The sequence below is a fragment of the Nansenia antarctica genome (assembly GCF_963989245.1).
Source record: "Nansenia antarctica genome assembly, chromosome: 6".
Taxonomy (NCBI): Eukaryota; Metazoa; Chordata; class Actinopteri; order Argentiniformes; family Microstomatidae; genus Nansenia; species Nansenia antarctica.
In genome coordinates, this window is record NC_137676.1 from 59013025 (window position 1) to 59073972 (window position 60948).

The 60948-nt window shown below is 44.1% G+C and overlaps 3 protein-coding genes across 3 annotated transcripts; 2 read left to right on the plus strand and 1 right to left on the minus strand.

Annotated features, from left to right (window-relative positions):
* Nucleotides 1–4757: 4757 nt before the first annotated feature.
* LOC308160745 (cysteine-rich protein 1) lies at nucleotides 4758–7079 on the plus strand (the record flags this gene model as incomplete). The annotated part of the gene is made up of 3 exons (XM_080534687.1): nucleotides 4758–4800; nucleotides 6582–6676; nucleotides 7011–7079. 3 exons carry the CDS (start codon nucleotides 4758–4760, stop codon nucleotides 7077–7079), a joined length of 207 nt encoding a protein of 68 aa, XP_080390813.1.
* Nucleotides 7080–15153: 8074 nt separating this feature from the next.
* On the plus strand, nucleotides 15154–33170 carry pi4k2b (phosphatidylinositol 4-kinase type 2 beta). The gene is made up of 11 exons (XM_080535042.1): nucleotides 15154–15659; nucleotides 21015–21166; nucleotides 21709–21789; nucleotides 21932–22051; nucleotides 27740–27871; nucleotides 28600–28753; nucleotides 29099–29160; nucleotides 30113–30215; nucleotides 30475–30608; nucleotides 31451–31510; nucleotides 32092–33170. The coding sequence occupies exons 1-11, from the start codon at nucleotides 15326–15328 to the stop codon at nucleotides 32263–32265; spliced, it is 1506 nt and encodes a 501-aa protein (XP_080391168.1). The 5' UTR covers nucleotides 15154–15325; the 3' UTR covers nucleotides 32266–33170.
* A 3038-nt stretch (nucleotides 33171–36208) lies between these two features.
* Nucleotides 36209–59247, minus strand: LOC308160746 (von Willebrand factor A domain-containing protein 2-like; the record flags this gene model as incomplete). The annotated part of the gene is made up of 12 exons (XM_080534688.1): nucleotides 36209–36771; nucleotides 37681–37870; nucleotides 39497–39909; nucleotides 41039–41146; nucleotides 41392–41447; nucleotides 41536–41674; nucleotides 42245–42378; nucleotides 42685–42876; nucleotides 43187–43296; nucleotides 43495–43628; nucleotides 51012–51660; nucleotides 59212–59247. The coding sequence occupies 12 exons, from the start codon at nucleotides 59245–59247 to the stop codon at nucleotides 36209–36211; spliced, it is 2724 nt and encodes a 907-aa protein (XP_080390814.1).
* Between the last annotated feature and the right edge of the window lie 1701 nt (nucleotides 59248–60948).

The following is a 60948-nucleotide window of genomic DNA, read 5'->3' on the forward strand; positions in this document are numbered from 1 at the left end:
TGGACATCTGTGGCAGGACGCGCTGTATCAGTGTGTGGGACTTCCCTGCCAATATCACAGACCTTCAGGCATCCTAGGTGTGTGTGTGTGTGTGTGTGTGTCACATGTCACAGGCCATGTTTGTGGGGACCAGTTGGGGGTTGGCATCGCACATCAACCCCACTGAGACTTGAAAGCCGCAACAGAATCAACACCTGCCCAATTTATGCTGTTGGCTGACACACAAACACACACACACACACACATACACACGCACACACACACACACACACACACACACACACACACACACACACACACATACACACACATACACACACACATTCACACACAGGCAAGCACACATAAAAATAAACACTAACACCCTACCACTATGCCAAGCTTTTATGTCACTGTAGCAACTACGAGAGGCCACTGGTTCAAAGATGACACGGACAAAGTAGCATCAATATTATCTCAATGACCCAGGCACTAGTACTAACTAATCATGTGGTAATAGCTACCATAATCATATCAGTAAGAAAGGCAGAGGGGATTGCAGGCTTTACCAGATTAATGCAGAAAAACAAGGCATTATTTTCTGACTTTTTCATCCGTTGATTCTCTAAGTATGGGATTACCGTCTTCACATCATGACTGGTCGACTGGGCACAAAGGAATATTTTTGGGGAGAATATGGTCCAAAATGGCTACCTCATGAGTCTTGTGAGTCCCGAAACCCCAAAATGGCTTCCTGTCAGTGGGCTTTGAGACCTGAAATGCCAAAATGGTTTCTTTACAGTGTGCCTTGTGAGTGCAATTTCCCCAAAATGTCTTCACACTGGTCTTGTGTGTCCCAAAACCCCAAACCTCAAAATGGCTTCCTCTCAGTAGGCCCTTCAAGTCTGACAGCCTCCAGTTTCTTATCACCTGATGGCCAAGGTGACGTTTTTTTCAACCAGTCGTGTTTATACAATATTCATTCCATGAAATCATCTTTTATATTCGGCAAGAGTTATGACTTGAAATTATTGCTATGGCTTTGTGACTGCACCTTGAGTCTCCACCCGGTCTTGGTGTTGTCGTCCAGTACTTAACCAGGATTTCACAACGAGACTGAGGCAACCCGTAAACCAGGTCTCTGTGTCCTACTAGGCCATGGGAGGAAATCCGGGTGCCAAAATGCAAACGCAATGAGTGGGTGTTTGAGAGGGAAAATCAATCCAGGCCTCACTCCTTGGAGGATCGTGTGTGTGTGTGTGTGTACGTGTGCGTGTGCGTGTGTGTGTGTAAAGGAGCGAATAGGGAATCCATCCAACTCTCTTTCCTGAGCCTCTTCCTGTGTCGTAGCCCACCCCCCCCACCCCCACCCCACCCCCCCACCCCACAATCCTCGGTGGCGGCGTCAGAGGGTTTGGCTTCAGCAGGTTCCAGTCCAACCAGGCAAGAGGAAGGAGAGGAGCCAGTCTCTCACTCTCTCTCTCTCCGTCTCTCTCTCTGTCTCTTTCCTTCTCTCTCTGTCACACACACACACACACACACACACACACGTACACACGTACACACACACACACACACACACACACACACACACACACACGCACACACACCCAGGAGATCCAGTCTCATTCCTCTATCCGGTGTGTCTCTCCAGTGGCTTGGCAAAGAAGAGCCATATGAGTGCTGAGTGCTTTGGCAGTATTATCTACGTAGCTTAAGCATAAGGTCTGCTGGGAGGTGTGGTTTTAGCTCTCTTTCTCTCATTCCTTTCCCTCTTTGGACAACAACACTTCTACCCCCCCCCTCTCTCTCTTTCTCTCTCTCTTTCTGTCTCTTCTACTCATTTTGTCTCAAGCTCATGTATGTTTATTTCCCTCTTGCATTCTCTCTCTCTCTCTCTCTCTCTCTCTCTCTCTTGCTCTCTATCTCTATCTCTCTCTCCATCTCCCTTGGTTGTGTATGTTCCCCCTCCACCTCCCCCCTTCTCTCTCTTTCCTTCCTCACCCTTCTCTGTCTCTCTCTGTGTTTCTCCTTCCCACTTCCTGTCTCTCTCCTCTCTACCAATAGGAACTCATGTATGTGTGCAATCATTTGCATATGTAGCAATGAGTCCTGTTGCATATGCATAAAGGGCTGTCCGTAGAGCTCCATATTAATGAATACTGATGCATGTTGATACATACTGTACATATATGATATCATAGGTGAGGCTATACTTTGTGGTCCTCTGTGGCTCAGTTGGTAGGGCATGGCGCTAACAAAGCTTAGATTGTGGGTTCGATTCCTGTTGGGACCATAATAGCCTATACTGAAAATATACTTTTCACACAAGGTTCTAAATGGAACCTATTAGGGCTCAACATGGAACCCAAAAGAGGTTCTTCAAATTGGAAAAACTAAGAACCCTTTTAGAACCCTGTCATGCCCGTAATCTCTAATTGTAAGTGGCTTTGGATAAAAGTCTGTTAAATTGTTAAAATGTAATGTAAATGTAGAACCCTTTTTTCCAAGATTGTCCAGTAGGATGGAGTGGTCAGTTGAAGTGATTTGTATTCTAATACCGTGCGAGAGGGACACTGTTGTCATGTTTTTACATTCATTTTTAATGACATTTCAGATGACATATTTTCCTCTTGAAGTTCAGCTGCTCGTTACATTACAGGAGGGAGAAGAAGCAATACAAAATGACAGTGTATTGCCTGTTTTCTGCCTCTGTGTGTGTGTGTGTGTGTGTGTGTGTGTGTGTGTGTATGAGTTTGACGTGTATGTATGCATGCTTTCGGTGTGTGTGTGTGTGTGTGTGTGTGTGTGTGTGTGTTTCTAACAAGTTGGTAAGACTAAAGAAACGGTCACAAATTTGCAGATATGAACATGAACAAGCAGCGGTCCTGATGATGGCTGACGACCCCGGTGACCCCGGCAGAGTGAGTACGACTCTGGCCTGTTGAGCTCATCAGGGTTGATCTCTGAGGCTCCCTCTGAGGCTGACTATTGTCTCCCCCATCTCTCCTCACCCCTTTCTATCCCGTCTCTCCATCTGTCCCAGAGGAGGTCTGTGTGTGTGTGTGTGTGTGTGTGTGTGTGTGTGTGTGTGTGTGTGTGTGTGTGTGTGTGTGTGTTTGAGTGAGAGGGGAAAAAGAGAGAGAAAAACGTGCGAGACAGGGAGAAGTGTCCGATTTCCTCGTTCAATTCAGAGGCTCAACAGTGTTTTTAATCTACTGTAAAGAGAGGGTGAAAAGGGCAAAAAAGGAGATAAGACAACTGACCTGGGAATCTGAGACGGTGACAGCTGTCCCTACCCCCCTCTCTCTGACCCTCCCCCTCTCTTTCCCTATCCTTCCCCTTTTCCCTCCTAATTCTTCATGTATCAGTGGCCCATCTATTTCCACAATGATTCAGGCTATAGTGGAGGGCTGAATAAAGCCTGGCTAAGTCTCTAGCATAACAGAAACACATACTGTATATGAATGATTTTTATCTGTCAGGCCGTTTTCTATTTTATGTAACTCTTTTATGTAACAAACTGTTTATTTAACCAGGGAAAGTCCATTGAGACACAAAGTCATTTTGCAAGGGAGACCTGGTCAAGGAAGCAGCAGAAGTGAACAGAACATGACACAATAACATAATCCAGCCTAGAGATCAACAAGCCAGCTTCAATGTGAAGAGTTTAATTGCCTACTTTATTTTCTATAAAATGATTGCTGCCATGACAACGTGTTATGATGCATGTGAAAGAACCGTAGCTACAGTATGTTTATTTATTCGCTTACATATTTATGATATGTCTATATTAAGATGTCCACATTTATAGTAAATGGATATATCGTGAGCTTAGAATTATAAGGTTCTATCTCCGTTTAGGGCAGTTCAGAGATATTGAGCTTCAAAGTTTTTACATTCCATTATGTTTTGTGAGATGGAACCTTTGTATTTTATGAATTACTAACTCAAAAATGTCAACATTTTAAAAATAACATCCCACAGGCATTAATAAACACCTAATGGATCAGATTATGTAAAAAACTAAATTTTGACAAAAATGGAGATAGAACCTTATAATTCTAACATCACGATATAGCGTAAAACTACCAATAAGCAGCATTTTCTGCTTGAATGTGTAATAAAAAATGAATTGTTTATGCCCTGTTGATATCAGCAGATGATTAAAGCGAGGCATTTGACTCTGAGCGACCGTGGCGACATTACTCAGTAGGCTACTTATTTCCAGCAGTCTTGACAAATCGCCATCTATCACATTTATCGATCAAATTACCATCTATCAAAGATGAATGTGGGTTTGAGTGATTTATAGTTTTTTAAATCATGTTGGTGGATAATTATTCTCAGTGTGATATATTCAGCCCTGTAATATCATGGGTTTGGCAACAGACGGGGACAACAGAAGAACCGCCAGTCTCCAATAATAACCTAACCTCTCCAAGACGCGCCGTGTGCGCTCCGTGGTTACAGCGAATAAACGCCCTAAAATAGGTTTTTATTTACGGTATCTTTTTGAATGAAACTCTTCATGTTCACCACCAGGCAGTGACACCAAACTGATGACAGTATTTTTGTTTTGAAATCAATTCCTTATCATCCTGTGACGTTTTACTTACCACATCCTGGGTTTGAATTCAGACACCACGTTTAGAGAGTTTAACGTATTTCCTGCACATTTTGGTCTCACACACGCACACACACACACACACCTCAATTTGAAGTTCTCTCTCCCTCTCACCCAGACTTTCTGGTTACGATAAATAGCAGTTTATATCATGGTAGCCTACTGTCCAATCTGTGGGAAGCCTGTCTACTTTGGTGAGTCTCTGAAAGTACGTGTGTGTGTGTGTGTGTGTGTGTGTGTGTGTGTGTGTGTGTGTGTGTGTGTGTGTGTGTGTGTGGGTGTGTGTGTGTGGGTGGGTGGGTGTGTGTGTGTGTGGGTGTGTGTGTGTGTGTGTGTGTGTGTGTGTGTGTGTGTGCGACAAGCATGTCTGTCTGTGTGCATCAATTGTCACCTTTCCTTGACTGAGTATCTTCCTGCATGCCAACACTTTGGAGTGAATTGACCAAATGCTGCTCTATCTTCTATCTTTACATCATGTCTACCTTGAAAAGTACAGCACTGTCCTCTTTCAATCTCTCCCGGTGTTTCTGCAGGGAAGCATACCTCCCATTTTCATGGCTTCCCATTTTCATGGCCCGTCCTCATTAGTCAGGTGCCAGGGTGTGCCAAGGCTTACTAGCTGCCAGCTAGTGCTCAACGCCTGATGCCTTGAGCCGAGTGAACAAGCCTGTTTGAATTTCCACGGTTGGTCTTTCTCTTCTGGTTTGTTAACTTTCTGCAGTTCGTGAGGTGGCGAACTGAGAGACCCCACTAGCAAACATTTAAAATATTTTGGTTTCCCAACAGGTTCTGGTAATTTAAGCAGTTTATGGCGATTTTATTTGTTAATAGTGTTATTCATATAAATTCTATTGTGTAGTTACAGGAAGCTAGCTTGGATTATGCTCGCCTTGGCTCTAGCCCACCAAGTTCTCTAGTCAACAAAAGCACTTGGTTGATAAGAATATCCCACCCTTGTTCTAAACCATGCCCCTCTCCCCGTTTGGCCTCATAAGGACCAGGGGGGTAGAGGAGGATAAATGCCTGTTTTAAGCATCGAATTTGCTAGGAGGAAGCACCGTTGAAGGGGTGACTGTGGAAAAGCAACTGGCCTTGGTACCGGCCCCTGCAGGCACAGCGTAAGCCCCGCTATGAGAAGCATCACTGGTACAGAGTATCAGCACCTCAAATTAAAGTGTTGCGCTAACAACGCTTAAGTTGTGGGTTCGATTCTCACTGGGACCATATACTGACAAATGTATGCATTCACTGCAATGTAAGTCACTTTGGATAAATGTGTCAGCTAAATGGCATACAGTATATAACTATGTCTTCTATTATGATCCACACGCACACTCACACACACACCGGTGTTCCGGCATTCCGTTTCGAGCGCTGGAACGAATGTGGTTGAAATGAAAAGATAATATCACCAAAAGGCTAAAAAAAACAGTTTAGTTTACTGGGTAGAGTCAAGTGAATCAGCGTATATGTATGTGAACGCAATGTATATGAACGTTTCAAACAAAACAGTTTAGTCAGAAAAGTGCTTAAGTGACTTGAACCCAACCGTTCTAGTTGTTGGTCCAGATATGAATCCCTTCACCGTGTCACTATATAGACTGTGGTGCTGCTGTGAGAGACAGAGAAGCAGCATGACTCTCAACCACCGTCTGACTCACTCTCAGACTAACAGGAAGTGGGTTAGGTTGAGGGAGCAGGCTGTTCTCTCACACGTGGGCCAGGTTCCAACATTCTAACCTGGCCTCCTGTCCTCCGTTCCTCCCCTGTGTCCTAGTAGCTCCATGGGTCTGAGGGAGCAGGCTGTGCTCTCACACGTGGGCTGGATTCCAACACTCTAACCTGGCCTCCTCTCTATTCTAGTCCCTCTTCCCCTAAAGGCACAAGGCTCTAATTCTCAATACCCTGTAGTTGCGAACAGCCAACCCCTTTTCGGCGCTAATACCTGACCACCTCTCTAACCCTATTGGTTCAGGTGAGAAGAAGAGATCTCTAGGGCGGGACTACCATCCCCTGTGTCTGAAGTGTCAACAGTGCAAGAGACAGCTAACAGCTGGACAACATGCTGAGGTAAGGAAGTGGGGGGGTTAGATTTCAGCTAACCCCCTGAGCTCAGATTCCCCGGAGCTCAGATTGCCAGGCTGATTATCTTATCTCCTTTTTTTTGCCCTTTTCACCCTCTTTCTAATAAAAGAGAGAAAGAGAGAGACAGAAAGAGAGGGAAGGGGTTGAGGTTAGGAAGGGAATTAGAGAGAGAGATGATTAAAAGAGTGACCAGCCAGACGAGACACAGACAAGCACTTGTATAACACTTGGATACTGCAGTGCTAATAGGGCTTGTTACGGACAGGCTGAGGCGAGGGTCGACACACTGTTAATCTGTTGTTATCTGTTGTGATTTCAGCACGATGAGAAGCCATACTGTACCAACTGTTATATGAAGAAGTTCGGCCCGAGAGGTTTTGCTTTCTAACCCTCACACACACACACATACACACACGCATACCCGTGTACACATGTAGTTCTCTGTGTGACTCTTTTTCTTTTCCTCTCCTTTTTTCACCTTTTAACCTCCCTCTTTCCCCCGTCTCTCTCTCCATCCACCTCTCTTCCCCTTCTCTCTCTCCCCCTGTCTCTCTCCCCCTGTCTCTCTCCCCCCGTCTCTCACCACCCGTCTCTCTCTCTGCAGGGGGATACACACTTCCTCCTCGTAACCAGACCAAACCGGATCAACACTGACACACACACGCACACTGTCACATGCTAACCAACCATCCAACCAACCATCCAACCATCCAACCCACCAACCAACCATCCAACCCACCCACCAACCAACCAACAGCTAGACAACGCCCAGACAACCTCTAACAAACCAGCCAGGCCTAATGTCCAACCAAGAAAATATCAACCCTTACAACTGAATGGACTATATTGCAACATTATCCTCAAAGAATGGTTGTAAAGGAATAGAATAAAGGCCATTAGGCCCGTCTCTTTGAAATGTTTCTGTGTGTGTGTATATTTCAGTGTGTGAGTGCGAATGCGAGTGTGCGTGTATGCGTGCGTGTGTGTGTGTGTGTGCCACACATTATTCCCACATTGTGCAAATGCTCTCAGATGTACACACCCTAACACACTTTTTTTCTTTTACCACAGAAACATACATTTACGCATTAAACTACGAAGCTCTCTGTCATCAACCAAAGCCATAGGGGACAGAGAGAGGGAGGGGGAAAGGGAAAGTGAATGAGAGAGGGAGTGGAATGAGAGAAGAGGAGGAGGAGGAAGGGTGATTGGATTATATCATGAGAGTGGTAGAGGAGAAGGGATGCCTCCGTGTCTGTCTGCAACTTCTCTTTGAACAAGTCGCTCTACACTTTACCTCCCTCACCCCAAAGGGAGGAGGGAGGATGAGGGGTGGTTGTGGTTGGCAGGGTAGCCCATGTCAAATGCCAGCAGAGTCTGGAATGGGAGTTTGAGTGAGACAGAGAGAGTTGGCACACACACACACACACATACACACATACACACACAAACACACACACACACACACTCACATACACACACGCTGGGTATCTGCTGGGTGCCTTGAACTGATGCTGGGGCTTGTCAGCCTTTGGTAGGTTAGGTATAAGAATTTGATACACACACACAATGTTACCGTTATTACACAATATTGTGTGTGTGTGTGTGTGTGTGTTGTTTACACACACACACACACACACACACAATATTACCGCTGCTTCTGTTGTCCTGTTTGGACAGTGTCACACTGCCAGTAATGTTTCAGTTCAGGTATTATTTGTCCTTGAGACTGAATTAAGAGGAGAGACAGAAACAAGAGAGAGAGAGAGAGAGAGAGAGATGATGATGAGAGAGAGAAAATGAAAGTGACAGAGAGGAGAGGAGCGAGAGGAGAGGAGAGAAGAGGAGGAGGAGGAGGGTGATAGAATTATATCATGAGAGGGGTAGAGGAGGAGGGATGCCTCGGTGTCTGTCTGCAACTTGTCTTTGAACATGCTCGCTCTACCTCCCTCACCCCAAATCCCTCCTTCATCCTCCCTCCATCCCTGTTCTATCCCTCCCTCCATCCATCCATCTCCCCTTCACCCCCAACCCCCACCTTGACGGATCACATGACTGCTGTGATACCAGCAGTCTACAGCTCATTTGCATGTGTTTTAACTACAGTCCACCATTAGAAGCAGAGAGAGTAAAGGGGGAGGGGGGGGAAGAAAGAGAGAGATTGGGGGGGGGTTGGAAGATGGCACATGAGATAAAAGGAGAGAGGAGAGAGAGAGAGACATCTAAAGAGTGGAGAGAGAGAGAGAACAGAGAAGAGAGATGAAGAGAGAGACAGAGGGGGAAAGGGGGGACAGAGGAGAGGGAGCGCAAAGGGGGAAGACAAAGGCAGACAGATTGTTATTGATAGAGGAGAACATTTACCACATTGGTCTCTACAATGACAGTGAAGAATTTGATGTAAAAGAGGACAATGACACACACACACACACACACACACACACACACACACACACACACACACACTCAAATACACACACACACACACACACACACACACACACAAAGAGAGAGAGAGAGAGAATGGGGACAGAGAGAGAGATAAGAGAGGGTTAGGTATGTTGTCCTGTAATCGATAACATCCTTGAAAAACTAGTATTGAGCAAAAAAAAAAAAAAGAGTGTATGAGAGTAAGAGAGTTGGGACAGAACAGCACTCTGGTAAATGGCTGTCAGAACCTCTTCTATCAGCCCTGCGCGTGTGAAGGAAGGTTGCCATCTAGTGGCTATGGATGGATTATGTTACAATTGGAATGAAAAACATTAATGAATGAAGTATGTAGGAACTAAAATCTAAACGATCAAGAAGCCTTTCCCTAGCCATAATCACATGGAAACAACACATTGTATGTATGTAGCACCATTTAGACATTGCAGTCTAAAGTGCCATACAGTTAGCAGTTAAAGTTAGATTAGCACATATTCAAAGAGCATCATCAAATTGAATAGTACGTAGTACATGTATTACCACTCAAGCACAAATAAAAGTTTGCGCTTCTTAGGAATACAACAAATGTGAAATATATTAATAGTGTGATGATGATAACAACAAGTAACCAATGTGCCAAACATCCCAAATGATTTCCTTGTGACAGTTTGCCCTGTGACTTTTTCTGCACACATTGTGTTTTCAGGGCTGGTTTCCCGGACACAAGTCTAATCTTAGACTAAAATGCCTCTTCAATGGAGATTTTCTAACGGAAATATTATTTTGTACAGAACTAGGCTTTAGCTGTGAATGCTGAGAATGACGACATGCATTTGATATGAGGTGGTATTAGAACTGGCTAAACACATCAACATATTAACTGCATCAAAATGGCAGTTGAAATTCTGGTAATGACACTGTAAACTCGTGTTCATCCAATCACTGTCCAGCATATTACCACACGTGTCTTATTGGACCAATTAAGATGATGTTTATTACCACGTCGTAATGACACATTCAGTATGTGTTCACCTATGAATATCACACCTTGATGAACAACACCCCATATAAACACCTCTATAAACACCCCCAAATGCCACCCTTTTATACACTATGTTGCGCCTTTCCAGAGGGGTGTGTGAGGCAGAGGTGGGAGTAAGTCATACATGTGCAAGTCCCAAGCAAGTCTCAAGTCTTAACCTTCAAGTCTCAAGCAAGTCCCAAGTTACTGTGGTGAAAAATCAAGCAAGTCAAGTCGAGTCCCTGCTATAAGCCAAGCAAGTCAAGTCAAGTCATGTGACTCAAGTCCCCCATCTCTGGTGTGTACACTTCCTTAGGAATACAAGGAACAGGTAAAAACAAAAACAAAAACTCAAAATACTCAATGTGCCAATTGTCCCATGTGATTGCTTTTCCTAAGAACTGTACACAGAGGGGACACAAAGGTTTGCCCTGTGACTTTTTCTGCACACACGCATTTAATATAATCTCTTATTAACTATCTTAACACATCAGGCCTCCCTCCCCTCACTTCTTCTGCGGGCTCTGGTTCATCATAATATAATAATATATAATATATAATTAGCTGGGGGGCTCCCAGCCATTCAGGACATCTACACCAGGTGGTGTCTGCGGAAGGCCCGGAAGATCATATTGATATATTCACTTTTATATTCATTTATACTCACTGTAATACTGTAATAATAATAATAATAATAATAATAATAATAATAATAATAATAATAATACATTAGACTTATATTGTGCTTTTCTACACACTCAAAGACGTTTTTTTCTGAAAAGATCGAGTAGTAAAATAAAAAGAAACAAAAAATAAATAAAAGTATAGGGGTCTAATTATTTTTTGATTACTAAATCTAAGTGTCTTTGTAGGACAATCTACTCTGTATACTGCAAGTATATCTAGATTTCGTGCAGAGAATCGGCGAAAACAAGCAACGCCAGCGTCCTCTCTCGACCGGCATTTTTTGAAATGTGTGATAATACCACACTATCTACATATCATGTCTTTTGCACTATGCTACTATTTGCATATTATCTGGTTAGATCCCAAACTACATGTTGTTGTCTCAGTACTTGTACTCTGTGCAATGACAATAAAGTTGAATCTAATCTAATCTAAGATCACCAAGGACCTCAGCCACCCCAGCCATGGTCTGTTCTCTCTGCTACCAGGGTATCCAAACAGACAGGTCATGAGTTTCTATCGCCAGGTGTTGAGACTTCTGAACAGCTAATTCTAGCTTCCCATCTATGCTACTTGCTCCTCACCTAAGACAGTTTGCATTGACTCTCTGCACATCAACCACACACACACAAGCACGCCACGCACACACACACACGTACACACACACATACACACATTCACTCTCTCCTACCACACAGACACACACAAACACAGACACACACACTCTCTCCTATCTCTATCTCTCTCTCTCTCACACGCACACACACACACACACACACACACACACACACACACACACACACACACACACACACACACACACACACACACACACACACACACACACACACACACACACACACACACAAAGAGAGAGAGAGATAAGAGAGGGTTATGTTGTCCTGTAATGGATAATATCCTTGAAAAACTAGTATCGAGCTAAAAAAAAGGAAAAGAGAGCATATGAAAGAACAGCACCCTGCTAAATGCTCCTTGGATTCCTGCATGTTTGAAGGTTACTAATTGTTTTCACATAATGCTAGATTTTTAATTTTTAATTTTATTATTATTGATTAACAGTAGAGAACTGTACAGTGGGGTAATGGGGATGATGAGGTCTTTAGGAGGGACAGTTAAGATGTAGCCTGAAGAGATGGGTCTTCGGTCTACGGCGGAAAGAAAAGAAAATTGCACAGACATATAAAAGAAGTTTAACCATGTTAGGGTATATTGACAGTAGTATGTATTGGGCCATTGGGTAACGCAGTGTCGTAACAAGTCTGCACTGGGCCCTAATATAATGCAGATAATATAATGCAACTATGCAAGATGACCAGAGTGAGCCCTAGGGAGCGGGCGAATTTTTGCACAATTCATGCCTAGTTTGTAACAGACTTCTCTTTGCCTCTTGGGTAATTAAACTCTCGGACAGCAGTTTCCCAGTCAGCCACACTGTTTATTCTGTCACTGTTAATCTGAATAATCAGCAGGTGTTTCATCAGGCAGCATCAGCTGGACACCTGCGGTCGTTGTCTGTGGGAGGTATTAGCTAGCTAACATACTGTTGCTAGTTTAACATTCAATTCGACGATAACATCAAATATATAATATATTAAGTTCTCTAACATCTCTAACAGTTTCCGAATTACTTTTCTAACAAAATTAAAATAATTGGTATCTTCTTAATGCTGAGTCGCATGTCGGCAAAAAAAAAAATCGGATTTGGGTCACATTTCACTGCCGTGTGAACGAAGCCTAATTCCCCATTTGCCATGAAAAGCAGAAAATACACATTTTGACAGTTGATGAACTTCCATGTTAGCCATTATAAGCAGATATCTTTGGACATAATCGTATGATACAGTTCCTTGTTTGCCTATTTACATCATATACAGTGGGGGAAATAAGTATTGAGCACATCAACATTTTGTCCAGTAAATGTATTTCCAATGAGCCTATTCAAGTGAAATTTGCACCAGACGTTGGTATTAACTTAAACAATCCAGAAAAAAAATCTAAGAATTAAAGTCCATATGTAAATAAAATTAGGTGGAATAAAGTGGAATGAAACAGGAAAAAAGTATTAGGTAAATTATGTTAAATAGCTTTTAAGGGGGGATGCAAAATGAATTATAGCCACATTTTAATAACTATTTTAACATGAGTTACACCATTAAATGTATGTTTTCTCAGCCTCAAAATAATAAAAGTTAAAAGGAGTGTTTTTAAAGGAATGAATATCTTATATGATATAGCAGAGGAGTGTTGTTTGTAAGCCTGGGCTACACAATCATCTGACATCACAATAGGAAGAGGAAGATTCCAAGTGACAAACAAAGACACATAATTGCATGTGTGGAGTTCTAATTCCACTCAGAACCTTGGAACCCCGTGTTAGAGCTGAAACTGTTCATTAGCTGGTCAGCCAGACACAGAGAGAGACAGACAGAGAGAGAGATAGAGAGAGAACAGGTCATACAGAAAGAGAGATTACCCAGAGAAAGAGAAAGAGAGAGAGAGAGACAGAGAAAGGCTACCCAGAGAAAAAGAGAGAGACAGAAAGACTAAATACCCAAGGAAAGATAAATAGAGAGAAATAAAGAGAGTTCAGAGATGATCCGTGAGAGGTTGTCTGGCTCTCCCTCCTGGTCCCAGGCGGGTATGGAGATGCTTCCCCAGGCGTGGGGGGGTCTCGCCGCCCAGGGGGTCCGGAGTGAGGCCTCCTCCTGGTCCCAGGTGGGTCTGGAGATGCCCCCCCAGGCGTGGGGGGGTGTGGCCGCCCAGGGGGTCTGGAGTGAGGCCTCCTCCTGGCTGGTCCAGGACTGGTCCTGTCTGCTCTGGATCCTGGTCGGGTTCTGCCTGGTCGGGTTCTGCCTGGTCCGCTTCATAACCAACAGCAGCCGTAGAGGGGATGAACACAAGCAGGTAACTGATGGAGGAGAGGAGAGGAGGGAGGAGAGGAGGAGGGAGAGAGAGACAGAGGAGGGAGGGAGGAGGGAGAGAGGGAGGGAGGGAGGGAGAGAGAGAGAGAGGGAGATAGATAGGGAGAGAGAAAGAGAGGAGGGAGGGATGGAGAGCGAGAGAGGAGGGAGGGATGGAGAGAGAGAGGAGGTAGGGATGGAGAGAGAGAAGGAGGGAGAGAGAGAGGTAAGACCGAGCAGTAACAATTCAGTGACGACATTCAGAACAAAAACCCCCAGACGTCCAATTGACCTCTGACCCCCCCGCCCCCCCCCCCCCTCCCCCAGCGTCGCCCCTCCCCCATGCCCTCCATGGTCCGCCAGGGTCTGGAGGTGCAGGCAGAGATCCTCAGCAGGCTCATCTCCATGGAGACCAGGCTGGCGGCTGTAGAGGACTTTGTGTCCGGCCCGGCGAGGCGCGGTCGCTATGGCAACGACCACAGCAGCTCCTCCGATGATGGATCCGATTACCACTCTGTGACGTCTCTGTGACATCACCGGTGACGTCATGGTGTCTTCCCCAACCACCATTTCCCCTTTAGTTCCTTATGTTGAGTTAATAAAAAAACAAGTTACTTTTACATTTAAACCTTGGTTGTGTTGTGTCCTTTATGTTGCTTTGTTCCTTTGAGCCGGGGTTGTAACAAATGAAAGGATGTACATGCACGCACGCACGCACGCACGCACGCACACTTGTATATCTAGATTTATGATATATAATATATGATAACATGATAACATATATTATTGACATTTACAAACGAATAGGTCAGTATTAAGAGGAGTTACCGGTTAGTTGCCATTGTTTGCCGTTCTTTACCGTTGGTTAGCTAAGCTAACAAGGTGTACATTTTGATGCCGCTGGATCATGTTGTGTCGTACTGAATCGTGTTGAGACTCTTTTTAGTGCATTTTGCAAATGAAATGTGTCATTTTGGCCAATAAAGGTGTTTCAGGTTCACACCTCATGTCGCTTGACGTATATGTGAATGCTGAGGATGACGACATGCATTTGATATGAGGTGGTATTATAACTTGCTAAACACATCAACATATTAACTGCATCAAAATAGCAGTTGGAAATTCTGGTAATGAACTCGTGTCCATCCAATCACTGTCCAGCATATTACCACAAGTGTCTTATTAGACCAATTAAGATGATGTTTATAACCACATCGTAATGACACATTCAGTATGTGTTCGAACTCGGAGGTCCGAGGTGACAGGTGGAAATCCCGAGTTGGTAACGAACGCACCATTATAATAATAATAGGTTCTGTCTCTTTAATACCGGTCAGCTGTGTTTAGCACGTACTACGCATGCGCGTCAGTAAAACGAGGAAGCTCGCCTGCTTAGCTAGCTTGGCGGATGATGTGGACATTCAACGGGTGAGAGGAGAGCCAGCCCACTACGGTTCCTGCTGATAAGCCCGGGGCGAAAGAAAGAAAGGACAATTCAAAAACAATGGAAAGGTGAAAGTGAATACATATCGCTTACAGCCAACAACCTCTATTTTTTTTACCACTGAAAAGTGAGCGAAAATGATGTCGGAATGCGACCCGAACGAAACCGAGACGAGCGAGCCAGCGGCCGTGGAGCTGGAGCCCAACTTTCGCTGCTCGCCGGAGCCGCCGCCGTCCGTGTTGTTCGGTAGGAACTGGGCCGGGGGTCTGGGGGGGGCGAACCCGGGAGCTGCCGTCCGGATATCGGGCTCTTGCGAGAGCGTCCTGACCGAGCTGGAGACGGACGGCTCCGGGGAAGAGGCGCTGCTGTTGCCGTGCCTGGCGGGGGGCACGGCGTCTCCTCGGAGGGAGAAGAGGCGGAGCAGGCGGAGACACAGCAGCTCCTCGTCGGAGAAAGACCTGCCCTCTCCAGGTAAGTCTAGCAGCTAGGTAGCTATTTGCCAGCCAAATCTAGACTCCCTCCTCCTGTGTATCGTGACATCAATTGCCAAAACTAACATTTGTCATGTGTTGTAATGTAGGCTTAGAACAATATTGTGCCTAAACTTTTCCCTATAACTTGCCGTGGGCCCCCAGTCCAACTCATTCGCTCCCACGGCCGTGGGTGCATTCGCAAATTCGCTCTGAATGAATGGTCTTTATTGTCATTGATATAGTACAGGTACCAAACAACGAAATGTTGGGAGGGGGGGGCTCCCCTGGTGCTAGGAAAGAAAAACTAAAAACAAGAAGGGAAAAGAGCTGGTTTACATAAATAAAGGCTATGTACACTATCCACTGGCACTATACTATACAAATAAAACACTGTGCTGTACTCTATGCTATGCTATGCTATACCTATTCTAACATTTCCTATCTCTGAACCTTATGTGCCCCGAGGGTTGTCAAATTCGCTCTGGAAATCTGATCAGCACTCATGGAATGCCTCTTGTCCAATCAAATTACTTGGTCCCCTCTTTGACGTTGAACCCAGTGTGCGCTCTGGCGCTCTCAGAGCGACTTTACGAACGCGGCCCATATCAGGCGTATTAGCGATGGCCTTTGAGCCGATAATGACACCTCGAACAACCTCTGACCCTAACATTGCAGCCATGTCACACTCAATTGAATCATCACACAATCAGTTTGTGTTGCTTCAGAACAACAGTTTGAGGTGTTTGTCTTGTATAGTGAAACATGTTTTAGCTATTCCATGAAGTTGCCTTTGTAGTTTTCTTACACCATATAGCCTAGTTTTGGGCCCAGCAGACTTTATTGGCATGCAAAACATTGTCTCTGCTACCTCAAATGATTAGCTGTTCAGCCGGCCTGTCAAATGAAACACCAGATTTTATCAAGGAGGAACTATCAAAGGGTGGAGTGAGGGAAAGAGGAGATGATCTCGTCACCATGGAAACTGCACGCGTTCTAGTTTTATTGAGAATTGAATATCAGCACATCATCGCCCCAACCCTGTCTGGACCTGACCTGAGACTACCTATCTATGGCTTTCACGCTGTTTTTGATTCTCCACATTGCACTTCATACAGAAGGTGTGTGTGTGTGTGTGTGTGTGTGTGTGTGTGTGTGTGTGTGTGTGTGTGTGTGTGTGTCACTCACTCTGTATATTTGCCCTGCCTTCTTTGACGTCCAAGCAACATTCATACTACTTTTTTAAATTTTTTAATTTTATTTAGATTTTAGATTAAATTTAGATTATAACATGTTTCTTTCACCTTTCACGTTTTGTAGGTTGGCCTACATCAAAGAATAGATGTTTTTTCGAAGTATTCTAACCAGGCCAATGATCTAGGCCAGAGAAAGAAACCTCATGTGGAGACCAAGTCAAACTAGAACTGGGTAACAGTCAAACTTGACCATCACACCAACTAGAACTGGGTAACAGTCAAGCTATACCAACACCCCAACTAGAATTGGGTAACACCCAAACTTAGGGTTAGGTTACCCTGGGCACGAACACTTTGTCAAGCTGCCCTCGAACAGGAGGTACAGGACCCCGGCCGCTAGGACAAACAGACTGAAGGACAGCTTCTACCACAGGGCCGTCAAGGCCCTGAACACAGAAAAGGCCTAAGTTCTGGGCCCAGGACAAGTCCGGACGGATTGTAATGGCAGCTAGTGCTGAGGCACAAACATGTACATTTTCAAGCCTGCAAACTGTGACACTTTAAAAAAAATGTGAAAAAATACTTTTCTTGTGCAATATGACAACCCTAGTTGACTATCTGTGCAGTATAGTACAGTGGATTGTGTACATAGCCTCTATTGATGTAAACCAGCTCCTTATCTTCTTGTGATTTTATGCATCTATGCTTTTTCCAAAATGTGTTTCTTTTTCCTTTCTTAAACACCAGGGGAGCCTCCCCTCCTTAATTTCGTTGTTTGGTACCTGTACTGTAACAATGACAAATAAAGTCTATCTATCTATCTATCTATCAGACATCCCAGTTTGTCTGGGATTGTCCCGGTTTCAGGCTGCGTATATTCCTGAGTCCCGACAAATATCGTTAAAACACTAAAAAGTCCCGGTTTTCACCACAATTAAAATAGCCTAATAATACTAATACTGTAACGTTTCCATATACAAGTCTAATGCCCAAATCCAATGGTTTAATAAACGACCAAAACCGCACCAAACAAACAACTGTGTAGAACTGCGTAGCAAAGCAACAATTCTCATCAAGGCTCACAGAGTGGAACAACAAGGTGTGCTAATTCTGATCAAAATGCCTATTGTGCATGCTTAAGTGCATATGTGCGGTACACTTATGGGTCTTGGTTTGGGGGTTTCATGTGGTCACCCTACCCAAACTAGAACTGGGCAACACCCCAACTAGAACTGGGTAACACCCAAAGTAGGGAGTAGGGATAAGCAAAGGGTTTGGTTCCTGGTCAAACATATGGAAAAGTGTCTAGGAAAAGCAGATGTTTTTAACAGTATATCAAAACGTCAAACCCCCGCTAGTAGACCCCTGTTAACTAATATCAACACTTTGTTTTTACGAAAGAAGCATGGCTTCTTTAAGTTTAAGAATCATTGCCCATGTAACCGAGTTGAGCTGGTAAACATTATACCCTACTCCTTAGGGTTCAAATAGCCCCGTCCCCGCTGTTGAATTGCTTGCTTTTCAATAGCTGGTTAACATCGGGTATTTGAGGAGACGGTCACATGTGTTGGCAAGTCAGAGGTCGCCAGTTTCAGGCCTGGTTGGAGCAACTTGAATGGCAGGGCTACTGTCTGCAACAACTTCACGCCTGTTTCACCCAGTGATTCTGTTACCAGAAACCCACCTAGTTAGAAGATGTTTTCAAATTCCTCTGCCTCATGAGGAGCGAGGATAATGAAAGTTAGCACAAGTAAGAAGTGTAGGTAGCCCTACCAATTGTAGGGCTGGTTTCACAGACAAGGCTTAAGCCTGGTCCTGGACTAAATCACACTTATAGGGCCAGTTTCACAGACAAGGCTTAAGCCTAATCCTGGACTAAAAAGCATCTTCAATGGAGATTTTACATTGAAAGTGTGATTTAGTCCAGGACTAGGCTTAAGCCTTGTCTGTGAAACCGGCCCATAATGTAAAATCTCCATTGAAGATGCTTTTTAGTCTAGGATTAGTCTTAACTTAAGCCTTGTCTGTGAAACCGGCCTGTAGTGTTTTTACTGATATCGATTAAGTTTATTTAAGTTTAAGAGATAAAATAAAGTAATTCTGTTTCCAAATCAGTAGTCTTGTCTAGTTGTAGGCTACTTTAAAATAACGTTGTTCTCATTCCTCCTTTGAATAAAGAACATAAAAAGGGAAATTTTTAGCCGCACAGTTCTTATGTTTAATGTTTTTTTCAGTTGGAAATGTTAGAAGTAGTAAAAAACCAAGTCCATGGGTGTTTCGTTACCATGGAAATGCCCCCCCCATCACGGTTCTCTTCACAGGGTGCTGTGCCAGAGGAGTGAGACAAGATTCCATAAATTGTTGTAAAGTTTTTACACTAAAGTAGGCCTGTCTGTTGGTCAGAACTTAGGGTGTTGAATCTGATTGATGCCGGATACAATCATTGTCTATTCGATAACGAGTGTGAGATTTGATCATGGACAAACAAGATTGTAGATTGGTTTGCTCATAATCAAAGTCCATGATCTTAGCCTACCTTTTATACACTTGTTTTGCAGTAGGACTCTCTCTCTCTCTCTCTCTCTCTCTCCATCCCTCCCTTCTTCTCCCTCTCCTTCCCTTCTCCTCCCACTCTGTGTGTGAGTGAGGGATTAGCGGTGAAGAGGGATGCAGGAGGAGAGGTGGTGTAAGCCGGCCTCATGCATATTTAATAGGCAGGTCTGTGTGAGGCCCTGGTCAGCTAATGGACCCTGTGCAGTACTCCCTGTCTCTGTGGGAGGCCGGGCTCACCACCACACACACGTCAACAAGCTGGCTGCCTCACAGCACAGCAGCACATTGATTGTGGAACCCAGTCAGACTCTGACTCTATTTGCATTGAGATACCTTTCACACTGTGTTGCAATCTGTATGTACAGAAAGTCTACTTGGGATGAAACCATACGTGGACGTTGTTCTAGCATCGTAACTGCCAATGGCCCTTGGTCATAGCATAGATTAGCCTACTTTTTCTTACGATGACTGACGGATAGACGATTTGCTTACTTACAACAAATGCATTCGTCTAAGTCGCCTTTGGATAAAGGCGTCTGCTAAATGCCAAAAATGTAAATTTAAAAGTCATTATCCAATCAAGCCATAGGCCTATATGTGGAACATGTCAAAGACAGTTGGCTAAATGATATCGGCTAGCACAGGCGAAGACAGTATGGAATCGTACCTTTTTAGGCCCAGGACTCACAGTAAAGACTAATACAATATAGCCTAGCTTGATTTTCCCCACTGGGGTTGTTTCAGTTGGAAGTGAGCCGAACCGCTGCAGCTCCGTCAGTCCTCAGTCACGGTCGAACCATGAGGACCAGGAGTGGTAACCACTGGTGACCGGCGCTTCTGTTACTGCTGCTGGAGCGCCCAGGGCTCTGGGGTGTATAACCCAATCATGGCCTCTCTCTCTCTCTTTCATCCCTCCATCTGTCCCTCCATCTCTTGGTGGCTTATTTAACCCACTAGATCTCTTCTCTCTCACTCCCTTTCTCTCTCTCTCTCTCTCTCTCTCTCTCTCTCTCTCTCTCTCTCTCTCTCTCTCTCTCTCTCTCTCTCTCTGTGACTCATGGTGTGTGTCTGATGGGGGACATATGGAGCTGTGTTGTCAGCTGGCCGTTCTGCACACTAAATGGAGGAGGGGGGAGGAGGTGTCTTGTGATTAGATTGCACTGTGTCTGTGTGTGTGTGTGTGTGTGTGTGTGTGTGTGTGTGTGTGTGTTGGGGAGGAGGAAGGGTGGGTATGGGAGGGGAAATCGGTTATCTTGATGGCGTTCCGCATAAGGATATCTTTCAAGACAATCAACAATTCATTTACATGGAGATTGTGTCCTGGTGACTACCTATCTTCTGCCGTAGACTGAAAACGCATCTCTTCAGGCTACATCTTGACTATTCCTCCTAAAGGCCTGACCCACACTACCACCCTGCACACTTCCTTTACTGTAAATAATAGAAAACAGTAATCCTTCCTTCGTCTAGCATTGTGACTGCCAATGGCCCCTGGTCCTAGCATAAATTAGTTTTTCTTATGATGACTGGGTGTAGTGGTGGCCTAGTGGATAGTGAGTTGGACTGATCAGAAAGTCATGAGTCTAAAATCTCCTCCCCCTCTTCAGGTAACGGTAGCGGAGACTTCAATCATTTCCCAGAAGACCCTGAGTTTGCCGACATCATCCAGCGGGCGGAGCAAGCCATCGACAGCGGAGTCTTCCCCGAGAGGATCTCCCAGGGTTCCAGCGGGAGCTATTTTGTCAAAGACCCCAAAGGGGTGAGAACTAAGAGGGGGGGGTGAGAATTGGGAGGGGGGGTGAAGAGAGTATAGGGGAAAGAGAAGGACTACCCCACCCAGGCTAGCATTGGCTCCATCAGTGAATAATGAGATCTACACACATTGCTAAACAATATTGAGTGTTTCTTGATTTCTTGTCTTTTCATGTGTGCAGGAGTGAGTAGACATTGATCCCTGTGTAAGTCTCTCTCTCCCCCTCTCTCATTAATTCTCTCCTATCCTCTCCTTCTCTCCCTCTCTTACTTCCACCTCCTACCTCCCTCTTCTCGAGTATCTCCTCTGTTCCTCTCCCCCCCCTTACTTTCTCTTTCCCCTACCCCCTTTTTCTCTCTCCCCCTCTTTCTATCTCTCCCTCTGTCCGTGTCTATTTGTCTATGGTAATTAACAGGCTTTTTGTCTCTGCTCCCTGAACAACCTTGTGACGTGTGTTCACTACCAATTCCAGACACATTACCACAGAACTGTCCCTTCAAACAAGGAAAACACACTCATGATTTATTCATTTCATCTCCTCCTTCCAGAAAATCATCGGCGTTTTCAAACCAAAGTCTGAGGAGCCTTATGGTCACCTGAACCCTAAATGGACCAAATACTTTCACAAGGTATTCTCTCTCTCTCTCTCTCTCTCTCTCTCTCTCTCTCTCTCTCTCTCTCTCTCTCTCTCCCTCCATGTCTGGATAACTGAAAGTGTTAACAATATTTATTTCTCCTCTCCCCTCCTCCCCCCTCCTCCTCTCCTCCTAGCTGTGCTGTCCGTGCTGTTTTGGCCGTGGCTGCCTCATCCCTAACCAGGGCTACCTCTCTGAGGCCGCAGCCTCCCTCGTCGACAGCAAACTGGGCCTGGGAGTGGTGCCCAAAACAAAGGTGTGTGTGTGTGTGTGTGCGTGTGTGTGTGCGTGTGTGCGCACAAGGCTTATAAGGGACAACATGGCGTAGGATTTTGTGGCCACCTCCCTCTGTGTCAAGCAGGCAACGTGCAAACAGGACATTTATGATATACAGTTCCAAACTATGGGGTCAAAGTAAAGATTCTCAGTTTTCATTCAGGGGTTTTTCTTTTCAGATTGGCTTTACCATTTAGAAAAGAATGTTTTTTTAAAAAAACATGCTCCTCCTATTTCAGGGCTTCATATAATGGACATTTAATGTCCAAATAAAGCACTCAGGTTTAGTATTTGGTAGGGATGCACGATATGCATTTTTTCCAACCGATACCGATAACCGATGTTTACCCGCTTCTCGTGGCCGATAACCGATATAATAACCGATATGAGAACAGATATAATTTCACAGTTGATAACTTGTAGTTCATGCACACCTGAAGGTAAGAAAGGCTATGTAGTGAGCAAAGATTGATGATTTAATATTCCATAGTGATCTCACCAAATCTAACTTACATCACCAGGGCTTAAAGTGGGAAAAAAATCCTGTGCCTGAAACTTTTTCTTGGGGAGGGGGGGTCACAGTTTGAGATATTGGGAGAGCGGGTACAGAAGACAGCTTCTTGTCTCAATGTTTAAATGCATTAATACTATTTTATAGTCAATACAAAATATATGTCTCAATGTTAAAATGCATTAATACTGTTTTATACTCAATACAAAATAAAATAATATATTTAGATGTCTTTAAAAGAACAAACTGATTAAATCACTTAAGGCCAAACTGATTGCATCACTTATTACGCCACTATCACTATAACAATAGATCAATAGATCTACATCAAGTAGAATACTGATGACTAGTGACCAGTCAAGACCATTGGACTCCAGGATATCTTTGAGCTCCTGCATGAGGGCTGACGAGTTGGCGATGTTTACTTTCCTGCTGACTAGGTGTTGTGTTGTTACTTTGGCCAGATCATCATAAAAAAATCGAACAAGGACATTGAGGATTTTGTCCATGTTAAGATTAGTAGCTTCGTCGAGATTAATTGAAAACGTTGCTTTTTTAAGCTTTTCACACAGCCGTTTTTTCAATTCCGGGACAGAGGCCATGTGTGTTTAAATAGCTGGCGTGCTGATTGGAAACGGACAGCTTTGTCAGTGCATTTTTGTCTTCTGATAGCTTCTTGCACAAATCGACGAGTGTCTGAGCCATTGTGAAAGACCGATCATGTTCAGCTATAAACGCGCACACTCGGATCTTTTGCTCGCAAACACGGTCGGCCATTGAAGATGAAGTGGTAGGCTACCTGTAGCCGTCGCTCCCGGCAAGGTTGTTGTATGAGCAAGGTTTAAAAAACTTGGCTTCCATTTTAATAGACTCTTACTAAAGTTAGCGAGATAGCGGGCTGCTAAAAGCGAACGTCTCTACAAGCTAACATTGATTACACTCATTCAAACTTCTTAAGGCCCGCCCCACTACTCTGCCTCCGATTGGCTAGAAGTCGTTGGTTGGCTTGAGCAATGTGATACCATTGGTAGGCGGAACTGTCTCTTTGCTGAAGATGACTCTTTAAATTACGATGTAAAGAAATAGCATGTGATTTTATTTTATTTTATTGCTCAAAATTCCCCCGCGCCGGAAATCCGGCACTGTGCCGGAGAACTTTAAGCCCTGCATCACTATTGTTAACACAACAAAGATAACACTTCTGATTCTTCAAATGTTCATTTATTTAAAAAAAAGGAAATACATTTCAACATTGTTGAAAATCACATCACACTCGCTAGTCAAGCCAAACTATTGCAATGCATGGATTGGGTGAGTAATCCCCACTGCTACCTAGTTAACTAGAACACTACTTTACCTTGTTACCTAGTTAACTAGAACACTACTTTACATTGTTAGCGGGCTCACAAAACAAGCTGTGTTAGTTGACTAGCGACGTGTCATTCATTTTCAACAACGCTTAGCTCGCGCTTTTATTTTGAAGTTGCGAAAACGAAAACAGAAGTCAATGTCGGAATGAGCCTCTCCTTGTTGTTCAGAGAACAGATGCCTAACTACCGACATGTTTGCTGTAATAATATGATTTGGCAGTAGAAAGCCATCAGTCAATTGCTCGTCTCATTCACAGAACAGCATGGGTTGCCTGCACTGTTTGATTGCGTATTTTAGAGCAGACTACAGAGATGGTGAACATTAGCACTAGCTAACATTGGCTATCTATTTACCTTAGCTTACCGTTAATTGACTGCATGGCTGTAGGCAGGCGCAGCATCATGAGCGCGACAACCGGAACCGGAAATATTTCCGGCTTCATATTATAGGCTCTATATCGGCAAAAATTTAATAAAACCAATAAATATTTAATAACATTAATTTCCCAATATCGGGCCGATAATATCGTGCATCCCTAGTATTTGGTTGACAATCCTTTGCATGCAATAACTGCTTTGGGTCTGTGACCTATTGACCCCACTCGACACTGGGTATCTTCTCTAGTGATGCTCTGCCAGGCCTGTACTGCAGCCATCTTCAGTTGTTGATTGTTTTGCCTAAAATCTCATCACAAAATGAATTGCATGTTCACTTGAATTTGAATCTGAAGATTGACTTGGCCAGTCAAGAACTTTCAGCTTTTTGGTCTGGAAAAACTCCCAAGTTGCTAGTTGGGGTCATTGTCTTACTGTATGATGAAACGCCATCCAATGAATTTGGAGGCATATGCTTGTTGTGCTCAAGCAGTCAAGATGTTTCTGTCCACTTCAGAATACATTCTGCTGCTGTCAGCAGTAATCATCATCAACACAGTCATAACCATAGGACACATTAGACAGTTCTAGTGACAAATCTAGCACCCCCCTCCAGCATGTTTCACGGATGAGGTGATATGCTGTCAATCCTGAGCAGATCGTTTTTTCTCCAAACATTCCTCTTGCAGTCACTCTGATACATGATCATATTCAGCTTATCTGTCCACAAGACCGTTTAAAGGACCTGCAGGTGTTTGAGGTACCTTTTTAGCATGCCTTTTGAGGATAACTAGTGGTTGGCACCTTGCAGTGAAGCCTCTGTAGGTTGACTGGTGAAGTTTTCTGTGGATGGTCGTCTGACACATTCACGCCTACCTAATGGAGAGTGTTCCTGATCAGTGGATCAGTTGTTTTGGGTTTGTTCTTAGGGTTGGATAGGGTTGGATACAAAAAACAACAAAAAAGGTAATTCTTCCTTCTCTTAGCATTGTGACTGCCAATGGCCCCTGGCCCTAGCATAGCATTACATTTTCTAGCTATGACTGATGGATGGATGATTCACTTACTTAGACAAATGTATTTGTTGTAAGTCGCTTTGTAATCAGGGTTCCCGCGCCGGTCTTAAAAAGCCTTAAAGTCTAAAATCCAGCAAACCCAATTTCAAGGCCCAAAAAGGTCTCGAATTTCAGTTATTCGGTCTAACAATTAGGTGCTACGTCTTAAAAATGAGATCCTGCAAGGAAATCAGTCCGACCACATCTATTTACGCGGAAATTCATCAAGCTGGAACCAAAAGAAATGCCAATTCGCTTCCTTTTTTGTCTGTATGGCAGTGAAATCCCTAATTTCATCACCTCGAAGTGACAAAAAGCTATCATATGGTGTCACGAATAGGGCTAAAATTCTATCCAAAGAGGTCTAAAAAAGGTCTTAAATTTGACTTGCTTAAACGTGTAGGAACCCTGTTAATTATGGTTGGGTCATCCACTCTAAACGTGTTCCTTGGCCTACCAGCCGTTAGCGATGCTTTCTTTCTTTTTAATGATATTATAAACTGTTGATTTTGGTAAGTCTAAGGTTTTGGTTATTTCTGATATTTCAGGCTCATAATGGCTTCATTGACTTTCATTGACCACTCTACAGGGCTCTACGCTAACCTTTTTCACTAGGAGCACATGTGCTCCTAAATGAAAAATGTTAGGGGCACACAAAGAAATTTAGGAGCACAGTGAAAAATGTAATTATAACACATTTTTATTAGTGATTTTGCAATTTTTGCACCAAAATCACACATTGGCCCATGCCTACAGCCCTACTAGACGCAGAGTTGATGGCATTGTATTATGGTAACTAGCTGTGTCAAGTTCTCCTGGTTAGCAGCATGTTCATTCATTCATCCATGTCATGCCTGTCAGCTAGCAGCTAGCAACCCAGCCAGGCTTTAGGGCTAGGTCTGTCAGCTAGCAGCCCAGCCAGGCCATGCAGAGGTCTGTCTCCATGCTGCCCACCTCCCTGCTGCTGGGTCAGGCTACATCAGTCACACACGGTGGCCAGACAACTCCACATCTAGGGGTATTAAACTACCCCACATCCAGATGACCAGTCCCCAGCCCCATGCTGCCCGGGGTGGTGACATGTGGAGGTGGCCAGCCCAGCACGGTGCCTCTGCGGCGGCTAGCTGTTAGCACACCACCATCCCCGGGGGTCCCACCTCTCTGCCACACTCAAGTACAACATGTTGCATTTTCATGCCATTAGGCAACTTGCTTCCTAGGGTTTCCTAGGATTAGAGATGCATTTGGACTTCTGGAGTACCTCCACTACTTTCAATGGGTTCTGAAGGTCTGAGAGATTTCTACTTTCTACCCTGGGTAGTTAACCCTGGTTGTAACCTTGGGTTCAAATCTGGAGTGTGTGGGACCAAATCTGTAGATGTGGTGAGCTAGTGAAGCTAATGAAGCTTGAGATGAGAAAAGGGCGCTTGTCTCTTTAAGGCCCAGGAGGGAGTTAGCGATTAGCGATGTTAGCTTAGCGCCAGTTTAACAGAAGTAACTTCACTTTTAACATGACTTCCCGTGGTCGTAGCGGGCTGGCTGACGGCTTAAAATGTGGCCACACGGTTCGCGCAGATTTATTTTTAGAAAAAAAAAAAAAAAAAAAAAAAAAACGGTACTCGCACGTGTGCTCGTGAATTTATTTCTCTAGTCGCACAGATGTATTTTTAGTCGCAAATGCGAGTGAAATGGTCGCACTGTAGAGCCCTGCTCTATGGTTACTGATATAAGACTCCACATGCAAACACAAAGCCTAGAATCAACAGCAGACATTGAGAGCTCTCTTACGCCTGCGCAAATGATGTTTTACAGAACACACCTGACTAAGCAGAAACACCCGTCAAGCCAATTTCCTAATACTTTTGGTGCCCTGAAATAGGGGGACTATGTATAAAAGGGGTTCTAATTTCCTACAGGAAAACATTGAATTAACACTGAGAATCTCTACTTTAACCGCCATAGTATTTATTTGATATATTACATTCAAACTGTTAGAGCCAAAAGGAGACGCAATGCTTTCTCTTCCCTGTACTTATTACTGTACTTATTAGTATTTAAAACACAGGCATGGTATTTGTTTGTGGTTAGATTGGGGTAGTGGTGGCCTAGGGGATAGTGTGTTGGTTGGTGATCAGAAGGTCATGAATTCAAATTCCGCCTGGGAACACCACCACTAGTGTGCCCTTGAGTAAGGCACTTAGCCCTAACTTACTCCAGGGAGTCTGTCCCTGTAATCTCTAATCCTAATTCACTTTGGATAAAAGTGTCTGCTAAATGGTAAAAATATAATAAATATTTTTAAAAATATAGATTTTGATCTCCGGTGAAGTAACTCTGCGTCTCCTGTCACCTGTCAGGTGGTGTACCTGGTGAGCCAGACGTTTCACTACAGCGCCATCGACCGAGCCAAGTCGAGAGGGAAGATGTACGCCTTAGAGATGGTCCCCAAGGTGGGCCGCCACTTCCACAGGGTGGGCCTGCCTCCCAAGGTACTGTCCAGCATGCTCTTGTTCCTCTCCCCCCGCTCAGAGTACTAGTCGCTCTTATTTCCCCTTGGGGATCAATAACGTATTCATTATTATTATTATTATTATTATTATTATTAGGCACAGGGCAGGCTGGTAGAGGGAGGAGTCGGAGGACAGCTCATTGTCATGTATGGAACGGAATAAGAAATGGTATCAAACACGTGTGTGAGAGATTGTTTGATATCATTCCTTGTTCCGTCGCAGGCACGACAATGAGCCCGTCCTCCGGTTTCTACCTCCACCAGCCTCCCCTGGCCTAGATCCTAGTGTCAGATTACACCCCAGAGAGTTCTAGACTGCCAGGTCATTATTGTCAAAGACAATGTGTTCTCCATAACCTACCTGGATGAACAAAAGGCAATACATACAATACAATACACTTACTTCACTACATTCCCTTCCAGGATTATGTGTTTTATCTAAAAGTTATTATTTCACTGTATTCCACCAGTTATTGTGTTTCTTTGTTTTTTGTTGCCTGATGTGGAAAGACAATCCTAATCCTAATCCTTCTTCTAGCATTGTGACTGCCAACGGCCCTTGGCCCTGGCATAGATACTGTGTTCTTGTGATGACTGATGGATGGATGATTCACTTACTTAGACAAATGTATTTCTTCACATTGGGTAAAGGCCTCTGCTAAATGTAATAAAAATGTAAACGATGTATATGCTCTCCACGTGCTTTAGGTGGGCTCCTTCCAGTTGTTTGTGGAGGGCTACCACGAAGCAGACTATTGGCTGAGGCGCTTTGAGGCAGAGCCTCTGCCTGAGAACATCAGGAAGCAGCTGCAGTCCCAGTTTGAGAGGCTGGTGGTGTTAGATTACGTCATCAGGAACACAGGTGTGTGTGTGTGTGTGTGTGTGTGTGTGCGTGTGTGCGCGTGTGTGTGTGTCTGTGTGTCTGTGTGTCTGTGTGTGTGTGTATCAACCTGCACTCTGCAATGATAATCAAGTTGAATCTAATCTAACCATTCAAAGGAGTTGATTTGTGTCAATGTAAAAAACTGGATAACTGCCCGAGTGTCTATTTGTTAGTTTCTTGGTTGTTCCTGGAGAACATTTCCTTGTTCCTGCCATTGTGTTCAGCAAGCGGTGTGGAACAGTAGCCTTCAGCTATGTGTTGTCTTCTCCTCCTACGCCCAATTATACCCTCTCACACATTCCTTCTTCTCCTTCCCCCCATCAGACAGGGGAAACGACAACTGGCTGATCCAGTATGAGAAGCCAGGGGCGGGAGAGGGAGAGAAGGTGAGGTGGAGCGGTCTGTCTGCGGCTGAAGGTCGCGTTTGTGTTTGTTTATGTGTGTGTGTGTGTGTTTGGGGTTCAAAGGAGAGTGACACGTGGACTGCATACACTGTTCTCTGCATGAGTCAGGATTATGACACACACACACACACACACACACACACGCACACACACCTATACAAGGTAAAAGTATCAGAGGCGAACTCTGGAACTCTGTCATAGACAAACAATGCTGCCCTTCAATATGGCAACCGACGGGAGCCAACTAGCTCCAGTCAGGGTTCCCACGGGTCCTTAAATCCTTGAAAATTTGTGAATTTGAGAAAAAGGAATCAAGGTCTTAAAAGTTTTTGAAAATAGACATGGGTCATTGAAAGTGCTTGAATTCCCCCCCCCCCCTCTCTCTCTCTCTAAAGAACAAAATATATATTTAAAAATATAGCTCGACAACTAGTTCGGTCTCAATCTATGCCGTGTTGGGTCCTTGAATTTGAGGGAATTGAGTCTTGAAAGTCCTTGAAAGGTGTTTGAATTTGATGCTTCAGAAGGTGTGGGAACCCTGTCCAGTTGTCCTCTTCAGTTTCCGTCCACTGGGACTGTAGCGCCGTCAGCAACTGGTTGACATGAACAGGGCCTGTACTGTCATCAACAGCTCTAGTCTATTATCAATACATCTATCATTCAATCGCATCAATAACTGTTAAACCCCCACCTTCATCCCACTAATATATCTGTATATAATTCCATTCTACTATTTTTCATAATTCTTGTTATTATATTACTATTATTTTTTCTATTATTATATTGCCTTACTCTTTTGTTTTTTTATTGCCATTTTTCTATTGCTGCTGCAATGTCGAGGAACCAAAGCCTATTTTACTGTCATCCTGGTTTTAATAGGATGTAACACGAAACTTGATTCTGAAACTTGATTGTGATTCTCCGTGGTCAACAGGAGACAGCAGAGAGGACGGAGACCACGGCGTCGGCCATCAAGATCGCGGCGATAGACAACGGCCTGGCGTTCCCCTTCAAGCACCCGGACGAGTGGAGAGCCTGTAAGACACTCTGATGAGCTCTGCTGACGTGAGCTAGAGGAACACAACTGTCTGTTGAAGAGACATTTTAGAAACCTTGAAATCCTCTTTTTTGTTTTACTTTTCACTTTTATTGATCCCCGAGGGGCGGTTATCTTTTTGTTCTTATCTCTAGGCTACCTGCCGCCCTGGTGTTGTTCTGAAAGTACACAGTGTCCTCACCTCCTCTGCATCTCTCTTGACCTCCCTTCTGTGTCTTTCTCTCTCTCCCCTCCCTCAGACCCGTTCCTCTGGGCATGGCTGCCCCAGGCCAAAGTCACCTTCTCCCAGGAGACCAGGGAGCTGGTGTTGTCTCGCCTGTCAGACATGAACTTTGTCCAGGACCTCTGCGAAGACCTCTATGAGATGTTCAAGGTACTGCCGAACTCTCTCTCTCTCTCTCTCTCTCTCTCTCTCTCTCTCTTTCTTGTCTCTCTTTCTTGTCTCTTCTTTTTTTCAGCTTTTCTCCTCTTTTGTCTCCTTTCTTTATCTGAAGGTTTTAGTTGTAGGCTAACCCCAACCTCCACCCCAAAGAATGTAACAGTTGCTCCCCACCACCCTCCTAGTTTCCCACAGCACCTTGTGGAATTCCTAAATGGATTCCTATTGGACGAGAACTGTTACTTGGAATCAGCCACAAACAAACAAACAAACGGACGCTCCGAATGTTTTTGCTACTCCAATGTTAATCATTGATCATCGCTTGTGATTAGTCAACTTCCTGATATTCACATTGGCTCGTAACTATCTTGAAAATAGTTACATAATCTCATGACCCAGAATCTCATCTCAATTGAGAGTCTCACTTATTCACTGAAACAAAACAAAATTAATATTTAAATAACATTCAGATTAATATTTTCATCGGGCCTGCTTCTGTCCCGCACTCTTAAGTGTTTGTACCCTGTAAACTGCTACTGTGCAGCTATCAGTGTCTCCAGTTGATTAGATTTGCTTAGATTAGATTCAACGTTATTGTCATTGCCAGTAATGCATGTACAAGTACTTGGACAAAGAAATGTAGTTTGGTATCTAACCAGATAGTTATATGTTAAACATGATAATATACATGGTGCAAGTATTACAGTATAGTTATTACAGTGAGTATAAATAAATGAATATAAGAGTGAATATATATGAGATGAATATCAATATGATAGTTTATGAGCCTTTGAATGTTTGCTAACCTGAACCCCATGATTGCCTCCCTTTTCCAGACTGATAAAGGATTCGACAAAGCCATGTTTGAGAAGCAGATGTCAGTCATGAGAGGCCAGGTGAGTTTATTTATTTAAATATGTTTTTAGGGCATTTCTGCTTTATTCGGATGGAGACAGTAGAGATTGACAGGAAGGATGAGTGAGAGAGAGGAGGGATGACATGCAGGATAGGTCGACGGACGCAATCGAACCAGCGACCCTGCGATTACGTGGCATGCGCCTTAGTGTGCTACGCCACCCAGGCACCTTACAGGTGAGTTTAAAATGGTCTTTGTGTATTAGTTTCTGACGGGATGGACCCAAAGACAATTCTGAATTGATAGATTTATTCTCCTCTTTTCCATTCTTTTTTTCCCTCATTCTCATCCCATTCTTACTCTCTTTTTCTCTCCCCACCTTTTCCCCCTCTCCTACCCTCCTTACTTCCCCCCCTGTTTCTCTCTTTCTTTCCCCCCCCTTTCTCTGCTCACCCGCTCTACTCCCCCCCCCCCCCCTCCCTATCTCCTCCTCCAACCCTGTTCATCTTGCCCATAAATACCGATGTCAATGACCGCACTGATGTTAATACTACTGTCAATGTTTATGAAGATGTCATGGACAATCAAGTCTTCTCTCACCCTCCCTCCCTCCCTCTGTAGATCCTGAACCTGAGCCAAGCCCTGAAGGACGGTAAGAGCCCCATCCAGCTGGTCCAGATGCCCAGGGTGGTGGTGGAGAGGAGTCGCTCTGGGGGCCATGGGAAGGTGGTGACGCTGGGCAACGCTTTCACTCAGACCTTCCACTGCAAACGGCCCTTCTTCTCATCCTGGTAGAGAGAGAGAAGGAGGGAGGGAGGGAGAGAGGAGGAGGAGGAGGAGGAGGAGGAGGAAGAAGAGAGGTGAATGTAGAAGGGAAAAATTTGGAAATAATATGTTTGGAGAGACCCAGTCTTCATAGTGTCTTCTCTCTGAAGAGCAGAGAGAGAGAGGGATGCAGACAGATGGAGAATGTGTCTTATGAGGAGGTAACTGGAGATGGCTGAGGCATCTTTCAAAGACTTGGCACGGTTGGTTGCCCTGGTGATTTAACAGAGATAGCGCTTTTACATAGACATGGGCTTGGTTATAAAGGCTTGGTTGTCTTTTTGACCCACCAAAGTTTTCAAGAAGAGCTAGCCCCTCTGTATCAACATTTTAAAGGTAGACTTATGGTGAGTTCAAGAGCTCTTTGAAAACTCAGAACATTCCGATTTCAATCTCTCAGAGAGCTCTTGAAATCACACCCTGTTAGTTGATTCGTAAATAGCTCAGAGTGGGAAACTCTCAAAGTTACGTGAGTTTCCTGTTTGGAGAAGCACTTGAATGCAGTCTCATCATAACACTGTAGGGTGACTTCCTGTTTGCAACAACAGAATTCAAAACGGCCCTTATTGGCTCTTTCCACTTTGAGCCCTCGCTTGGACAAGCATATTCGGAAGAGCAAATAATGTATGTATGCTTAGGTAGATTAGAATTCTGTTGTTGTCCATATGCAGGAAGTAGCCACGGTGTGTATGGTGTCGTATTGCGGAGTCTACCTTTAACCAACATCATGACTCAGACTTAATGAAGAGGAACCCAGTGTTTCTAGTTCCCAACTACTGCCAAAATCTTTTTAAGACAAAGACAAAAGAAGAAAAAAAACATGTTGAAACTTGAATAAACTGGAAAAGGAAAATGTGTTGCTTGAATGTAACTGTGTGTTTACAGTTTGAAGATCTGAAACATTTCAAATACGAGGGAATACTGTTGACAATGGTATTTTTCATAAACAATGAATGTATTTGTTGATTGACATGTATTTAATTGCTGGTGGACAGTTTAGCTCTTGACTGTTGCGACAAGGGTGTAATGTAAGACAGGAAATAAGGAAGGTGGCACACTTTCTCAATGCTGTTTTGGTTTCTTATGTATGCATCTTGACCTTTTTACTCTTACTGAATGATTGTAAAGGTAGAATTGTATATTTAAAAGTGATGAAAAAATAAATACATTTGGGATTGGTTAAATCTGAATTCTGTGTTTTTGTACAGCGGCACATTGATGCCTAGGGCTATATCCATATATTATCAGTTGTTGTTTTTTTGTTTTACTTTAAAGAAATAATAGGGCGTATTATTTTCATGATTACATTACAAATGTCAAATCTCTGATATTCATGTTTCTGTTATCATAACACAAATGCCATAGGGTTGGATACAAAAAACAACAAAAAAGGTAATTCTTCCTTCTCTTAGCATTGTGACTGCCAATGGCCCCTGGCCCTAGCATAGATTACTTTTTCTAGCTATGACTGATGGATAGATGATTCACTTACTTACCGTAGACAAATGTATTTGTTGTAAGTCGCTTTGGATGAAGGCGCCTGGTAAATGCCAAAAATGTAAATGTAAGGCTGTATCCGCATAGCCTGAGTTAACATGAGTTAATGTGTATACAGTCGAGACAATGCTCTGCTTTATTCACAAGGGTGTGACATATAAACATAGCAGAATAGAGAATCCATCTATCTATAAAAGCATTTCCCTCTGCAGCGAATAAGCCCCGGTCTGTTGTACTGATGTCTGAAGCTGTAATGATTAACTAAATAATGGTTTCATTATAAATAATGATTTGCTAGGTGAGCTATTTATAGAGAGCAGACGGCACACAAGAGTACCTCTTACTTTACAGGATTTGATAACATAATTTCCCTCCCAGAGTGCTGTGTGTGTGTTTGTGTGTGTGTGTCGAACATAAAACACATCAACAGAAGGAACACACAAAGGGAACTACTATATTATGTCACACAAAGATCACATTTATTTACAACCTGAAGTCAGCATTGGTCATATAAAAGCACAGATATTATCATGGTTACAGCCATGTACAGTCAGGAGTCATCACAAGTCTCCTGTAACGTGAAGTCCTTTATTGAGATTAGTCCTCATGGTGTGTGTCCTGTGTTAAGTCTCTGCAATTTGAGGCGGGGGGGGGGGCCTTGCCCCAAACTAGGGACTTCTATCCACTCCAGAAGTGTGCTCTGTAGTAATGGTAACATCACGTTAACGTCATGGCAACGAGGGTCCGTGGTGCATTAATCCTGCAATGACAGACATTGGAGAGCATGATAAGTTGGTGTGGAATGGGTGGATGAGTGGTGTCTGATGATGTTAGCCAGGCATGCTAAGACAGCACACACAAGGCTTCATGTGTCTGTTTCTGTATTTGGCTGTCGTTCATGCTAGTCTTATCTGAGAAGGAAGTGGTCACGCAAGGAAGCATATACACACACACACACACACACACGTACGTTTCTCACAGTGCACTCCTCCCCAGCCCTGACACTGGCAGCGGTAGCTCCCGTGTGTGTGCACACACAGCCCTCGGTTCAGACACGGGTTGGGGACACACAGGCTGAGTGTAGAACGCACTTCTGAGAAGAGAAAAAGAACAATAGAGAGATGAGCGATGGAAGATTAGGTAGACCTCAAAACAGAGTCCTGTATATACACGTTCGGCCACGTTCAGAGCTCTGTGCAAGATCTTAGTTCCACTGATATTGATTTGATGGCCTCAAAGATTTCTAAATCTCGATATGTGATGTTTCAATACTCTAATCCTGGTAAAAGTGCGAGTAGTAGTATGTAGATTCTTGATGTGGTCCCTAGCCACTGGTTCAGGGTCAGATGTTCGTGTTCTCCCCTATATGGTTTAAGCATAAACACTGGAGTGCCTACTCAGGGTCAGTTTGCTGTCCGCTACACTGACCCCAGATCAGTCCTCAGATCTCAACGTCAGTTTGCTGTCCGCTACACTGACCCCAGATCAGCCCTCAGATCTCAACGTCAGTTTGCTGTCCGCCCCATACTGACCCCAGATCAGTCCTCAGATCTCAACGTCAGTTTGCTGTCCGCTACACTGACCCCAGATCAGTCCAGATCTCAACGTCAGTTTGCTGTCCGCTACACTGACCCCAGATCAGTCCTCAGATCTCAACGTCAGTTTGCTGTCCGCTACACTGACCCCAGATCAGTCCTCAGATCTCAACGTCAGTTTGCTGTCCGCTACACTGACCCCAGATCAGTCCTCAGATCTCAACGTCAGTTTGCTGTCCGCAACACTGAGCCCAGATCAGTCCTCAGATCTCAACGTCAGTTTGCTGTCCGCTACACTGACCCCAGATCAGCCCTCAGATCTCAACGTCAGTTTGCTGTCCGCTACACTGACCCCAGATTAGTCCTCAGATCTCAACGTCAGTTTGCTGTCCGCCCCATACTGACCCCAGATCAGTCCTCAGATCTCAACGTCAGTTTGCTGTCCGCTACACTGACCCCAGATCAGTCCTCAGATCTCAACGTCAGTTTGCTGTCCGCTACACTGACCCCAGATCAGTCCTCAGATCTCAACGTCAGTTTGCTGTCCGCTACACTGACCCCAGATCAGCCCTCAGATCTCAACGTCAGTTTGCTGTCCGCCCCATACTGACCCCAGATCAGTCCTCAGATCTCAACGTCAGTTTGCTGTCCGCTACACTGACCCCAGATCAGCCCTCAGATCTCAACGTCAGTTTGCTGTCGGCCCCATACTGACCCCAGATCAGTCCTCAGATCTCAACGTCAGTTTGCTGTCCGCTACACTGACCCCAGATCAGCCCTCAGATCTCAACGTCAGTTTGCTGTCCGCTACACTGACCCCAGATCAGCCCTCAGATCTCAACGTCAGTTTGCTGTCCGCTACACTGACCCCAGATCAGCCCTCAGATCTCACCTCTACAGATCCTCTGGACCAGGTTGGTGACGTAGAGCTTCAGCTGCTCATACGACGGCACCACCATCACCGTCCGGGGACTTCCTGATATCCCTAGCAGGGCCTGTGATTGGCTGGAGCCCGGACCAATCACGAGGAGCGTGACCCCGTTCTCCCGGAACTCCTCCGCCGCCACGGCAACGTCGTCGATGCTCTGTCCGTCGTTTACCATGACGACAACCTTATGCACCCAGGGCCGCGCCCCGTTTCGGACACTGAGGGTGTGTTCCAGGACGTAGTACAAGGCGTTGGCCACCAGGGGCGTCCCGCCCAGATAAGGGGTGACACTTATCGCTTTCTTCATCCCCGCCTCGCTGTCGAAGGCGTTCAGCCCGAATATGGTGCGAGGCTTGGTACCGTAAATCACCATGGCGACCTGGGTTAGGTCAGCGTCGACGTCAAAGTTGGAGACGGCACTTTTGACGAAGGCCTTGGAGAGACGGAAGTCCTGGCGTGATATGCCGGATGAGGAGTCCAGCAAAAAGACCAGGTCCAAGGATTTTGAGTAACAACCTGGGGAGGAAGAGGGAGAAATAGAGTGAGAGAGAGAGAAGAGAAAGAGAGTGAAAAGGAAATGGAGTGTGTGTTAGATTAGATTAGATTAGATTCAACTTTATTGTCATTGCAGTACAAGTACTGAGACAACCAAATGTAGTTTGGCATATAACCAGGAATGCAAATATTGGCGTCGTGCAAAAACATGATAATAATAACATGGCAATGTGTGTGTGTGTGTGGGTGACTCTTGTTCTCTCACTTTCTATCTCTCCAACTCTACTTAATTACTGTGTGTGTGCCTGCGTTTGCGTGTGCATGCATGCATGTGTATACAGAGAGGTCAAGTAACTATGTGGAAAAGCAGCGAGAGAGAGAGAGAGAGAAACAAAGTAAAGAGAGCAAGAGAAAGGAGAGAAGTACAGAACAGCGTGTGAGGTGACAGATGTTAACACCAGACAGTAGCAGCTACTGACACCTCCACACGACGCCCAGTCTGTCAGCCACCAGCAGTGCTGCACAGCTGCACTGACACGCTCTTACTGATATGGAATATCCATACGTAGCTTGAAGTGTGAACAGACTAGCTGGAGAGAAAAATAAGTGTCTTGACACGCAATAAAAATAGCAAAAGTAACTACGTCAGCAAATCGCGTGACAGAAGGAAAAAAGGTGACGAAAAGTAAAGAGGAAGAAAAGAAAAAGTAAAATTATCGAAAGAAATGGAGGCATAAGGGACCATAAATACACAAATAGAAGAGAATAAACAGATAAAGGAGCTGCGGTTTCTTTGTATGGTTGGTACTGTATATCCATTGGTACAGTAAATGTCCTTTGATTTTGGAGCATAAACCATCATTTATTTCTATTATTTAATGTATTATTTATTATATATTTATTGTTATTTTTGTACTGGTTTACTCCCACCTGGCGAGCCGAGGCCACAGATCTTGGTCCTCAGTTCCTGTACTTTCCCATAAAGCCCCTTAGTGTCGGTGTAGGTGAAGACAACTTCCGGGTCAGAGGTCATTCGTGTCAGCTCCCCCTGCATCCTGCGGGGGCCCACAGCCAGGAAGAACACCTCCCCCTGTCTAGCCCTCTCCACTGCCGGACCCACCTGGTAGAGGAAGACATAGGAATCAGCTAAGCATTCATTAACCTTGTCCGTGGGTTATTGGCACAGCGCATATAAGCCTCAGGGGGGCATACTGGTGATGACAACTTATTTTTGCCAGAAAATGAAGAGAGTGATCAATTCAAGGCTAAACTTATTAGGAGGGGGGTGTTCTCCACGTTGTCTGAAGCTAAATGTTATTTTAACAGCAGCAGAGTTTAGCAGACAGACCCCAACTCTCTTTTTTGCAGATCTACGGCCTGAAAGGTGACACGTTTGCAGCCCTGATTAGCCTAGAACAACAATGACTCCAACCTGGCCTCCGTTGGAGTGAATTTACTCTATTTGTCATTATGACTATTTGTCATTATTTGTTCTCAAGGTGTGGTTCAGAGTCAGAAATGTGCTCTGTGCAAGCGCAGGGGGGAGGTGCTGTAGGGTTGATCAGAGCTCTAGCCAATAGCTATGCTTTGGGAGTTGTATTGATCTTTGTATTGGGTGAATGAAGGCCAAGTTTGACGTGTTGGTCCACCAGACCTTCCGAGCATTGGGCAGAAGTGTCTGGGAACAAGATAAATAATGGATCAACAATGTGAGTTGTAACAAACAGTCACCATAAGAGCAGAGAGGTCGTCTAACCACCCCTAGGCTAGGTTGGAATCCCATTATACAATCGCCTGGACTCATATAATCCTGCATTGCTGCAGGGGAAATGCAGCACTGCACATTACCGAACCACAGTGGGCGATATATACTTTATAGCCACATATATATATATAGAGAGAGAGAGAGAGAGAGAGAGAGAGAGAGAGAGAGAGAGAGAGAGAGAGAGAGAGAGAGAGAGAGAGCGAGAGAGAGAGAGAGAGAGAGAGAGAGCGAGAGAGCGAGAGAGCGAGAGAGCGAGAGAGCGAGAGAGCGAGAGAGCGAGAGAGCGAGAGAGAGAGAGAGAGAGAGAGTTATAACCACCAGAGGGCACACTCCCCTAAATGAACTGGGATTATACGGGGAGCTCCATGTCGTGAACTTTCTTCATCTTCTGTGATTTAAGAGTGCGTAAATCAAATGTTGGTGATTCACTGCCACCTGCTGTGCTGGAGTGTTGCGTCAACTCAGCTCCAGTGTCTCGGGTCAATCTTTGGCACCACTAGACGGCATCATGCATCTGTATGCCATTTACAATCTATAGATGAACTTATTGAAGAAGAAGACACTTCTGGTTGGGTATGATGGGAGTCGAAACACGTCGCGTCTTTCTCCAATAACGTTTATTTGTTTTAAACTTTCCAAACCCTGTAATTTTGCTTCAACTTGCCACCAAGTGGATGATTTTGTCACTCTGAACAACTTATCACCGAAAAATCACAGCCAGACCGACTAAACAAAGCAAAGAAAAAGAAGAACACCATGTGTTGATCCAATTGGCTCATGTCTTCGCACCTTATAGGGAGTCCAACCCTAGTTGAATATGGGCACCCCTTGCTGTCACAAATGTAATGAATGGGAAAGATTGCACCTCTATGGTATCAGCATATCATTCACAAAACGGCGTCATTTTGCAAGATGCAGTATTGCATGGAGCATTTGTTTTCCCCCCCAAGTCATCTGTTGGTTCCCCCAGCTGTTACCCACCTCATCCCGGGACTTGGACCCAGTCAGGAGCACCACCACATGGGGTACGTCGGTCCTGAAGCAGGCCTGACCCTCCACGACCCGGAAGCTATTCTCGGCCACGTGCACAAGCGCCTCGCCCGTGAGCGTCACCCCGCCCCTGAAGGGAACCGCCTCCAAGGCGTCCAGGAAGTCCTCTGTGTCGTCGTGACGACCGGGCGGCATCTCCATGACGACGTTGTCGCCGTACTGGGCGACGGCCAGTAGGATTTGAGAGGAGGAGGAGGAGGAGGAGGAGGAGGTAGAGGAGGAGATGGATAGAGTGAATCTCTTGATTAAGTCTTTGGCCAGCAGGAAGTGGTCGAGTCCCGAGCTCCAGGAGCCGTCGATGAGGAAGAGAAGGTCTACGGAACATTCTACCAGACCTGCTGGGACTGCACCACAGGCACAGGGAGAGATCCATGTGATGACTTAATCCATTGGCATATTAGATATACAGTACAGGCCAAAAGTTTGGACATACCTTCTCATTCAATGTGTTTCCTTTATTTTCATGACTATTTGGTACATTGTAGATTCTCACTGAAGGCATCAAAACTATGAATGAACACATGTGGAATGATGTACTTAACAAAAAAGTGTGAAATAACTCTAAATATGTCTTATATTTTAGATTCCTCAAAGTAGCCACCCTTTGCTTTTTTGTTGTTAATAAAATAAAAAAATGTTGTTAATTAAATATATAATAATAATATTAAATATATATACAGTATATATAATAACATAATAACACATATTATATTTAATATTATTATATATTTTATTAACAACAAAAAAGCAAAGGGTGGCTACTTTGAGGAATCTAAAATATAAGACACATTTAGAGTTATTTCACACTTTATTGTTAAATACATAATTCCTATGTGTTCATTCATAGTTTTGATGCCTTCAGTGAGAATCTACAATGTACCAAATAGTCATGAGAATAAAGGAAACGCATTGAATGAGAAGGTGTGTCCAAACTTTTGGCCTGTACTGTATGCAAAAATTATAAACAGGTGTTAAAATGAGTTACTTGTTGTTTGAATACTTACTCAGATATTGGCCACCACCTGTGCAAGAGATACGAACGCATGTTACTCTTAGCCACAAATGAAACTGAGACAATACCATAGAGATGGACAGAGGAGGCACATGCTATCCTTCCCAGTCAATCCATCTGTGACAGTATGCGCGGCGCCATGTAGTCAACTAGGGTGGGACCTCCTTTCAATTGAGAAGACTTCAGCCAATCGGATCAGCGTATTCAAATAAAAGACTGACCCGAGACATTGGAGCTAAATTGACGCAACACTCCAGAACAGCAGGTGGCAGTGAATCTGATTCACGCACTCTCAAATCACAGAATAGGAAGAAAGTTGACTACATGGCGTACACATCTCTGTATAATCACAGTTAATTTAGGGGAATGCGCCCTCTAGTGGTTATAACTCTATGCGGTGTTATCGACAGTGCATATGTTGCTATAGGGATATTGTAGAGGCAGTCTATATGTTTCATTACCGCAGCTTTGGTCTGCTCTGTAGCCCAAGGGGCAGAGACAGCTGTAGTCATCTACACTCTCAGTGATACAGGTCCCTCCGTTCAGACAGGGGCTGGACTCACATGGGTCTACAGGGCAGATGGAGAGAGAGAGAGGGAGAGGGAGGGAGGGAGGGAGGGAGGGAGGGAAAGAGAGAGGAAGGGAGAGAAAGAGAGAGAGGGATGAAGGGATGGAGTGAGAGAGAGAGGGAGGGAGGGAGGGGAAGAGAGAGAGACAGAGAGAGGGGAGAGGGAGGGAGGGAGAGAGAGAGACTATTAATACATTGTTTGATGTAGAAAATAAACAACGTCATTGATGGTGTTGTTCTGGATACCTGGACACAGTGTCCGATGGCATCTGCTCCTGATCGTACTGTTGACCCGTCTCCAGCTGGGAAAGGACAAGAGTATGAATATGGAGATATAGACCTACATACACACACACACACACACACACACACACACACACACACACTTACCCATAATAGGGGCAGAAGGTGGCCATTGGCCTGGAGTGGGGGTTTTGGCCCGCCGTTCTCCAGCACACGTGGTTGCCATGGTATTCCCGTATGGACTGCACGGTGGTTCGAAAGCACACTTTGGACGCCACACGACACCCTGACAGAGGTCAAACACAAACATGACGTCAGTGTGTATCTAATCTCTCTGTCTGGATTCAGTTTCTCATCCGTAAGCCAGGCTACGCAGGGTTGATGTGTATGGGATGCGTAAACACTACCTATAAATGTGTCCTAGAGAACAGTGAATAGATAATGTTAATATGTCATGTGTTACACATAGTATGTGTTAATAGTCTCTTTCTCTCTCTTTCTCTCTTGTTCTCTCTCTTTTTCTCGTTCTCGCACTCTCTTGTTCTCTCTCGTTCTCTCTCTCTCTCTCTTTCTCTCTCTTTCTCTCTCTTTGTATGAGGGTCGAATTATGCCAATAAAGGCTTTTTAGAATTCTCTTTGTATGTCAGCGCGTGCCGCCGCCGTATAGAGCTGACATTAGAGAGGAGTGTGTCGTATAGAGCTGGCATGAGAGAGGAGTGTGTCGTATAGAGCTGGCATGAGAGAGGAGTGTGTCGTATAGAGCTGACATTAGAGAGGAGTGTGTCGTATAGAGCTGGCATGAGAGAGGAGTGTGTCGTATAGAGCTGGCATTAGAGAGGAGTGTGTCGCGTCTCACGGGGGTGGATGTCGCTGCAGACGGCGGTGTGTGTGAGCGTGGTGACCAGGCCGTTGACCGCGTCGTCGTAATGCTCGGCGAAGAACACGTACATCTCACTGGGCTCGGAGACCGCCGCGCTGAGGGACTCCCAGCTGAGGAGGAACACACAAATACACAGTAGGATGGACTAATGGACTAGATTAGAACGTATTAGAACTCAACAGAACATCACAGAACACCATAGCACAACCCGGACCCTGAAGGGGTCTCCCGGAGAACCGAACCGAACACCCTAGAACTCAGTAGGACAGGATAGAATTAAGCAGGACCCAATGGAAAACCACAGAACGAAGCAGTACCCAATAGAACAATAGAATACAATAGAATACAACAGAGAACTGGACAATAACAGACACCATAAAACACCATTTCAAAATGGAACGTGACAGAACACCTACTCTGGGTGCCTGATCCCAACAGCAAACACCTTTATCCCACTCTTCCGGGCCAGGATGGCGGAATTCCTCATGTTGTCCTGGGAACGTCCGTCCGTCAGGAGGATGAGTATCCTGGGAACGTTGTGTCTTCCTCCAGGAAACCCCTTCCTAAGGGCCTGGAGGATGGCTTTGCCTGCCAGAGTGCTGCCCCCTCTGGGAGGGAAATTCATTAACAGGAGAGCGTTTTTGGAGGAAAATGCTTCTTTTTTTCCTTTTTTTTATTAAATGACGATGTTGGGATATATAATATGAAAACGCATTATCAGGGTGTATCTCTTACTGTATCTCTTACAGCAGCTCACACCACAAACAACAACAAAATAAAGTGACAATTGAATAATAAAATTACATGTAAAAATTGTAATTAAAAATAAAAGTAGACATAAATATACATCTGAATAACAATAAATGTAGACATAAATAGACATCTGGATATCTAATGAAGAGAGATGTGGGTTTCTACCTGAAGTAGATGCTCCTTATAGCTTCTTGGACCTCCTCTCTTGTTGGGTAACTGTTCAGAGCAAACTCCACCTTCGCTTTGGAGCTGAACTGCATGACACCCACTTGGACCTGAAAATAACCACAGTTACCCCCCCCCCAAAAAAACGATTTTGTAGAGATAGTTTGTATGAGGACTAAATAGGACATCTGTTTTCAGATACAAAAGCAAAACATACACAGACTAGCCACCAGGGTGTGAAGTTACAGTAAGAGTACTGTCATTTCCTCCAGTTAGTGAGTTGTCACAACCTATCCACAGTCTATTACCCTGTCTGGGTTGATGTCCAAGACTTCCGCCATTTTGATAGCAAAGTGTTTGGAGCGCTCGAAGCTGCCTTTCCCAATACTGTAGGAGCCATCCAGGAGAAACAGGATGTCTATAGCTGCTGAACACTGGATCACTATGGAGGAGACAAACACACACGCACGCACACACACACACACACACACACACACACACACACACACACATACACACACACACACACACACACACACACACACACACACACACACACACACAGCCATTCAAATACATTTAAAAATCCTCTTTGTACCACCATGCAACTATATGGACTGCAAGTGTGTTTCAGAGAGTACTCACAGTTTCCAGACGCTGATATTTGAACTATGGTGTCTCTGTCAGCCTGGATCCTCTGAAGGCATTGTCCTGGTCCAGCTAAAACACAATTAATCATTTAATGTTTTTAAAATGTTTGTAAAAGTTTTTAAAATGTTTGGCATTTAGCAGACGCTGTTATCGAAAGCGACTTACAACAAATACATTTGTCTAAGTAAGTGAATCATCTGTCCATCAGTCATCATAAGAAAAACAAATCTATGCTAGGACCAGGGGCCATTGGCAGTCACCACACCATAAACCAGACCAGACCAGTCATTGTTTATTAAATACTCAGAGGTTAACTGTTTATTAAATACTCAGAGGTTTAACACATAAAGGGCCCCAAAAAGCTAGCAATTTGCTTGAACAAATAGTGCTGAGCACAGCAACAACTCAGAATACTCTACAGCATGGTTTGTGTTCTACCTGGTCTTGTCTTTAACAACGTTTTTTTTTGTTTTTTTCAAACAGTCTGAAAATGCTTTGCATATCACACAAAATAACATTTGCATAAAAGATTGTTGCAGTATTCAAAACTCCCATTGGATTAAGATAATGTTCAGTGACATGCCAACTTTGCACACATTTTGGCACTTTTTCCACATGCCAATTGGAGCCATGTGTGTCGAAATCAAGAAGAGAGAAAGGTATACTTGAATGAAAAAAAAAGAAAATTCAGAATGAAACTGAATGTACTTGCTGAAATCATGCATATTTTGTCGCCTATATATAGAAGCTTAATACTCAATACTTACCCAGTAGCCCAAAGAGAAAGAGGAGTATGTTTACTAAAGCTTCGATCCACATTTTCAAATAGCCGTCAGTCCTTCAAACATGGTCATGGCATCATCCGTCATCCTTAAACCCTCCTGTCAGTTCATCTCCGACTTCCACGGAGAACACAGAACAAAGTCCATGAACATGGAACACGGAATGTTGTTCATGGAATCTATAACACAGGGACCCCAATATGTCTACTCTGTTTGACTCTGTCTACTGTGTGTGTGTGTGTGTGTGTGTGTGTGTGTGTGTGTGTGTGTGTGTGTGTGGGTGTGGGTGTGGGTGTGTGTGTGTGTGTATGTGTGCGTGTGTGTGTGTGAGCGTGCGTGCTTGCGTGATGTGTGGGTGTGTGTGTTTGTGTGTGTGTGGCTGAATAACAAATATATATTTGATATGTGAAGCGACAGCCAAACCCCTCCCAGCCCGAATGAAGGAGGAGAGATGAGAAGAAGAGAAGACAGGAGAGAGAGAACGAGAGGAGGGGAGGGAGGAAGAGTTCTACTAAACGTATTCACCTGGACACCAAAGAATGTTAAGTGAAGTTGTTGAGTGAAGTTCAGCTGAACCGGGCCTTTTGAAGCCAGATGGACCCTACCCGTCCAGTTCAACCAAGAGGGTACAGGGTGATGTGGCCCATAGCGTCTGTTCCTGGGTCAGATTTGCGCTGTTCTCCCTAACGGCTGAGGGTAGGAACTGGGGAGGGTGGGTTGATCCTAGATCTGTCACCCCGGAGTTAACTATGAGAAGACTGAAAAGAGGGGAGAAGAGAGGAGAAGAGAGGAGAAGAGAGGAGAAAAGGCTGTTCTAAAACGGTAAAGACGGGAGGGAAAAGAAGAGAGAAGAGAGGAAATAGGAGAAGAGAAAATGTGTTGTTGTGAAAATGCTAATATTGGAGGAGATAGAGAGAGGGAGTGGAGAGGGCATAGAGAGGGGAAGAAGGGGGGAAAAGAGAGAAGAGAAAAGAAGATAAAAGGTGTTCTATATTGTCACCTGAGGGCAGAGGAATGCTTTAGCTGCACACAGGAGCGAGCTTGGACTGGCACGTTGTTAGCATTCTACCTGACCTACCAGGAAGTGAGAGGCTGGAACCAGTAATTCTGTCTCCCAGGGCAACGAATATCAATAACACAGTGCTGGAGACACACACTTGTGGTCAGGTATCACTAAAAGGATATCAGGTAACTGAGCGAAAAGCAAAAACATAGCAGGGAAAAAGTAATGTCATTGGTACTAATTTATCTTAGGAATGCTGGAGGAAACAAAACAAAAGAGCTATTAGGTAGCCTAGAACACGCATGCACGCACGCACGCACACACACACACACACACACACACACGCACACACACACACACACACACACACACACACACACACACACACACACACACACACACACACACACATACACACATACACACACACAGTACCATCAAAGATAAGTCACTAACAGGTACTGGAATGTTAGCAAAAGGAGTAATTTGGACCCAACATAAATTGCATGTCTCCATGCATCACTGAGATATGCATAGCCCCAAGCTTCAGAGAGAATGTCAGGAAAGAAAGGAATGGCCCTGAAAAGAGAGACAGAGAGAGGGAGGGGGGATGAAGAGAGAGAGAGAGTGAGAGAGAGAGGTGAAAGTTTGAGAGGTGGGAGAGGTCACAGATCCAATTAGGAGGGAGGTGGGAGTGTGAAAATGACATTCTTGGCAAGACTCGACCCGGTATGGTACTTAGACACTCACCACCATGTCTAAACAGGTTGACACACTAAAGCTTCGTGCACACCAGGTCATTGCGTTGCACGGAAGTCATTCATCTCAATGGGGCAGTTGCGTTGATCCGTTGCGTTGCTCTGCATTGCGTTTCTTGTCCGTCAGGGTGCGGTAATCAGTCAAAATATTTCAGCTTTTGCGTTGCGTTGGGTCCGTCAAAACAACCGGAAGTAGTTTCTTGACCAGAGCCTTCGCCTTTAGATGTAAAATCCGCCATTGGCGAAAATCTTTAATTTGGCTCTACAAGTGTTAATATGTCATTTTATGAAGTTTTTATATGTTTTCAGGCGAGAAAGTAACCATATATATTCACAAAATGTATCCGGTTTATCAAAATAACCAGTTTATATATCTAATCTGACGTTTCTTCCCCCCACTTCTGTGGGAAACTTCGCTAGCCTAGCTAAAGGCTATCATGTATCCTGGGCTTATAAGAGATGATGTTACCCACGTAGGAGCTCATTTTCTATCTAGTCTCCAGACTGGGTACTGAATAACCAGTCACTATTCACCTTATACAACTACTACTACTACTACAAGTGTAGTCTACTACTGTTCATGTTAAATCCGTGTGGAGCTAATGCTATCATAGCGTCTCCACAGGCTAGCAAAGATGGCGCCGTTAGCATCACAGACACTATGATAACATCCTCCGTAGTATCTAGTCTATCTCAGTCACAGACATGTTCAACAACAACACGTTTTACAACAAGGAAGGGATACAACTAATAAACATGTTAACTCACTATTCACCTTACATATGTATCAACATGTAGCTGTATCAGCATGTAGCTGTATCAAACTTTTGGTTGGCCAGAGACGGCAAGAATCAATTGCTTCTCCATTGTTAAAACTTTTTGTTCAAACTTCCCCCGCTGTGCACACATGTTGCGTCTGCATCGCATGCGACATGCGTCAAGCCCATCCCACCAGGTTGCGTCAGAACGGTGGGTCACGGTTCGCGGTGTGCACGAAGCTTAAGGCCTGGAACACACCAGACGCCTGTGTACACGCAGCGCGTGTGCGTGGCGGAACTGCTGCGGCTCTCACTGTTGCGGCTTCCCCGCTTGTCTTCTGCGGCTCTAACTGCGGAGCGGCTACTGCCAGCCCTATCTTTGTACATTGAGTTTTGCCTTTGGCGCACGTGGCACGCAGAAAAATAGGCGAGAGTGCGACTGTCTAGCTGGCGTGCTGCGGCAGCCAGGGCGAGACACCCGGGCTGTACGACTGCTCTAACCCGTTAACATGGGCGCCGGTGCTGCTGAGGTTGGCGCTTGCGGTGTAAACCGGCCCTAACACAGCACTGTGTTCACATCAGGGATTGAAAGCACTTACTCCTGATTAGATGTTGGCAATTCTTGGAGACTAGAATTAGAGCTAATATGGAACCAGAAAGCCAAACTAGGAAAAGCAGTTCCAGAAGAAATGTTGTGGCCTTGCAATGTCTTATTTTGGGAGCTTAAAAGATAGATAGATAGTAGATTGATCGATCGATAGATCTAAAAGGATGAGCCTGGGGTACTTCGGCGGAGTCCTGGCTATATCTATGGTTGGTTCACTGTTGCTTCTGATGTCGTCTACCCTGTCTCCACAGGCCATCTCCAACCTGCAATGTGATGTTCAGACCAGAAGAGGGCGTATGTACGCACCTGTGAGTCCAGAGGCTGGATTCATGGCCATTTATCCAAAAGGCATCTGTATTCTTGTTGGTTTTAAGATAAATGTGCATCGATTTATTTTGTTTTTATTTTTATTTTAGGAAGTAGCAAAACATGCGCATGAATAATTTAATATGAATAATAGAATAATTGCAACAAATCTATTAGTCGGTCGGTAAGTTTCGTTAAAAACATTTAATGTGAAATTCTATAATTTAAAAAGAATCTGATGTGACATACTGTCATATTATCCTCTCATAAATGTAGTTTGGAGTCTCTCCACCTCTCATCAAGTCTATATTGCAGACATGTTGCTTAATGGTATACATTTGGCCTTACCTGGTCATATACTGGTATCCTCCTCTGTCTCCTCTTCTCTCTCTCTCTCTCTTCTGTCTCTTGCACTCTCTCCTCTTCTCTCTCCGCCTCTAATATACATAAAATGTATAATGCTGACATTTTCCCCAGACCCCTAGCCCTCAGAACTCTAGCCCCCAGACCTGTGCGTGCATGTGTGTGTGTGTGTGTGTGTGTGTGTGTGTGTGTGTGTGTGTGTGTGTGTGTGTGCGTGTGTGTGTGTGTGTGTGCGTGTGTGCGTGTGTGCGTGTGTCTGGTCGGGGAGCGGGGCACTCTCTGAATAACTTTACTGTCCTAACCGACTTGGCCTTAGATCACCTTATGGGGCTACATAATATTCCACTAACCCAATAGAGGAGAGCAACTATAGTGGTGTAGTCTACGTGATACGCAGGACTACGCCGTATACCCACTAGGAAAGGCCAGTGTTACGAAGCACTTACTTCGAACTTTCTGACATGTTTGTTATCGCATAACCAGTCGTTCAGAATGCTCTCAGTATTTCCCCTACAGAGCCTTGGGGTGGGCGGGCCAGACCTACCTCCACACACAGCTTCGTGCCGCGCTGGAGAATGGTTTTGGTTTGTTTTGACGCGAGAGAGTTTTTGCAGGGTGAAAGAAGAAAGTAAGCAAGTTGAAACGTTAGCAAATATAATTACTGTGTTCTGACAGAGAAAGTTGGTTCAAATTAGTCGTTATTATTGTGATTAGAAAGTGTCTGATTATAGTTTCATGGTGTGAATAATAGTGTCAAAGAACTAGCTAACTAGCTTACTCAGACACAGAACTAGCTAACTAGCTTACTCAGAGGTGATGAGATGAGCTGTCTGCTGCACACATGCCAGCTAAAGAGCTAACTGGATGCACTTTATTATTTTACTTAAAGTAGATAAACAATCTTTCTTATTCTGCTAGAATTGGGCTTTATGGTAATACCATAATGGTATATTTACAGTAAATGTCTGTTTTTTGAATGAATGAATGAATGAATGAATGAATGGTCTTTATTGTCATTAATATAGTACAGGTACCAAACAACGAAATTTAGGAGGGGGGGCTCCCCTGATGCTGCTAGGAAAAAAAAATACTAAAAACAAGAAGGGAAAAGAGCTGATTTACATAAATAAAGGCTAGCCTATATACACTATCCACTATACTATACTACTATACTATACAAATAAAACACTGTGCTGTACTCTATGCTATGCTATAAATATCCTAACATTTCCTATCTCTGAACCTTCTGTACACGAGAGTTGTCATATTGCACATAGTATTATTGCACATTCATTTAAAGTGTAGCAGTTTGCAGGTTTGAAATAGGCCATTTTTGTAGTTGGACATACGATTTTCTTACAGGTGAGAGAGTAAGTAAAGACAGTATCTGACTGCATTGCCCACAGCAACCCAATATTCAATTAGAATGATGTTATGATTTGATATGAATTCAATGTATACCTCTTATTAAATTATAAATACTCTGGTTGTTATATTTGCCTTTTGGTTGACAGCAAAAGAGGAAGAGAGGAGGATAGAGAGGGAGAGAATGAGAGAGAGCAGGATGGTGTCGGCACACCAGAGAGACAGCAAGAACCAGGTGAGAAAGTGGACATGTAGTCAAGACCACATAAGTAGACTTGAGAACCGATGGTTCTCGAGCCTAATGGCCCTTAGGGGGCAGGAGCCTATCTCCTGTTTCTGTAGCGTGAGGCAGCTTGATGTACAAGTACAGTCCATGCCACCCCCCCCCACCCCCCCCCCCCCCCAAGGCAGCAAACACTGGTGTAGATGCATACTGTATGCATAAGTGAGTGTGGTGGTGCTTATGGGGTGTCGCTACGGGACAGGTGTCGCTCTGACTGGGAGGGCAAAATCACAGTATACCCACTAGAAAAAACTAGACTACACCACACTCATGAGTTCTTGCACCACAGTGACCTTTTGGCTACATGTATTTATTTGTATTCCTCATTCAGGCTGTATGGATGTGACCTCACAGAGAGATGCTGTGAAGCGTTGGCCTCAGCTCTCAGCTCAGACTCCTCCCTCCTGAGAGAGCTGAACGTCAGTAATAATGAACTATGTGACTGGGGGATGAAGCTGCTCTCTGCTGGACTGAGGAGTCCACACTGTCAACTAGATGGAGACCCAGAGGCCATGGTGACACCTGGTAGGTACCCTGATTGATGTGTTCCAGAGAAAATATTTGCAAGGGGCAATATTTACTGTCTTCACTATGATGTCACGTGTGCAGAGTAGTGTGTGAATGGTTGTGTCTACTGTAGACATTGGTAACAAGCGTTAGAGCTCAGAGAATCTATCTTCAATCTTCAGTCAATATGGTGTACGCACCTACTCAGAGTAGAAAGGACAAACTCTGCCCGGCACAGGGGAAAGAGGAGAGCGAGGTGCGGCCCTCCTCTACAGTACGCAGCTCTCTACTACACATTGTACAGCAAATTAGAGGTGTTGCACAAGTCAGTTACAAAAAACTGTTGGTGAATATTTACTTCTCTGGTCTGACAAGTTGACTCAACATTCCAGTTGTCTGGCCAGACATTGTACATTGTCCTGGACCAGCAGACAACTGTTACTGTTGAACCCTACATAGCCCTTGTCCTGGACCAGCAGACAACTGTTACTGTTGAACCCTACATAGCCCTTGTCCTGGACCAGCAGACAACTGTTACTGTTGAACCCTCCATAGCCCTTGTCCTGGACCAGCAGACAACTGTTACTGTTGAACCCTACATAGCCCTTGTCCTGGACCAGCAGACAACTGTTACTGTTGAACCCTACATAGCCCTTGTCCTGGACCAGCAGACAACTGTTACTGTTGAACCCTCCATAGCCCTTGTCCTGGACCGGCAGACAACTGTTACTGTTGAACCCTACATAGCCCTTGTCCTGGACCAGCAGACAACTGTTACTGTTGAACCCTCCATAGCCCTTGTCCTGGACCAGCAGACAACTGTTACTGTTGAACCCTCCATAGCCCTTGTCCTGGACCGGCAGACAACTGTTACTGTTGAACCCTACATAGCCCTTGTCCTGGACCAGCAGACAACTGTTACTGTTGAACCCTACATAGCCCTTGTCCTGGACCAGCAGACAACTGTTACTGTTGAACCCTCCATAGCCCTTGTCCTGGACCGGCAGACAACTGTTACTGTTGAACCCTACATAGCCCTTGTCCTGGACCAGCAGACAACTGTTACTGTTGAACCCTCCATAGCCCTTGTCCTGGACCGGCAGACAACTGTTACTGTTGAATCCTACATAGCCCTTGCTGTAGTGTTCTATATCTATAGCATGGTTGTCCCCATCTTTGATTTGATTTGATTTGATTTTTTATTTGATTTCTGTCAGCAGGACATGCACACGCATACACACCCTGGTTCCTTTGGGGTGGGGTGATGCCAGGGTCTTGCTGGGCAGCAGAAGTTATAAGATACCGTATTATATCATAAGGTGATACAATGTGGACAAACAGGTTCATACAAGGAAGAAGAGTGTCTCTAAAAGTTTGACATTTTGAAAGTTTGATAGTCATCAACAAATACCAACTGGAGAGATGTTAATAGAAGTCGAAGGTGCAGCAGAGCCCTATATGTGCATCATAAGATGATACAATGTGGACAAACTAGTTCATACAGGGGAGAGCTGCATCAGTGAAAAGTAAGACAGAGAGCAGAGCTGGGCACTGATGTGGGAGACAGATCACAACCGTAAGTTGATGTTTTTCATTGTTTTCAAATCAAATCAAATTTTATTTGTATAGCGCATTTCTCACAAGATGCGACTCAATGCGCTTTACATACTGACAGAGCCGCAAGCAGGCAAAAGTAACAACCTGTACACTGTGTAGCCAGGAAAATTCCCTTGCAGCCCTCTACTCATAGAGCGACTACTTCACTTTCACTGTCTAATATGATTAGGATGAACTCACATGGCTTTGTGTCATCTTACAGAATGATGTAACCCTAACATACCAAACTAGCCAACTGTATGTGACCAGCCTGTTAAGGTAGCCTCAATCTGGTTTTGTCCAGCTGACTATATGATCTAGTAGGTTCAACTACATGAGGCCCTAGATATTAATAGATAATAATGACTGTCTAGACCACGGCCGGATTAATCATTTTCTGTGCCCTGGGCAACAAGACTCAAGTGCCCCCCAACTCAGGCCCGCAGCAACCCACCCCCTACCAATACAAGAATTGCAAAGTCGAATATAAAGGGTCAACTAGCTGGTTTACTGTATATTTAGTTTTTTGGGCTTGTGTAATCAAAGTTAACTTTTATCTTTGATTTAATTTGACATTTATTCAACCTGTAAGTGAAGATCGAACTTCTATTTTACAATGAGTCCAACTGTAGCTATGCTGATGTGGGTGATACAATCTGGCTTCTTAGATTAGATCCAACGTCATTGACATTGACAGAGTACTAAGGCAAATAGTGCAAATAGTGGCATAGAGCATGTAAAGAAAATAATGAAACAAAAAAAGGCAATATACGTGCAATGAACATCAATATGATATGTAAGATATACTGTATCAGTATGATACATACAGAACAAGGACGTTGATATGTACAGTTAAGATATGTGTACAGTATGTAAATGTGCAGAACAAGGGCAATAGGTTTTGAGATGTGCAATTAGAGACCAAAATAATAATATGGTATGTGCACACAGAGAGGGGCTGGGGGGGCGGTAGAGGTATCGGGGGTGGGGGCTACGGGGCAAGGCTACAGGGCTCTGCACACAGAGAGGGGCTGGGGGGGCGGTAGAGGTATCGGGGGTGGGGGCTACGGGCAAGGCTACCGCGGGGATTTTGAGTTCAGCAGATTGACAGCTGCTGGAAAGAAGCTGTTTGTGAGCCTGCTGGTGCAGGAGCCTAGACTATGGAGCTATTTTAGTGCCAGCAGAAATTGAATTGTATTTGACAGATTGAATTGAATCCGAGCACAAACTGAATTGTATTCAATTCAGTTTTCATTATTTTCATTCAGTTTTCAAATTCAGTTTCTCTAAATACAATTCGTTTTTTCTCAAAATACAATTCAGTTCTCTAAATACAATTCAGTTTTACTCAAAATACAATTCAGTTTTTCTCAAAATACGAGTTCAGTTTTAGAGGCACTCATCCAGGGACTCTGGGCTAGGTAGAATAATAGAGCACCGATTCTAACTCCCATCCCTCCCATCCGACGTCGTTATATGGAGAAAAGTAATGAAATAGGCAATGTGTGTCCTTTCAGTCTGCCTGAGGTATTGTATGGGGGTATTTAGTATAACACGCTAATGGGTTTATTGTGAGTTTACTTTGATTGTTTGTTTATTGCCTTGATCACCGTATTGAGAAGTCCTATGGTTATGGGGGGTGATATTGCAAGGTAATTTAAGCACCTGCGCATCTTGCATGGCGGTAGGGGAGAGAGAGGGGAGCTATGTATTTTTGTTGACCGCATTATACGCATATTCTATAGGCTACGCATTGTTTGTTATTTTTCTGGTTTAGATCGCTTTGGATTATTTTTGTACGTCGCCAAGTTTGATTGTTCTATTCAATAAATGATCTCGCTACAGGTGTCATATAACCCTAACCCATATCCTGTCATATAAAAGTACCTTATTGAATCTCCAGGTAATGTATTTCTGACATCCATCACTTTTGCTGTCGTTAAGATCAGGGATCTCAAGTCTCACGCATTGAGAAAGCAAAGACCAGAAATTTCCATTGACCGCCAGTCAAACGTCTACACTTCTATCACCCAAAAAGGGGCGTGGACATGACGGGAGAGCAAAGTACCCGGATGCGTTGCTCTTATGAATTCAGATGGGAGGGATTAGAATCGGTGCTCTATTATTCAACCTAGCCCAGAGTCCCCGGATGAGTGCCTCTAAAACTGAACTCGTATTTTGAGAAAAACTGAATTGTATTTTGAGAACTGAATTGTATTTTGAGTAAAACTTAATTGTATTTAGAGAACTGAATTGTATTTTGAGAAAAAACGAATTGTATTTAGAGAAACTGAATTTGAAAACTGAATGAAAATAATGAAAACTGAATTGAATACAATTCAATATGTCGAATACAATTCAGTTTGTGCTCGGATTCAATTAAATCTGTCAAATACAATTCAGATCTGTGAAATACAATTCAATTTGTGCTCATATTCAATTCAATCTGTCAAACACAATTCAATTTCTGCTGGCACTAAAATAGCTCCACTCAGACTATGGCTACATAGTACACTAGACTATGGCTGCATAGCAGGCACGTGCCGTGAGCTTTTAGATTGGGTAAGCATAAAATATAGAAATACACGTAATTACACATACACGCTATCAGTGAACGCAGTTTCAAGGAAATGCAATTTTGATGCCCTAGAACCCGCTAATAAACGGTAGTGTCACTTTGTGATCAGATTACCAAAAACAAAAAAAACAGTTGCCAGTTTCGACTATATCAGGGGTGCTCATTGTTCAATCTTTTTTGAACCAAGATATTTTCAAGTAGCCAGCCTGCTAAAGATCGCCACCAGCCTCGCGAATCATATAAATCATATAAACCAGCAAAGTAAATTTAAAAATGATATCTTACCTTTACTTGAAAACGAGGTCCATTCGCCTCTCCTTGCGAAGGAACACCTCTGTCACTTTAGTGTAGAACAGAGGTTCCCAAACTTTTTTTAACCAAGGCACCCCTGAAGCTTTCCCCCTTCTCCAAGGCACCCCAACTCTACGAAGATTTAAAAAATGCCTTGGAGCTTAAACTAAAAACAATACACGATGAATTGGTTTGAAAATGTGTGTTTATATATAATACATAAGTATTGCCCCAATGAATTTTAACAAGATAATAAAAGTCATAAATGAACTGTAATGGATGGGCAAGAATGCATAGGTCAGTCAAACTATCGCTAAATTAAATAAAATTGTGGCCCTCAAGGATTGTACAATATGGGAGGAGACTCAGAGGGAATTCTTCACACAAATAAAATATCAAAGGCCTGTATAATCAATCAATGGAACAATGCTTTTTTGGGGGGCTTAAAATAATGCCTTAAAATGTAATTCTCATTTCAATGCTCATTCTGAGATTATTATTTCACATCTGAACCAAACGGGTAACTCACAAGTATAATAATTTAACAATAATAATCATGACAGAATTGTACAAATTGAGAGAAATACAAAACAGAGAAATATGTTGTGCGCATTAGTGGGACACATGCGCCTGCTTTTGGGAGCAGAGTCTCTTCATGCGGGGAGAGATAGTGGACAGCGCGACACGCAGGTCCTGTTCCACTGACAGTCGCGTGCGTGTCTTGTTCTTGACGTATGCTAGAGAAGAAAAAGCCAGCTCGCACAAGTAGGAGGTTGGGAAGGGCAAAAGCACCTTGATGGCGCTCTCTGAGAGAGATGGATATTCATGTCCCACAAGCAGCCAAAACCTATCCAAACCTAGCTCACCATGTTTGAGCTTCAGTGTGTGGTCCATAATGAGCACTGCCAGTTCATCTTGAGCTTTGCTGCTCAAACTAGCGGCTGATGCTGATGAGAGAGAGGGGGTTGAACGGATCCCGGAGCCAGTCGAAGTCTTCGTTCATTGGAGGGAAATAGGACTCAAATCTCTCCTCCAGCATACGTACACGTAGGTGCGCAGCGATCAGATTCAAGAAAGACGCTGACTTGTGTGCTGCGTCATTGGCCGTCAACGTAAACATTTCAATGTTTTTCTTGGCCACCCCGTCTTGCCACCGTCTCAATTTGGATCGGAATCCGTTCAGTTTGTCTGTCGCTGTCAGGATATTCTCAGCCTTCCCTTGCATTTTTATGTTGAGGTCATTAAGGTGGCTAAAAATATCTGCCAGATAAGCAAGCTTAATCCACCACGATTCATCTTCCAATTGTTCTTTGTATGGCAAGTCGTGCTCACTGACAAAAGTTATCAGTTCATCTCGGAGCTCATAGACACGGGATAACACCTTGCCCCGCGACAGCCAGCGGACCTCTGTGTGTAATAAGAGCCCCTCATGCTCGGACCCCATCTCATTGCACAATGTGCTGAACAGCCGTGACTTCAGCGGGCGTGATTTTACATAATTAACCATTTTCACCGCTTGGTCCAAGACTTCAGTGAGGAGTAGTTAGTTAGTAACTAGTAGGCCTAGTTAGTAAATTAATATCTTTCAAATCTGAGAAATATATATTTTATTTGCTTATGAACTCCATTGCACATGTAATAAACAAACGTTTATTAATGTATTATTATTATCATTTTATATTATACACATTTTTTTTTTTTTTTTACGAGCAGATTTGGCGGCACCCCCGGACAGGTGCTGCGGCACCCCAGGGTGCCGCGGCACCCACTTTGGGAACCTCTGGTGTAGAAGTCACTCGCCTGTTGCAGTTTTGAAAGTCTCTCTTTTTCAATTGAGATCAGGGCCAGTGATGAAAGGCGTCCTTGTCCAGTGCGATTTCGAGTGAGGGTCTTCACTCTCTTCAAAGTTGAAAATGACCTCTCAACAGATGCCGTTGTTGGAACCCCCTAGCGACTCTCCCTTTCTGGGTGTGCAGATCGTTGAGCGGTGGCTTTGGCCGGCCTTTAGCCAGTAGTTCTGTTTTTGCAGTCCAGCCCAGTCTACAAAATCCCTTTAGGTCGCTGACACTGACAGTAATGTCCATATTCGCAAGTTATCCTTTGTTTGAGCTAGCATAAACTATTCTGCCGGGAAGAGCAGAATAGTGTGAACTTGATGAACTTGTGACCTTGTGAACTTGAAAATGATAGCCAATCAGTAGCTCTTATCGGAATGAAAGAACTACTCTGATTGGCTGAAAGCATGCTTACCCTGGTCACATTACACAGCGGGCTGAGGCATCGGAAAAAATAAAAAGGACATTTTCACGCATTCGAATGTACGCAAGGGAAAGCAAAGAGAGGAGTGCTTGCAGAGTAGGAAGTGCTTTACTCCTACAGGTGGCGCTAAAAATGCAACATCAAAATGAATGACTCCTGCTGCCCTGGGACCTAAAATACGACTCTTTTAATGAAAACAAACAAACGGTTACAAGCACTTTTTTTTTCTTTTTTCTTTTTTCTTTTCGTTGGGTAAGCACTGCTTACCCTGCTTATATGGACGGCACGTCCCTGCTGCATAGTACACTGGACTATGACTACATACAGGGCCGTTTGGGAGATATGCGAGGCCCTGTGCGAGGTCAGATTTGCGAGGCCTTTTATAATGATGTAGGCTACCTACTATTATAACCGCGCGACACGCACGCACCGATATATTGCAATAAATGCGCTCACATGCTGTGCTGATAGACAATAGAATATCTACTTATTTAGATAGTTTACAACCATGTTTGTTTCATTTCAAACCTTTTATACTCGTAAAGGATTAGGATTTAGGATAAAGCAGTCATCATCATACCCAACATTAAATACGCACAAGCCATTATTGACATGAATAGAGATGTTACTCACCACCATGTAGGCCTATCCTTTATGTTGAAAAGCTTACAGCAAAAGCAAAAAGACATGTCCCGTTTTTGAGAGTTTTTTTCCCCATTTGGTAGTTTTCGGAGAAATAAAGTTTCACTAAAGTTCCTGTTCTCATTATTTTTAGGATAACTAAATCCAGGTTTCATCTTTGGGGGACCTCTTCTAATGATCACATCTGTAACTGTAGAGTCCATATGTACCGGCCAATTTACCAGGATCATCATACATGACATCTGACACCGTAGGCTCGTCTTGCGTTCCATCACCTGTGGCTGCGTCCATGTCGATGTCACTCTCAGCCCTGCTGCTGCTCTGAGTAGCTCCATCTTCCGCCTCCGTATCCTCTACTTCGCCACTCCTGACCATCATCACCTGGGGCTGGGCAGCCCCACTGCTGCCGGTGTAGCAGTTGTCCTCCTCCACCTCCGAGACATCATCTTTGCCTCTCAGGGGGGGCTGTGCCGTGCTACTACTAGCATGGCTAGTGCTAGCAGTAACGTTAGCTTCTTCGGTGCTAACGGGAGCCTCACTTGTTTTTAGAAATTGTTCGAACGAACCTCTAAGCGAGGCCCTGAAGCCTTCCTTTATTTTCTTTTTATTTCTTTTTTCAGCACCCAATTAAAATGTTCTTCCTCGGTCTCGTTCCCTCGGCATTTTGTTGCACTAACAGTCACTATGCACAACAAGTGTCAACGCACGCCCAAAATTCACGTTTCACGTAAGGTGTCATAGGGGGAAATCACTTTTTTTTTAGCCTGTTTTCGTCGCTAACAGAGCTAACTCACTGTAGCTATAGTAACATCATCACCATAGAAACCAGCCAGGCTGTGCTAGCTAGCCTAGTTAGCTTCTCAACACTTGGCTAGAACAGTTTGGGAAAAAGGTTTTATCTGACAGACTTTAATGGTCAGTCTTACCTGTAAGTAACTGCCTCCATCGTTAACACCGTCATGTAGTATAACAGTTTAAAACTTTCAAAGTAACATATAAACATATAAAACTATATGAATATAGAATTGAACTGAAGTCCTTTATGTTGTGTGTCTTTAATCCCCGCGGTGAAACTGTCATATCGGCTCGCGCTGGCGCAGCGCAAAGCCCGCCAAAGCAGTCTCGGTCTATCGCGAGATTGTGTTACTGTAGAGCAGACCTGTTACAGACCCTTGTACTCTCCTGACGTAAAAAATAAAAACCTAGCTAGCTATACACAATTACATTACTCTGAGGTACTTTTGCTAGAGGAGTTTTTTGTCCTGTGATAGGCTACCTGCGTCAGTGCCACGGACAGCTCCAAGTACGACATTCAGCTCTATGTCAATACAACCCAACTTGTGTCCTCAATAAGTTTATTAAAGCCGCTAGCAGATGTGGACAAATTAAGCTAGCTAGCTATACTTACCCATAATTGATGATTGTCGTAAGAGAATATAGGTCCTGATTCAAACATTTCCGCTATGAACGTCTCTATTAATAACCGCGCGCTCCTCGCGCTCGGTGGAGCGGGTAGAACGTGACGTTGACGCAACGCTAGGTGGAGCCATATAAATCATATAAGGACTGTTGCTAAGAATCTCCCTGGCCTCACAGTCTACAGGTATGCTAGATTTTAGATATATGATTGACTATGAGTATCACATGTGTGAACATTTAGAAATGTATTAAAGGCAAAAATAATAATATGGTCCCTTGCCTGGCGCTTTGGAGGGCCTCGCCAGCCAGGGTACACATTTTTATTTTATTTTTTTACCCTGCCTCACGCGAGGCCCTGTGCCACCGCCCCAGCTAGCCCCCCCTAAAAGCGGCCCTGACTACATAGCACACTAGACTATGGCTACATAGTACACTAGACTATGGCTACATAGTACACTATAGACTATGGATACATAGCACACTAGACTATGGCTACATAGTACACTAGACTATGGCTACATAGTACACTAGACTATGGCTACATAGTGCATTAGACTGGCTACATAGTACACTAGACTATGGCTACATAGCACACTAGACTATGGCTACATAGCACACTAGACTATGGCTACATAGTACACTAGACTATGGCTACATAGTACACTAGACTATGGCTACATAGTGCACTAGACTATGGCTACATAGTACACTAGACTATGGCTACATAGCACACTAGACTATGGCTACATAGCACACTAACCTATGGCTACATAGCACAATAGACTATGGCTACATAGTACACTAGACTATGGCTACATAGTACACTAGACTATGGCTACATAGTACACTAGACTATGGCTACATAGCACACTAGACTATGGCTACATAGTACACTAGACTATGGCTACATAGTGCACTAGACTATGGCTACGTAGTACACTAGACTATGGCTACATAGCACACTAGACTATGGCTACATAGCACACTAGACTATGGCTACATAGCACACTAGACTATGGCTACATAGCACACTAGACTATGGCTACATAGCACACTAGACTATGGCCACATAGTACACTAGACTATGGCTACATAGTACACTAGACTATGGCTACATAGAGCCCTCTCTCTCTGAAGTCACGTGATTTACAAGAAGCCTGCAGTTGCACTACCTGCTTGTGGCCAGCAGGGGGCAGCGCTGTTTACAGGCATTTTATTATAGCTGTCTAGCACTAGTATTATTCAAACTGTGAAGTTAGTTTCGTTTGTGATATTTCTCCTGCGTATTTCCTCTTCGTCCATTTTACATTCCGTGTCGAGTAGCAATAAACTATCCACCAAAGTAAGTGATATTGTGTGTAAGTGTGTGCATGTGTGTAGACTATAGGGTTGAAGTCAGTGATATTGTGTGTGTAAGTGTGTGTATGTGTGTAGGCTATAAGGTTGAAGTCAGTGATATTGTGTGTAAGTGTGTGTATGTGTGTAGGCTATAGGGTTGAAGTCAGTGATATTGTGTGTAAGTGTGTGTAGGCTATTGTTATTACATCATAGGTGTAACTCCATTTGCTGTGTTTGATATTGGATGTTGGTGTAA

Bases quoted from the DNA above. Each gene is read 5' to 3' on its own strand.
- pi4k2b (XM_080535042.1), top strand. From the start codon at position 15,326: ATGATGTCGGAATGCGACCCGAACGAAACCGAGACGAGCGAGCCAGCG. The intron at 27,872-28,599 runs GTACTGTCCAGC...CACGTGCTTTAG, and splicing joins GGGTGGGCCTGCCTCCCAAG to GTGGGCTCCTTCCAGTTGTT. The intron at 30,609-31,450 runs GTACTGCCGAAC...TCCCTTTTCCAG, and splicing joins ACCTCTATGAGATGTTCAAG to ACTGATAAAGGATTCGACAA.